This window comes from Musa acuminata, chromosome BXJ3-1, assembly GCF_036884655.1.
Source record: "Musa acuminata AAA Group cultivar baxijiao chromosome BXJ3-1, Cavendish_Baxijiao_AAA, whole genome shotgun sequence".
Taxonomy (NCBI): domain Eukaryota; kingdom Viridiplantae; phylum Streptophyta; class Magnoliopsida; order Zingiberales; family Musaceae; genus Musa; species Musa acuminata.
In genome coordinates this window covers 39392857-39464945 of record NC_088349.1, presented here as the reverse complement: position 1 = coordinate 39464945, position 72089 = coordinate 39392857, and the positions used below count along the sequence as shown (strand labels likewise).

At 40.5% G+C, this 72089-nt stretch overlaps 4 protein-coding genes across 7 annotated transcripts; 2 read left to right on the top strand and 2 right to left on the bottom strand.

Moving 5' to 3' along the window:
* Window positions 1-22724: 22724 nt before the first annotated feature.
* Window positions 22725-31727, bottom strand: LOC135629580 (uncharacterized). 3 transcript variants are annotated; one of them, XM_065137131.1, is made up of 8 exons: window positions 31376-31727; window positions 30428-30586; window positions 28784-28951; window positions 28408-28562; window positions 26091-26257; window positions 25361-25514; window positions 23964-24745; window positions 22725-23854 (listed from the first exon to the last, which is right to left on the bottom strand). In XM_065137131.1, the coding sequence occupies exons 1-6, from the start codon at window positions 31455-31457 to the stop codon at window positions 25460-25462; spliced, it is 786 nt and encodes a 261-aa protein (XP_064993203.1). In that variant the 5' UTR covers window positions 31458-31727; the 3' UTR covers window positions 22725-23854; window positions 23964-24745; window positions 25361-25459. The 3 variants fall into 3 exon arrangements, with proteins under 3 accessions (XP_064993203.1, XP_064993204.1, XP_064993205.1); XM_065137132.1 differs by having other exon boundaries at window positions 23964-24317; XM_065137133.1 differs by lacking the exons at window positions 22725-23854; window positions 23964-24745 and having other exon boundaries at window positions 25259-25514; window positions 28408-28559.
* LOC135629579 (pentatricopeptide repeat-containing protein DOT4, chloroplastic-like) lies at window positions 22855-25222 on the top strand. The gene has a single exon (XM_065137128.1). The coding sequence runs from the start codon at window positions 22879-22881 to the stop codon at window positions 25036-25038; it is 2160 nt and encodes a 719-aa protein (XP_064993200.1). The 5' UTR covers window positions 22855-22878; the 3' UTR covers window positions 25039-25222.
* Window positions 31728-31836: 109 nt separating the features above from the next.
* On the bottom strand, window positions 31837-37589 carry LOC135629578 (potassium channel AKT1-like). Of its 2 annotated transcripts, none has more exons than XM_065137126.1 (11): window positions 37198-37589; window positions 36384-36749; window positions 36215-36272; window positions 35809-36126; window positions 35455-35700; window positions 35257-35355; window positions 35091-35120; window positions 34773-34958; window positions 34427-34624; window positions 34253-34328; window positions 31837-33028 (listed from the first exon to the last, which is right to left on the bottom strand). In XM_065137126.1, exons 1-11 carry the CDS (start codon window positions 37392-37394, stop codon window positions 32127-32129), a joined length of 2676 nt encoding a protein of 891 aa, XP_064993198.1. In that variant the 5' UTR covers window positions 37395-37589; the 3' UTR covers window positions 31837-32126. The 2 variants fall into 2 exon arrangements, with proteins under 2 accessions (XP_064993198.1, XP_064993199.1); XM_065137127.1 differs by lacking the exon at window positions 37198-37589 and adding an exon at window positions 36844-36959.
* Window positions 37590-55749: 18160 nt separating this feature from the next.
* On the top strand, window positions 55750-57500 carry LOC103973329 (probable receptor-like protein kinase At5g20050). Its single transcript, XM_009387864.3, has 2 exons — window positions 55750-56206; window positions 56318-57500. The coding sequence occupies exons 1-2, from the start codon at window positions 56133-56135 to the stop codon at window positions 57498-57500; spliced, it is 1257 nt and encodes a 418-aa protein (XP_009386139.2). The 5' UTR covers window positions 55750-56132.
* The last annotated feature ends 14589 nt before the right edge of the window (window positions 57501-72089 follow it).

Sequence of the window (72089 nt, the reverse complement as noted above, 5' to 3'; positions counted from 1 at the left end):
GAATTAGTGCAGCGGAAATCTTTCAGCGATTAAAAACGAAAGCTGCGTTCATTCGATAAAAACTATTTTAATGCAAAAGCCAATTCTAAGATTACTTATGATTAAGTGCAGTTTATGTCTAAACACAGTTTGCGTCTAAGCGCAATTTATGCAGTTTGCAGTTTGCGTCTAAATGCAGATTGCGTCTAAGCGCAGTTTGCATCTAAGCGCAGTTTGCGTCTAAGCTCAGATTGCGTTTAAGCGCAGTTTGCGTCTAAGCGCAGTTTACGTCTAAACTCAGATTGCGTCTAAGCGCAGTTTGCATCTAAGCGCAGTTTGCGTCTAAGCGCAGATTGCGTTTAAGCGCAGTTTGTGTCTAAGCGCAGTTTACGTCTAAAATCAGATTGCGTCTAAGCGCAGTGCAGTTTGCGTCTAAACGCAGTTTTATGTCTAAACACAATTTTACGTCTAAACGTAGTTTTACGTCTAAACGCAGTTTGCGTCTAAACGTAGTTTTACGTCTAAACGTAGTTTTACGTCTAAACGCAGTTTGCGTCTAAACACAGTTTTACGTCTAAACGTAGTTTGACGTTTAAAAGTAGTTTACGTCTAAAACACAGTTTTACGTCTAAACACAGTTTGCGCAGTTTACGTCTAAACGCAGTTTTAAAGGGAACTGAACTTAGAAACTTCGTTCGTAAAAGCGCAGAAGACAGTTTTGCAGAATCAAAACGTAAACGTAAATTGTAATATATGAAAACATCGATTTACGTCTGAATGCAGATTCGGAAAGTTCAGCACTTAGAAACTTGTTCGTAAAGGCGCAGAGAGCAATAGCTATGTAGGAGGTTTGCAGTAATGACAAAGTGCTCAAAATAAACGCAAACCAGAGATTTAGAGTGGTTCGGTCAGTCTTGACCTACTCCACTTTTGGCTTCCTCCACCGACGAGGTCACCGACGTCAACTAGAAGCCTTCCTTCAATAGGCGAAGGCCAACTACCCTCCTACAGATTCACTCCTTTTGACGGGCTTAGGAGACAACCCTTACAGAAGTTTTCTCTCCTCTCTTTACAACTCAAACTTGAAGAATAGAAAGAGGAGAACTAGCAGTTTTGAGCTCTAAGAAACACAAAAAGATAGCAAGATTTCGAGTGTGTGTTCTGTGCTTTCAGTGCTGAATGGGTGGGGTATTTATAGGCCCCAACCCAATTCAAATTTGAAGCTCAAAACGATCAAATCCCGGAATTCCGGGATCAGGCGGTTGTACCTCCTGACTGGAGAGGTTGCACCGCCTGGCAGAGCTCGAAGACTGAGCCCAGGCGGTGCCACCTCTTGACTGAGGCGGTTGCACCTCTTTGCCAGAGCTCGAAGACCGAGCTCAGGCGGTGCCACCTCTCTATCAGGGAGGTTGCACCGCCCAGTCTTGCTCGAAGACTGAGCTCAGGCGGTGCCACCTCTCTGTCATGGAGGTTGCACCGCCCAGTCTAGCTCGAAGACTGAGCTCAGGCGGTGCCACCTCCTGGCTGGGGAGGTTGCACCGCCCAGTCTCGCTGGGAGGCTTAGCCCAGGCGGTGCCACCTCCTGGCCTAGGCGGTTGCACCTCCTGGTGCAATCAGGGTCCGAATGGTTAGCTCCATTCGGCCCAATTTCAGTCTTTCAGGGGCCCAATTGCCCCAAGATTAAGCTAATGGGATCACCTCCCATTTTCCAACTTAATCAATGTGCTAACTACGATTAGATCTACGACAATTTCTGCAGCTTTGCTTCGGTGCGTCAATCGCTTCTTCCGGCGAGTTTCCGGCGAACTTCCGTCGATCATCTGATGAACCCTCGGTGATGCTCCTGTGGACTTCCGGCAAACTCTTGGACTTTGCGACGATCCACTTGGCGAGTTCTGACGAGCTTCGCTTGGCAAGCTTCTGGACTTCTCGGATCTGTTCTCGCAGAACCTCCGACGACCGTCCGAACTTCCGTCGAACTCTCGAACTCCCAACGTGATCATGAACTTGACTCCGGCGCAACTCCTGCTGCTTGTCTAACTTTCATCGTAGTTAATCCTGCACACTTAAAATAAAACTTCGATCGAGACAATTAATCCTAAGCAATTAACCAAGTTGTCCGGCATGTCATTGGTCCCTCGACGCTTCGTCCGATTCTTCGGCGCATCGTCCTTTCCTGCGGCCTATTGCCCAATCGGCCAGTTGGCTCCGCAACTCCGATATCCTTAGCACAATACCCGCTCTTCTTGGCCCGATGCCCGAGTCCACAGCCCGAAGCCTTCTGTCGATACGTCGACCGATCCACCGGCCCGACGTCCAATCTTCTAACATGTTCCTCCGGCACAACATGATATTCCTGCTTTAATTGTCTCATCCTGATCAAAGCATCCTGCGTCACTCAAAACGTAGATTAAATCATAAACATATATCAAGTAGTTTCATCATCAAAATACGAGATTCAACAAGACATTATCTCCCTCCCATCAAAATAAGTCAACATATGATAAGGAGATGCTCGCCATTGTGAGCGCAGCAACGAGGTGGAGACCCTACTTGATTGGCCGACGATTTCAAATTAAAACCAACCATAAAAGCCTCAAGTACTTTTTGGAGCAAAAGAATCATCCCCTGAGCAGCAAAAATGGGTAACAAAACTTCTTGGATTTGATTATAAAATAACTTACAAAAAGGGGAAAGAGAATGTTCTTGCAGATGCGCTTTCGCAGCTACCCGAGCAAGTTGAAGTTTCGGTCATTTCACTTCCGACCAGCGACTTTCTTAAGGATATTAAGATGGAATGGCAGGAAGATTCAGAGACTAGTAAGATTATAAAAAAATTGGAGGAAGCACCAAGCCCCATGGCTCATTACAATTGGGACTCAAAAGAATTACACTATAAGGGACGCATTGTGCTTATGATAAATTATACTTGCATCTTCACGAGCAGATTTTGGACAAAGTTATTCCATATGCAGGGTACTAAATGGAAAAGGAGTATAGCATATCACCCACAAACCGACGGCCAGACGGAAGTTGTAAATAGGTGCTTGGAGACAGCCCAAAGCCACCCACCAAATATGACTACCCAAGGAGAACTTCTGACTCGGTTAAGTGTCATTATTGATCGACGGATCGTGACTCGACGATGACGATCCACTACTGAATTGCTAATATAGTAGGCAAACCTACTAACAGAAGATGCCACTTGGGAGAACTATGATGACTTGAAGATCAAATTCTCAAAATTCATGAATCGTCAGCCTTGAGGATAAGGCTGATTTGAAGAGGGCGGGTTTGTTAGGACTCTAGCTAGGAGAGTCCTAATTGAGAGGGACATTCATGTAAAACCTACCTAAGTCGACCCCTATTAAAGAAGTGAAGTGGCCGGCTAGGGTTAGGAGGTTATTTCTTAGAGAAGAATAAGGAGTTGTAAAGGAATAGGAGTCTTAAGTAGGAGTCCTATTAGGCGTTGGTTAGAAGTAGGAGTCTTGAGTAGGAGTCCTTTTAGGAGTTGGTTAGAAGTAGGAGTCTTAAGTAAGAGTCCTATTAGGAGTTAGGGTTTAGAAGCCCTATAAATAGTCATGTATTCCAACTCTTTTCATAAGTAATAGATGAATCTTTTCTGCAGCCTTTGAATAGCAACTTGGAGGGAGGAACCCCTATAGAGTTCCAAGGAGGCCGATCCCCTAAAGAGATCAACCCCAAGTTTAGAATCTGCAAGGGTTCTAACAACGAGGTTCTTGCGAGGGCGGGAGGTGGCCTAGCGGTCGATGAGTTCAAACCAGCTACGGTGCTCTGGGAGGCAGCGGGTGACGGAGTTAGAGAGGTGGGAGAAGAAGCCCGTGGGCGTTAGAGGAGAGGTAAGTAGCGGTGTTGCCTTTTCCAGCCGGACAAGAAAGAGGAGGAGGCCGTGAGAGAGGAATCACCGGTCTTCTGCAGTGGAGGAAGGAAGTCAACACCAGTCCTTCCAGCTTCCACACCGACACCCAGAGGAGCAGCGAAGGTTTCAATAGAGCTGCCTACATCCACAAGGGAGAAGGCTCTGATACCATGTTAGAAAAGAGATAGTAAATAAATTACTGAAGAAGCTTAATTGTATTCATATGTCCCTCTCCTATTTATACAAGTTAGGAGGGAGGATTTTCCTCAATAAATTAAAGGATTTCCCTCAACAAAGTAGAGAGATATCCTCATATAGTTGAGGAAATCTTATCTGCTATCAAGGGGCTGTTGGCTAAGGGGTAGAAGAGAAAGGAGAATATGAGGTGGTAGCCAAAAAGGCCTAGCTTATGGCCCTTTGATTCTCTCCTATTTATAGAGGCCCTCTGTCAATTTAATCATAATGGATCCTGCCCTATTAGGTATTGGATCTTCATCCAACTACCCAAGCCTCTTAGATTAGTGGATCTCTATCCAATAATCTCTCATTAGATCTTATTGAATCTCATCCACAAGATCCATTAATTCAAGAGTTTATTAGATATCCAATAAGATAGAAGCTCCAGTGGTTAAAACGTTTTCAATCAAAGGGTTTGATTTGTTACCTATATTTCCTTTGTCAATAAATTTTCCTTTATTATTGTCTTCGAAGGTGATATATCCTTCATCTTGGCTAATGAGCTTAGAGAAATGTGTTGGATCTTCGGTCATATGCCTTGTGCATCCACTATCAATGTATCATCTCTTGCTCCTAGCTTTAGATTGTAGACATATCTACAAGAAAGGAGAGTTTGCTTTAGGTACCAATTTAGCTTTGGGTCCCTTATAAAAAAATCTATATATCTTGACTAATGGCATTAAGTTATTTATGGGTTGTATCCTTTTTTTAGTTTGTTTTTGTTCTTAGTATGTTGTTTTATAAGATTTATTTTATTTCTTCTTATAAATTTTTAAAATTTTCTTATTAGGAATGCCAAGTCCTCATCATCACTTGAACTTTCGCTCGAGTAATTTTCTTTGATTCTAAGTATCATATCATTCCTATTCTTTGGAAGATTGTTCTCATATTCATCATGTGTCTTGCAAGTCATTTCACATGTCAGTAATGACCTTATGAGTTCTTCAAGAGGAAAATAGTTTAAGTCCTTTGCTTCTTAAATAGCAATTACTTTTGGATCCCAATTTTTAGGAAAAGATCGTGAAATTTTATTAACAAGTTCAAGATTAGTAAAACTTTCACCACATGCTTTCAAACTATTGATGACATCCATAAAACGGGTGTATATGTCTCCAATGGTTTCGCTTGGATTCATTTGAAATAATTCAAAACTATATATCAAAAGATTGATTTTAGACTCTTTAATTCTACTTGTGCCTTCATGTGTAACTTCGAGTGTGTGTCAAATGTCATATGCAGTTTTACATATAGAAACACGATTAAACTTATTTTTGTCTAAGGCACAAAATAAAGTATTCATAGCTTTTGCATTTAAAGAAAATAATTTTTTCTTTAGATCATTCTATTCATTAATTGGTCTAGAGGATTTTTGAAAATCACATTTGACAATGTTCCATAAATCAAAGTCTAAAGAAATTAAAAAATTTCTCATACATGTTTTCCAATACATGTATCCATCCTATTGAATATAGGAGGATGGGTGATAGAGTGACTGTCTAGATTACCGATAAAAGTCATTTAATCTCTCTTAGGTATTAAACTAATTGAGAAAAACTTGGCTCTGATATCAACTGTTAGGACCGTAAATGACACTATGGGAGGGTGGGGTGAATTAGTACTTTCGATAAAATGTTGGTTTGAAAAATTTCATTCGATGAAACCATATAGAAATGTGTTTAAACTTAGAGTGCAAGTAAAAGTAGTAGACAGTTAAATCAATAAGCAGTGATAATGAAAAGTAGAACATAAATTATACACCGAATTTATAATGGTTAGGTCGTTGCGGCCTACGTCTACTCCCAATTCATCTTCCGTCGAGGCCACCAATATTCACTAATGATATTCTTTCAATGGGCAAAGACCAACTACCCTCTTTACAACTCTTTCTCCTTTTCACAGGTTTAGGAGAGAACCTTTATAAATCTTGTACCTCTCTTAGAATGATCTCAAAACTTTAAAGAGGAGGGCTCTTAGCACTATTCAAGAATTTACAACTTAGAATTACTAGCTTTTTCATTCACTTTTCGTATTATCTCAAGCAGGAAAGAGTGAGGTATTTATAAGCCTCAAATAGCTTTAAAAATGGAGCTAAAAAATGTCTTATTCTAGGTTTCTAGGGTACTGATAGTACCATTGCTTGCTAGGCTGACAATTGACAGTACCACCACCTAGTTTGGATAGTACTACTACCAGACTTCATGGGAGACCATGCATTAGTAGTACCACCACTAGTCTAGGCGGTACCACTGCTTGACATTGGCAGTACCATCGCCTGATCTTTCGAAAAACGTACACTTCGTATATTCCAACTCATAGGTGGTTCCACCGCCTGGTCTAGCAGTGCCATATTGAATCTCGTATTTTGATGATGAAACCACTTGATATATGTTTATGATTTAATCTGTGTTTTGAGTGACACAGGATGCTTCGATCAGGATGAGACAATTAAAGTAGGAAAAATCATGTTGTGCCGGAGGAACATGTCAGAAGATTGGACGTCGGGCCGGTGGATCAGTCGACGTATCGACAAAAGGCTTCAGGCCGTGGACTTGGGCATCGGGCCAAGAAGAGTGGGTATTGTGCCAAGGATATCGGAGTTGTAGAGTTAACTGGCCGATTGGGCAATAGGCCGCAGGAGAGGACGATACGCCAAATAATCGGATGAAGCGTCGAGGGACCAATGACATGCCGGACAACTTGGTTAATTGCTTAGGATTAATTATCTCAATCGAAGTTTTGTTTTACATGTGCAGGATTAACTACGATGGAAGTAAGACATGCAACAGAAGTTACGCCGGAGTCAAGACCATGATCACGTTGGGGGTTCGAGAGTTCGACGGAAGTCCGAACGATTATCGGAGGTTCTGCGGGAACAAATCCGAAGAGTCCAGGAGCTTGCTAAAGAAGCTCATCGGAACTCGCCAAGTGGATCGTCGCAAGTCCAGGAGTTTGCTTGAAGTCCACCGGAGCATCGCCGAAGGTTCGTCGGATGTTCGTCGGATGTTCACCGGAAGCTCGCTGGAAGAAGCTATTGACGCACCGGAGCAAGTTGCAGTAAATGTCTTAAGAAATATCGTAGTTAGCATATAGATTAAGTTAGGAATGGGAGGTGATCCCATTAACTTAATCTGGGGGCAATTGGGCCCTTGATAGACCCAAATTGGGCTGAATGGATCAACCCATTCGGACCAGAATTCCTGCTAGGCGGTGGCACCGTCAGGGTCGGCGGTGGCACTGCCCAGGAGATGGTCTCCCAGAAAAGCTGGGTGGTGCAACCGCCCAAGTTAGGCAGTGGCATCGCTTGGGCTTAGTCTCCGAGTGAGATTGGGCGGTGCAACCGCCTGGGCTCAGTCTCCGAGCGAGACTGGGCGGTGCAACCGCCCCTGTCAGGCGGTGGCACCGCCAGAGCTCGGTCTCCGAGCTTTGTCAGGCAGTTGTACCGCCCCAGTCAAGAGGTAGTACCGCCAGGACCCCGAAAATCCGAAAAAATATACTTTTGAGCTCCAAATTCAAATCAATTTGGGGCCTATATAAATCCCACCCTTTCCTACATGAAAGGGCAACCAAAAGAATCGAAAATCCAATCTTACTATGTGATTTTTAGAGCTTAAAAGTGTTGTAAAGGCTAGAAGTTCTCCTCCCTCTTTTCTTCCAAGTTTTGATCTTTCAAGAGAGGAGAGAAAAGTTTATAAGGGTTGTCTCCTAAGCTCATCAAAAGGAGTGAAACTGTAAAAGGGTGGTTGGCCTTCGCCTATTGAAGGAAGGCCTCTAGTGGACGTCGGTGACCTCATCGGAGGAGGAAGCCAAAAGTGGATGTAGGTCAAGATTGACCGAACCACTCTAAATCTCGATTTGCATTTACTTTTTGTTCTCTATCTTAACTGCAAACTGCCTCCATAGCTTTACTTTAACTGCACTTCGCCTAATCTAAGTTAAAGCAACTTCCGAATCGGCTTTTATACCAAAATCACTTTTATCGTACGAACATCGTATTTCGGTTTGCAATTACATTATGTTCTCTATCTTAACTGCAAACTACTTCTATATCTGTACTTTAATTGCATCTCACTTGATCACAAGTTAAAGTGATTTCCGAATCGGCTTTCTTACCGAAATCGTTTATATCATACGAACGTCATTTTAAATCGTCGAAAGTTTTCCGCTGCACTAATTCAGAAGTATTTTTCTTTAAACACAAAGGCTATGAATGTCTTATTTTATGCTTTGGACAAAAATGAGTTCAATCGGATTTCTACGTGCGAAACAACTTTTGATAGAGTCAAAGACTAGTAGAGTCAAAGACTCGAAAGTTAACATTTTATTGCATGATTTTGAGCTTTTTCGAATACAACCAAGCGAGACTATAGGCGACATGTATACCCATTTCATAGATGTCGTCAATAATCTAAGAGTTCTTGGTAAATCTTTTTCAAATTTTGATCTCGTAAGCAAGATCTTAAGATCCTTTCAAAAAAGGTGAGATCCTAAAATAACCGCAATACAAGAGATAAAAAATTTAAATGATTTTCCATTAGAAGAATTAATCGGGTCATTAATGACCTATGAAATGACACTTTTGGAACATTTTGAACCCGATGAGCACTTGAATCACCTTCCAAAGAATAGGAAGGATTTGGAACTCCGGACAAATGAATACCACTTGAGTGATGAGGACAATGATGAAACTGAACTTCGAACACTAAATCTTAATAAGTTTATTGAACATAAATCCAAAATAAACAATGAACTTGAACGGAGGAAGAGGCCAAAGAAGAGAAAGGCAACCAAGGATGAATGAAGAACTTCCAAAGGTGAAACGGCGAATTGGGCTTTGACGGGCTTCGACTACAAGGTAAGTAACTCAACTCTCTTGAATTATTTTGAAATTACTTGAAGTTTTTCATGAGTGCTTAATTTAGATAGTAGGAATAGGAAATAACAAATTATTTTTCAAAAATTATATCATGTTTTTCTTTTTAGCATCATTGAAAAATTAAAAATTTGATCATGAAAAGTATATTGCTAAGGTTTCATGCATGTTATGTTTTGAAATGTTGAATGATGTATGCAATATTAGGGATGATAATTATATGATATGTGATAATGCTTAGGATTAATCCATGCATGTGTATCTCGATGATTTTATGTCATGCATGAGTTTTTAAAGTAAATGTTGATTTGAAACTCTCATTTTAGATTAACATGTTTTTGGTCTAATCATTTTTATGATGAATTAAGATGACATTCTCATGACATATTAAGATGACATGGTACATATACATCTATGTATTAATTTCTTGATAGTCTTTTGATGATAGATGTGATATCATGATGTGTTTGGTCTTGACGGCTTCATGACAAAACTTATGTTTCGATTTTAAATGATGATATTTGTTTTCACAAAAGACTTGAATACCCTCACATGAAATCAATTGTATGAAATGAAAATGAATTTTCTATCCTATTGAGATTAATGAATTTATTTTACCAATCTTGTGAATCTCATGAAAATAAACATGATGAATATTTTGAAAAAAAATAAGTGTATCATGCATTTGGTCTTAATGATTTCTCTTGAACATACTTTTTGAAATCATACTTGATGATGAATATCAAGATATTAAAAGGATGTTATCATGGAATCATGATTGATGATTTGTTTTTTACCTTTTCATCTTAAATGTTGACACTTGTTTTATTAAAGGTAAAGGCATGCTTATAAGATGCAAATCACATGAATAGAAATTTATAAAAATGAAATGTGATCCTCTATCTTATCGTATTTTTAATAAATCTATGCTTGCCATGTATGAATTTATTGAATGTGACTTTGAGGATGATTTCGGATTTCACAAATGCTTGATTCATACTTATGACATGAGACACATTTTAAATATGAATCATGTTCAATGCTTCAATCATGTTACATCTCCCTTAATTCATTTTGTTCTCCTAGATTTATTTACCAAAGAGGAGAATCTTCCAAATGAATGAAATGATACAAATGAATCACTTATCGATATATCCTTTTAAAATATCTTTTTAATATGATGTTGATAATTTGAGATGCCTATTGGAATTCATGACATGAGATAATTGAATCCTTGACTTACTCTTTATATGGCTTGAAAATAGATGTTTAAAATCTTGCTTGATGAGTTGTTTTATAAGATTTTGCCTTTACATCTTGAACCTTCATGCTTATCTTGATTTGGCATATAAAGACTAAGGCATGCTTAGATGAAAAAGAATCACTTAAAAAATGTCTTTCCCATCTGATCGAGATTAATGATTTCATGATATTTTGTGAATCTCGAAATTGATTTTGATGACTTGATTATGAGTTTCAAGTTAACGATTTGACTTGAATGAGTTTTATCTAAATCATAATCTTGATCTTGCAAAATTGGGATCACAAATAATATCTTTTGGTATTCATGAATTGATACTCACAATATGAAAGTATTGGTATCCATGACTTGAATTTGATTGAAACATTGCATGCTTAAATTAATCATTCTCCTATGTTTCAAAAATTCTTTAAATGCCTTATGTGATGATTGAAAATTAATTTGCTTTATGATGAATCACGAATCATGACTTGATCTATGATATTAATATATTTTAATCATGATCCTTGGTTATATAATTCTTTTGCTCTATTAAAAAGATTTGTCAAATGAATCATGTCCTTCTTGAATTTTCTTGATATCATGACATGATTTTGTAATATGTCTTGTATAATGATTAAATTTTTTAGCCATTGATTTCTCCCTTCTTTTCGATAATGATAAAGGGGGAGTTAGTTTACTAGCCTGTATATTTCAAAGGAAGAAAAATTTGCTAGCTCGATCATTTCATTGAAAGAACTTGCTATCATGAACACTACCAATAAATTGCAAATCTTGCAATATAAAGAGAAGCAAAGAATTGCTATCTCGAAAGAGGCAAAAAATGCAAAACATAGAAAACGTGCAATATAATTGCTCTTACCATGCTTTGTATCAAAAATAGGTTGATATCCTTAAAAGCATCGCATTAAATTTTTTAGTGTATCGCAATGTATCACATGTATCGCAAATTGAAAATTTTGAGACTATTATCATATCATGTTTAACAATTGATGTCTTTTATGACATGATTTCTTTGCATTGTTGTCTTGTATGTATCATGTGATGATTGAAATATTGATTGATGCAAATTCATAGTTTATGTAAAAGTCTAAATCATTGGTTCCTCTCATTCTTTTCGGCAATGACATAGGGGGAGAAAGATTGCTAGCTCAAGGCAAATACTGGCTAGCCTGTACTTTTCCCTTCTTTTTGACAAAAACAAAGGGGAGAAAGCTTTTGCTAGTCAGAACATGCAAAGAAAAGCAAAGTGCAATCTTGCACAAGAAGCAAGTGTTGAATTGCCATGATTGAACTTAAGAATCTTGCTATGCTTTTGTGCTTATATGTTGTGATGAAAAGCTAGCTTATATGTAGTAAAACTTGCATATCATAAAAATTGCTAGCTTATAGTCTAAAGAGAAGCAAACAATTGCTATCTCAAGAAAAGCTAAACATGCTAAACTTGCACTTTGCAATGGAAGCAAAATTGTGAGCTCAAACATTGCAAAGGAAGCAAAAATTTGTTAGCTTGCAACTTGCATATTTCAAGAAGCAAGAGTTGCCTTCTTAAACATCTCTAATTTGCTAACTTGCATGATGTAGAAGTTGCTATCTCAAAAGAAGCAAAAGTGCTATCTTGTATGTTGTAAAACTTGCATATCTTGATAGCTTGAATGTTCTAAGCATAATGTAACACTTGCTAAATTTTCTAGCTTCAAAACTGCATGATGATAAAACCTGATATTATGTTTTTCATGCAATGAGTTGAACTTATATTACAAACACATGAGTTGGAACTTCTCCTTTTTGTTGATGACAAAGGGGGAGAAGTATGTTGATGATATGACATGTTATGCATAAGTTTATGATGACATGTTGCTTGGATTTTTAAATCCAAGAGTTTCTATCAATATGGCATATTGATATGGGGAGTTTGTTTAAACTCCGGGAGTTAAGGTTAACTCCGTCATCATCAAAAAGGGGGAGATTATTGAATCTTCTATTTTGATGATAAAACCACTTGATATATGTTTATGATTTAATCTACGTTTTGAGTGACGCAGGATGCTTCGATCAAGATGAGACAATTAAAGCGGGAAAAATCATATTGTGCCGGAGGAACATGTCAGAAGATTGGACGTCGGGCCGGTGGATCGGTCAACGTAATGACAGAAGGCTTCAGGCCGTGGACTCTGGTATCGGGCCAAGAAGAGCGGGTATTGTGCCAAGGATATTGGAGTTGCGGAGTCAACTGGCCAATTGGACAATAGGTCGCAGGAGAGAACGATGCGCCGAATAATCGGATGAAGCGTCGAGGGACCAATGACATGCTGGACAACTTGGTTAATTGCTTAGGATTAATTATCTTGATCAAAGTTTTATTTTATATGTGTAGGATTAACTACGATGGAAGTAAGATATGCAGCAGAAGTTATGCCGGAGTCAAGACCATGATCACGTTGGGGGTTCGAGAGTTCGACGGAAGTCCGGACGATCATCGGAGGTTCTGCGGGAATAAATCCAAGAAGTCCATGAGCTTGCCAAAGAAGCTCATTAGAACTCGCCAAGTGGATCGTCACAAGTCCAGGAGTTTGCCTAAAATCCACCGGAGCATCGTCGAAGGTTCGTCGGATGTTCGCCGGAAGTTCACCAGAAGCTCGCCGGAAGAAGCGATTGATACATCGGAGTAAGTTGCAGTAAATGTCTTAAGAAATATCGTAGTTAGCATGTAGATTAAGTTAGAAATGGGAGGTGATCCCATTAACTTAATCTGGGGGCAATTGGGCCCTTGATAGACCCAAATTGGGCTGTATGGATCAACTCATTCGGACCAGAATTCCTGCTAGGCGGTGGCACCGCCCAGGAGATGGTCTCCCAAGAAAGCTGGGCGGTGCAACCGCCCAGGTCAGGCGGTGGCACCGCTTGGGCTCAGTCTCCAAGCGAGACTAGGCGGTGCAACCGCCACAGTCAGGCGGTGGCACCGCCTGGGTTCAGTCTCCGAGCGAGACTGGGCGGTGCAACCGCCCCTGTCAGGCGATGGCACCGCCAGAGCTCGGTCTCCGAGCTCTGTCAGGTGGTTGTACCACCCCAGTCAAGATGTAGTATTGCCAGGACCCCGGAAATTCGGGAAAAGACACTTTTAAGCTCCAAATTCAAACCAGTTTGGGGCCTATATATACCCCACCCTTTCCTGCATGAAAGGGCAACCAAAAGAACCGAAAATCCAATCTTACTATATGATTTTTAGAGCTCAAAAGTGTTGTAAAGGCTAGAAGTTCTTCTCCCTCTTTTCTTCCAAGTTTTGATCCTTCAAGAGAGGAGAGAAAAGTTTTTAAGGGTTGTCTCCTAAACCCGTCAAAAGGAGTGAAACTGTAAAAGGGTGGTTGGCCTTCGCCTATTGAACAAAGGCCTCTAGTGGACGTCAGTGACCTCATTGAAGGAGGAAGCCAAAAGTGGATGTAGGTCAAGATTGACCGAACCACTCTAAATCTCGATTTACATTTACTTTCTGTTCTCTATCTTAACTGCAAACTGCCTTCATAGCTTTACTTTAACTTTACTTCACCTAATCTAAGTTAAAGCAACTTTCGAATTGGCTTTCATACCGAAATCGCTTTTATCGTACGAACGTCATATTTCGGTTTGCAATTACATTCTATTCTCTATCTTAACTGCAAACTGCTTCTTTATCTTTACTTTAACTGCATCTCGCTTGATCACAAGTTAAAGTGATTTCCGAATCGGCTTTCTTACCAAAATCGTTTTTTTCGTACGAACATCGTTTTAAATCGTCGAAAGTTTTCCGCTGCACTAATTCACCCCTCCCCCCCCCCCCTCTTAGTGCTCTTAATCCTAACATGCCACCCCCTGACCTAATTTAGGTCACTGAATGAGCCTCCTAATAGGTCCAACTCAGTCCCAAATCAGGCCCAATAGGCCCCTAATTGAGTTAGTAGGGTTACACCCAAAAGTGACTCAATTTAAGACCTAACTATGATAATCAAGACCTAAACAATTAAGACAAGAAATCTAAGTTATCCGATATATCATTGGTTCATTCGAACTCCTAACAAACTTCCGACGTGTCATTCGAACCTTCAACGTCTCGCCCAATCCATCGGCATACTGACTCTCGCAACATCCAATCTTCGCGCAACGACCGATTCTTTCGGTCTGATACCTGATCTCTAACACTAGCCCAACTTCTAATTATTCTACTATAATTGTTTTGCCATTCCATGATCAATGTTAGTCCTGTATCACTTTTCTCAAACCGCGGATTAGATCATAAACTCATCAATTGATTCCATCATCAAAATCCAAGATTCAACAAGCCTACCCAAATATTTTTGGGTTGAAGCCGTTAACATGGCATGGTATGTTATAAATAGGGTTCTCATAAAACCCTACTATCTAAAACTCCTTATGAATTATGGAATAATAAAAGTCACAACATTTTGTATTTTAAAGTTTTTGGTTGTAAGTATTTATTTTAAATGAAAAGGATGCTTGAGGAAAATTTAATGAAGATATTTTTCTTGGATATTTATCTATTTCTAAAGCTTATCGAGTTTTCAATAAAAGAACTTTAGTTATTAAGGAATATATCCATATTATTTTTAATGAGTCCCAAATTTAAGAATAATAATTTTGGTTTTGATACATTGAATTTAAATAAGAATTCTCCTCTCCTAAGCAACTTGGGATGCATCTACTTCTAAAGAATCTTTATCTAAGAAATGAAAGTATGTAGATGCATATTCTAAGGAGCTAATAATTGGAGATACATTAAAAGATATTCAAAACTTATTTTTCATTTAAAAATTTTTATGCAAATACTACTTTTTTGTCTCAAATTGAGCCTAAATGCATTGACGATGCTCTCAAAGATGACTCATGGATTTTTTACAATACATGAAGAATTAAATTAATTTTTTAAAAAATAAAATTTGGATGCTTGTTCTTAGACCTAATGATCATCCTATAATTGGCACTAAATGGGTTTTTAGGAATAAGCAAGATAAATTTGGTATCGTAGTTTGAAACAAGGCTAGATTAGTAGCTAAAAGTTTTAACCAAGAAGAATATACAAACTATGAAGAAACCTTCGCTTCTGTGGTAAGACTTGAAGCCATAAGGATACTCCTTGCCTATGCATATTATAAAAATTTGAAGTTATTTCAAATGGATGTCAAAAGTGTTTTTCTTAATGACTTTATTTCCGAAGAAATTTATGTTGAGCAACTACTCGGATTTGAAAATGTTCTTTTTTCAAATTATGTTTTTAAGTTATCTAAGACTGTCTATGGGTTGAAACAAGCCCCAAGTGTTGAGACCAAGTTAGTACTAAGAGGAGGGGTGAATTAGTACGTACTCAATATATTTATGCAACACATCTTTCTTATGTATCTCAGCTATACAAAGTACTATATGAATTCAAGTAAGCACCCAAAGGATGGTGTAATAAACATAAATAATTTCTTATATCCTATGGTTTAACCAACCCTAAGTTTGATGTATCATTTATTTATTTATCACTACGATGGTTACACGATAATTTTTTCTTATATATATTGATGATCTCTTTGTCATAAACATACACTCCACATATATCAGTTCTTACATATGCTCTCACATAAGTTTTTATAAAATATTTTAGTGATCTTCGTGATTTCTCGAGTGTTGAGTTGATTCTGATGTCTAAAGAAAGTTTTCTTGTAACGGTTATTATTAAATATCTTATTTAATAATAACGTAACCGTTCTCATTAAGATTCATAATTCATTATCATGAATTTCTTCATTTATTATGGTTTAAATGATTTCAGTTTCTTATTCTTTATGCATGAAACCGTTATTATTAAATTAAATATTTAATATCATTAAGTTCTTCATTATGGTCCAAACGTTACAAATTTGAATTAATTCTTGAACGTTATGAGTTGGTGATGATAAATGTTCTTGATGGGAGAACATCTATATATACATGAGGATTTTGGTCCCTTGGTTCAATCATCTCTTTGAAGCGAAAGGCTTTCCTACACCATCTAAAGCGAGAGTTCTGAGCCGAGAAGAACCAAAGTTCAAGAAGAAACCTCTGCAGAAATTCTTGGCGACAATGGCTGGAGGTACGCTATTTCGTTTCCGCATAAGTTTTATTGTGTTTCTATTACAATGATTTAGAAACATAAGTTGGCTTCATTAAAAATTCTTACATTTGGTATCAGAGCCGAATGACCTCTGCCTTGATATGAAAAAGTTTTCATTTTTATGCCATGAAAATAATTTGATTTTGGTTTCTTCTTGGAAACTTATTGATATATTTTGTTGAAAATCATGAGGAAATATCATTTTCAACATTTTTAGTCGATAAAATACTCATATTATGTATGCATATTTAGTTATATTAAATTATATTTATGAGCAAATTTTTTATGTTTAAAATGTCTAATGATCCATATAATCTTAATTAATTAAGAATTAGCCACATCATCCTTAATTAATTAAAATTATATATAAAGTTAAAATAAGGATCACATAAGTAATTAGACATCATATTGTGATTGATTATATTTCGTATAATAATTGTTATCCCACAAGATCTTTTATTATATTTAATATAATTAATCAGGATAAAATATCAGATTATTTTCATAATTTACCCACAGGGATTATGAATTGGAATATAATTTGATAGTTTTATCATAAAAACCATATGAATCTATTTGAATTAAGAATTTAGCTCACAGGCAATTTTTATGTCATGAGATTCATATTTATGGCATGTTTCACATTGGTAAAACATGTAATTTAGTCTATTAAGCTTCAAATTTTGACATAAGCATGTTTGATTTTATGTAGTTTCTCAAACTGTTAATTTCTCTGATGTTCGATGTGATATTCCCGAACTTAGTGGTGATAACTATAAGATATGGAAGGAGAGGGTTCTCCTCCATTTAGGGTGGATGGATATTGATTATGTTATTAGAAAAGACGAACCACCTATAGTCACTGATACCGGCACTCTAACTGAGATCGCGTTATATGAGCGATGGGAGCGATCCAATCGGCTCAGCGTGATGTTTATCAAAACTAAGATAACTGCTGGCATACGTGGTTCTATTGACCAGCATGAAAATGTCCGAGACTTGCTAAAGGCTATCGATGAACAATTCATCACTTCGGATAAGGCACTAGCAAGCACCCTTATAATGAAATTTTCATCCCTTAAACTCACCAACATAAAGGGTGTGCGTGAGCACATAATGCAAATGCGAGATATTACGGCTCAATTTAAGAAACTTGAGGTTAATATGTCAGAATCCTTCCTGGTGCACTATATTCTGAACACCCTTCCACCTCAATATAGCCCTTTTAAAATTTCATACAATACACATAAGGATAAATGGTCAATTAATGAATTAATGACCATGTGTGTTCAAGAAGAAGAGAGACTAGTAATGGAATTGGGTGAGAGTGCATTGATGGTAACCACTCGAGGGAAGAACAAAACTGATAAACATCAAGCCAATCAAAAGGCTTATCAGCAGGGAAAAGGTAAAATACCACCCCAAGTTGATATCAAGAAAGAAGCAAGGTGTTTCTTTTGTAAAAGAAAGGGACACATGAAGAATGAATGTACGAAATTCCAACAATGGCTTGAAAAGAAAAGTAAACCAACCTCATATGTATGTTATGAATCTAATATGGTCAATGTTAATATTAACACCTGGTGGATTGACTCTGGATCAACAATCCATATTGCAAACTCTTTGTAGGGTATGCAAAACCTAAGGAAGCCAATGGGAAGTGAGCAAAGCATCTTATCAGGAAATAAGATGGGCTCACATGTGGAAGCAATTGGAACATGCATTTTAACTTTAAGTAGTGGTTTTGTTTTAAAATTGGAAAGAACCTTTTATGTACCACGTTTCTCACGAAACTTAATTTCTGTTTCCAGACTCGTACCATTTGGATATTCCTTTAATTTTAAAGACACATCATTTCGTTTATTATATAAATCTGATTGTGTTGGGAATGGTATTTTGTCTGACGGTCTTTACCGTATTTTATTACAAAATGATAATACTCAAGGTTCAATGCATGTTCATGCTGGCATTAAGAGGTGTAATATTAATGAGGACTCCTCTATATTATGGCATCGGAGATTATGACATATCTCCATAGAGAGAATTAAAAGATTAGTTAAAGATGGGGTACTTAGTACTCTTGATTTTACTAATTTTAAGACTTGTGTGGACTGTATTAAAGGAAAACAGACCAATAAGTCCAAAAGGGGTGCTAATAGGAGTTCAGACTTATTAGAAATAATTCATACTAATATATGTTGTCCAGACATGGACATACATGGTCAGAAATACTTCATCTCCTTTATAGATGATTACTCACGATATATGTATATATATTTGCTTCATAATAAAAATGAAGCATTGGATGCCTTCAAAGTCTTTAAGGCTGAAGTTGAGAACCAATGTGGTAAGCAAATTAAAATTGTGAGATCAGATAGGGGTGGAGAATATTATGGTAGATATACTGAAAATGGACAAGCACCTGGTCCTTTTGCTAAGTTTCTTCAAGAACATGGGATTATTGCCCAATACACTATGCCTGGTTCTCCAGACCAGAATGGTGTTGCAGAAAGAAGAAATCGAACATTATTGGACATGGTGCGGAGTATGCTTAGCAACTCCAATCTTCCTAAGTTCTTGTGGACTGAAGCATTAAAAACGGCTGTGTATATATTAAACCGAGTTCCAACCAAGGCTGTCCAAAAGACACCATTTGAACTATGGAAAGGTTGGAAACCGAGTTTGCGACATATGCGCGTTTGGGGGTGTCCGTCTGAAGTTAGGATATATAATCCACAAGAGAAGAAACTGGACCCGAGGACTGTTAGTAGGTATTTCATTGGATATGCCGAAAAGTCCAAAGGTTACAGGTTCTATTGTCCATCTCACACAACTAGGATTATGGAATCAAGAAACGCTAAATTTCTTGAGGATGATGTGATTAGTGGGAGCGATCATTTCAGGAACATAGTTTCCGCACATGATCATATAGAATCTCAACCTTCCACATCAAATTCTAGATTGGTTATAGTTCATAGCACTCCTTAAGTACAAACTAGTGCTGAACAACCAATCATTGAAATTCCACAAGTTGTTGATAGTATTCTAATAGATCAAGCAGTTCAGGAATTACAACAAGCTCCTGAACAACTAGTTGAACCACAAGTTCCTCAAGGAACTATTGGTACAACATTAAGAAGATCTACTAGAAATAAAAGATCAGCAATTCCTAGCGATTATGTTGTATATCTACAAGAATCTGACTATAATATTGGAGCCAAAAATGATCCTGAAACATTTTCACAAGCCATGAGTTGCAAAAAGTCAAATTTGTGGCATGATGCTATGAAAGAAGAGATGAATTCTATGATGAGCAATGGAGTCTGGGATCTTGTAGAGTTGCCTAATGAAGCAAGGGCCATTGGTTACAAATGAGTTTTTAAAACTAAGAAAGATTCGTTAGGCAACATTGAGAGATACAAGGCAAGACTTGTTGCAAAGGGATTTACTCAAAAAGAGGGAATCGATTATACGGAGACATTTTCTCCTATATCTAAGAAAGATTCTCTGCATATTATTTTAGCATTAGTTGCTCATTTTGACCTTGAGTTGCAACAAATGGATGTGAAAACAGCATTTCTTAATGGAGATCTAGAGGAAGAGGTTTATATGAAACAACCTGAAGGTTTTTCCTCTAGTGTTGGTGAGCACTTGGTTTGCAAGCTTAGGAAGTCTATATACGGCTTAAAACAAGCCTCCCGCCAATGGTATTTTAAATTTCATGAAGTGATTTCTTCATTCAGATTTGTTGAAAATCTCATGGATCAATGCATATACCAAAAGGTTAGTGGGAGTAAAATATGTTTCCTTGTTTTATACGTAGATGATATTTTGCTTGCAACCAATGATAAGGATTTGCTGCATGAGGTGAAACAATTTCTTTCTAAAAATTTTGACATGAAGGATATGGGTGAAGCATCTTATGTCATTGGCATTAAGATCCATAGAGATAGACCTCAAGGCATTTTAGGTCTATCACAAGAAACCTATATTGATAAACTTTTAGAAAGATTTCGGATGAAGGATTGTTCACCAAGTGTTGCTCCCATTATGAAAGGTGATAGGTTCAATTTGAACCAATGCCCAAAGAACAATTTTGAAAGGGAATCAATGAAAAACATCCCATATGCTTCTGTCGTAGGAAGCCTTATGTATGCTCAGGTCTGTACTAGACCTGATATTGCATTTATTGTGGGGATGCTAGGTCGATATCAGAGTAATCCAGGTATGGACCACTGGAGAGCTGCAAAGAAAGTGATGAGGTATCTACAAGGAACCAAAGATTACATGCTTATGTATAGACATACAAACAATCTGGATGTGATTGGTTACTCAGATTCAGACTTCGCCGGTTGTGTTGATTCTCGTAAATCAACATCAGGATATATTTTTATGATGGCCGGTGGAGCTATTTCTTGGAGAAGCGCTAAGCAGACCTTGACTGCTACTTCTACCATGGAAGCTGAGTTTGTCTCTTGCTTTGAGGCTACTTCATATGGTGTATGGCTTAAGAGTTTCATTTCTGGGCTTAGAATCATGGATTCTATTTCTAAGCCATTAAGAATTTTCTGTGACAATTCAGCTGCTGTCTTTATGGCTAAAAACAATAAAAGTCGAAGTCGAAGTAAACACATCGACATTAAGTATTTAGCCATAAGAGAACGTGTAAAAGAAAAGAAAGTGGTCATTGAGCACATTAGCACTGAATTGATGATTGCTGATCCTTTGACTAAAGGCATGCCACCTCTAAAATTCAAGGATCATGTAAAGAAAATGGGACTTAGTTCCACTTTGTAATGATATTGAAACTCTTATATATTGTGAAATTTTCTCATTTATGTGCACATTATTTTGAGAAAATATATTGTTGTTGAACCAAGAATAAACATAAGGTTTATTCATAAAGTAATATTACCATATTAAGATTAAGAAACTAAATACATCGTGATACATGGATGATAATACTCGCTCTTAGAGGACTTATCGCTATGATTCATGTATTTATTTCTTAAGAAAGTTGTTCGAGAAAGATTAATTCAAATTATTAAGATAAACGTATGGACCAAGTGGGAGAATGTAACGGTTATTATTAAATATCTTATTTAATAATAACGTAACCGTTCTCATTAAGATTCATAATTCATTATCATGAATTTCTTCATTTATTATGGTTTAAATGATTTCAGTTTCTTATTCTTTATGCATGAAACCGTTATTATTAAATTAAATATTTAATATCATTAAGTTCTTCATTATGGTCCAAACGTTACAAATTTGAATTAATTCTATGAGTTGGTGATGATAAATGTTCTTGATGGGAGAACATCTATATATACATGAGGATTTTGGTCCCTTGGTTCAATCATCTCTTTGAAGCGAAAGGCTTTCCTACACCATCTAAAGCGAGAGTTCTGAGCCGAGAAGAACCAAAGTTCAAGAAGAAACCTCTGCAGAAATTCTTGGCGACAATGGCTGGAGGTACGCTATTTCGTTTCCGCATAAGTTTTATTGTGTTTCTATTACAATGATTTAGAAACAAAAGTTGGCTTCATTAAAAATTCTTACATATCTTTCTCAACACAACACAAGTACATACATTAGAGACTTGTCGACCTGAACAAACATGCATACCATAGTGCTATGAAAGTGCAAACTCCCATGTCTACTTCAATATCTCTAACTTTAATGGATAAGCCTTGTATGGAAGCCACAACAAACTTGTGTAGTTTATGCATAATCCTACGGAGATACATTGGGCTGCTGCAAAGCAATTGCTATAATATTTGAAGAATACTTTTCATTATGGATTATATATTTATCGTGACCAACATCTCGATTTATGTACTTTCTACATGAACTAAGATGATTTCACTTCAATCATGACATATTTTTATACTTTTGTAGTAATCATATTTCTTAGTATTCTAAATAAAAAACTAAAGCCAAATATCAAGTTATGACATTCACCATAGTTCAACTTTCATGGATCATATCTCTTCTATCTGAAATGCACATCTCGTTAAGAGTTAGAATCCTCGTCGATGATCTATTGTGATAATATTGGTGTTATTTATTTATGCACAAATCTTATATAACTATTGACTATCATTTGGTTCGAATAAAATATCAAATGGAGATCTACGAGTATCTATCTCATATTTCAACACATAATAGATCGATTGATATTCATATAAAATCTTGATTTCTTTTACTCAAATCCAAGATTAACATATTCAATGAGAGTATAATTTTATAGGGGACCAAATCAAATTATATCTAAAGAAATTATATAGATTATGAATATCAAATCATATCTACTAACATCCCGCAAGTCATAGATATCAAATTATATCCGAAAGATCATAAATATCATAAAAGATTAATTATATATTTTTTATTATAATTATTTCATATATCTGACCATCAATTAGCATAGGCTTTTGATGTCTGTATAAGCGGACGGCGATGCATAAAAAATCATTAAAGTGAATAACACAATTCAATTACTGCACCGACGTCACATGCGCCATCTCTGCTTCGAACCCAAGCGATTTCCCGCAACCTACGAGCCATGGATCTCTCGAGACCATCGAAGCATCATCCTGCTCCTCCTCCAGAGCTGCTCCTCGAAGCAGCAGCTCGCTCAAATCCACGCCCGAATGATCCGCACTCGCCTCGTACAAGACACCTTCGCCGTCAGCCGAATCATTGCGCTCCTCACGTCTCCCTCTGCCCTCTTCAGCACGGTCTACGCCCGTCGCGTGTTCGACCAGATTCTCCATCCTAATCTCTTCATGTGGAACTCCATGATCAGGGGTTACACGCATCAGCGTGCTCCCAGGGATGCGCTGTCCACTTTCAAGTTGCTGCTGGCTTGCGGAGGCTCCTCGCCCGACACCTACACCTATGCTGCCACAGCGAGAGCCTGTGCGCAGCTCAACAATCTTCCCACCGGAAGCGCGGTGCACGGGCTGGTCATGAAATGCGGCTTCGATTCGGACATGTTCGTAACGTCGGGAATCATCAACTTCTATAATGGCTGCGGAAAGGTTGATGTCGCGAGGCAGATGTTCGATGAAATGCCGCACAAGGACGTGGTGTCGTGGACGTCGATGATCTCTGGTTACCTGCAACTGAATCAGCTGGATGAAGGTTTCCGGTTGTTTGATGAGATGAGAAAGGTCGGCGTCGAGCCGAACAAGGTCACCGTAATGAGCCTGCTCTCGGCGTGCGGCCAGTCGCGAGCCCTCGAGAGGGGTCGTCGGCTTCACTCGAGAATCTTGGAGCACGGATGGGAGAGTGACTTGGCTGTCGGCAACTCCGTGGTGAGCATGTATGCAAAGTGCGGAGACACGATAAATGCCATGGATGCATTCGAGAAAATGCCCGCTAGAAATACCGCAACATGGAATGCCCTGATGGGCGGCTTCGTCCGGAGTGGACATTGCAGAGAAGCTTTGAGTCTGTTCCAAGAGATGACGTGCAGCTACACGAGGCCTGATGAGATAACAATGGCTACTGCGTTGTCAGCATGTGCTCAGCTGGGGGATCTGCAGCAGGGGAAACTTGTTCATGCTTTCATCGAGGAGGAGGACAAGATGATTACCTGTGACGTCTTTCTTGGAAATGCCTTGATCAACATGTATGCCAAGAGTGGAGACCTGGCTGAGGCCGAGGCCATCTTCCATAACATGCTTGTGCGGGATGTATTCTCGTGGACAGCTCTGATATCTGGTTACGTGCAAGGAAACTGCTACAAAAAAGCATTGAGCCATTTCGAAGAGATGCGGCTTTCACGAGTAAAAGCAAATGAGGTCACATTGGTCAGTCTGTTGTCTGCTTGTTCGCAGCTTGGAGCTCTGGACTGGGGCAGACGCATTCATGCTTATATCGAGGAAAATGAGGTAAGGAAGGATACTTGTCTGCAGAATGCACTCGTGGATATGTACGCCAAATGTGGCTGCATTGACATTGCATTGCAAATATTTCACGAAATGCGCTGCAAAGATGCCCACACATGGAATGCAATGATTGGGGGTCTTGCGGCTAATGGACGTGGAAGAGAAGCTATAGGCCTCTTCGATCAAATGCATGAACTCAGAGATGTGAGACCTGACGGCGTAACTCTCATGGCTGTTATTGGTGCATGTGGGCATTCAGGGTTGGTGAAGGAGGGGCTTGCCTATTTCAATTTAATGGCTCGGTCATATGGTATTGTTCCTGGAGTCGAACACTATGGGTGCTTGGTAGACTTACTTGGCAGAGCCGGGTTCATAGAGGAAGCGATTGATCTCATCGAGAAGATGCCTATGACAGCAAACAATCTGATATGGGGTTCGCTTCTTGCGGCTTGTAGGATCCATGGGAAGATGGAGCTGGCTGAGAGGGCTGCACGAAATTTAATGAAGTTAGCACCTAATGATGAAGGGGCACATGTGCTTGTTTCAAACGTGTATGCCGAAGCTCGTAGATGGGATGATGTGGGACAGGTGAGAAGTCTCATGGGATGCAAGGGAATAGCCAAGTCCCCCGGGTGCAGTACCATCGAGGTGGATGGAGTCGTTCATGAGTTCGTTGCAGGGGATAGATCAATACGGCAGAATGAGTTTGCTTGTTTGGTTCTTGATAGCCTCGTGCTCCAGACAAAGCTGATTGCTGGAGGATCATGTGGCTATACTTGAGGCCACATATGTTGTGCTTCTTCTGAAGCATGGTATTCTTTTGTCCGATTCTTTTTCATTTGATGGGTCAAGAAGACAAAATCTTGATCTTGGATGACAGAAGAATTTGACGGAAAATTTAACAGGTATGTATGCATGCTGCCAAGTATTAATTCTACATTTTTGCATCGTTTCAGTTATCAAATTTGCACTTTCCGTAAAATTATCAGTCTCAAGACACTTTCTGCCAAAAGAATCGATATTTTCATTGCAGTTTTTATCAAAACATAACGTGAAAACCACAATGCGTATATGATAAATGGGACTCCAACGACATACTGACCTGCTCCGGTTTGACACCACAGTTTCCACACGCAAACCTTTCGCATAATATACACAAATGAATTATCAGCTCAAGGATGACTCCGAAGAAAGCGATATCTCAAGAATACCCTTCCAGCATAATATACACAAAGCCACTTGGTGCCGAGGTTTTCCTGTTGGCAATAGCAAAAAAGAAATAAAAAATTAACTTCATATCAAACAAAGAATGTATGTGATGTAAATGCCTAGTCAAGCTCTATGTTAACCTGCAAGATAAACAACCGAGAATGGACGAAATGATCTGTAGCATCCTAAAACTTCCCCCAATTCTACATCTTATTAGACAAACCAAAGGAAACCAGCCAGTATCTCACAAGCAGCTTTTTTGTTTTGCCAAATCAGTACATCCTGCCACAGAGATGACACCATATCAAAGTGCATGGCGGGTGGTGGCATTTCAAAGTGAATTGACATGCCACGGGCTTCGGAACTTCTAGGTAGATACAATTCCAATTGTAAAGCACAGGCTATTGTTTCAAATAACATATGCCACTAGGTACCTACAGTTTTTTTGTGTCCAAGGTCCAAAGCTGCTATGTTTACTTAGTGACTAACTATTGATAGGCAAGACATAAAATAGCCACCAAACAAGGAAAAAAAAAAGGTTCTGCTGTTTTTATCAAGTAGCACTATGTTCCATTAAACGATTAAAAAGCACCATAAATTGAAGGAAAGGAACGTATCATTACCTCTTGTAACAAATGTAGCCCGCAAAACCAACCCCACCGACAGCCACAAGCCCAAGAATAACAAGCAAAGCAACTAACCACCCAGACATCCCGCTTGGCTTGTCACTTGATTCACTGATGCTCAAATCTCCACAGCTTTGCAGATTACAAGGCTCCTGCCTAAGGGGCTGAAAACAATTAAGAACAGTAATTAGACATAACACATGAAAGCACTAGCTCATAATACATCCTAGCACCTACAAATGAAAATCATACGAGATTTTGAGCTTCAAGTCTCGAGTCTAAAGTTTCAGAGGAATCCCCAGTTTTCTGCTTGTTATGACATGAAGCCTTGTTCCAAAGCTAAAATCATTCTAATTTAGCCATTTCGCGCACAACACTTTAAAAAATATGAATTTTGGCCGAAGTTTAGCTGATACTGTCAAACTCAATAGTTTCATCTATTTGGATCATGAAATGATCAGAAAGTCCAATAATTCACCTTAAGGATGGGTACTGTGGTGTCAATTTTGACAACAGCCAAGTCATCCGAAAACCTAATTTGGTAGATATGAAAGGACATAGTAACTATACTTTAGCTCACCATCACGTGAGATGACATGACCCAAGATCAAGACATGGAATTCAAATTGAAAGAAGGAAAATCGCCAGGCGCTGGAGACTCGAACAAAGAATCTTTCACTCTGAAACCATGCCAACTTCGGACCACTGCTCATTCATCTAATGCTTGAGCTACTAGACAAGATAGGCTTCAATATCCATATTGTAACACCTGGTTTGAGGACTAAAGCACCCTTCAAACCACAAAACTTTCCCCAGTTTAAATTCACTCCAAAAACATTCTCCAAACATTTTTCATCAAAAATCAAAAGAAACTAAGAGCCATATTCTCTTCATCAACAGATACATAATCCCCAGAAGCAACATCATGTGTTATTCACGATCAAGATAGCATTTAAAACCAGTAAATAGGTCTTTTTTACTTTATGGGATCTACGCAAGGGATCTCACAGTACACAAGAACACGAGATCTTCAGTTACTCCAAGCAAACCTTTAAAATGGATATTGAAATTAAAATATGTAGATTTGTTGCATTACTATAAGAAAAAAAATTAGAACATGAAGATAAGTTGTATCAATTGCTTTGCTAACACTTTTTGTTTGCTTTTTCATGTCTTCATATATTTAGTAAGACTCATATTGAAAAATATTCTAAACCATCATAATTGTCAGCTATTTGCACTCCACCCAGTGGTTAATAGATTAACAATAACTGCAAAAGTACAATTTTTTAAGGTTCTAAAGCTGGTGTCTTGTTATTTGCTAAGTAGAAGTTACCAACTATCTAGATTGTTGTTCTCCTGATCAAATCATGAAGTAAAAAGGTCTTAGACAGCAGAACACATTTTTTTATGAGTGAAGACACAATAGATTGTTTGTATTCAGACAGAATTTTATAAAAAGAACTATTAGGTAAGAATAACCTCAGACTGAAATCCTAGGAGCATACAGAAATGTTGCTCTAAATATAGTCTTAAGAAAATTTGGGGCATTAAGGCAGAAAACAAAGTCATAAAAATGGCATGTAGACAAGTCCAAAAACATCAAACTGGCAGAACAGAAAGAACAAAGAAGAAATAAGAACAAGGCAGAAATACAAACAAGAGAAGAATCGAGAGTAGTTATGGCAATATATGGTGAAGCATCCGTTCTTGGGAGCATCAAGGCTGAAAGATCATTACTATACATGTGGCACATGAATTTTCCACTCAACAGATCACATAACATACAACTGGAAAAGTTTTGTTTCTTGTTTCTCTGGATCATTTCATTAATTCTTGTACAGCTTATGGAAGTAACATTTAGGGACATCTGATCAATATTTTTAAGTCATATCATGTGTAGAAATATAACTTAAGAAGATACATAAATATTTCTCTTATTTGTCTTATGAGAGCCCTAATTAATAAGTTCTAGTCAAGGAAGCTTGGATTACATGACATGATAAGAATTTCTTTTCCATAGGTCAAGGAAAACAAATCAATTGGCTGAGTTTCTAGATGTTGGTTTGAAAAGGCTTTTTTCAGAGGCATGCAAATCCATAGAGGTGTTATTCAGCAACCCATTCAATGATTGTGAGCCAAACACAAACTAGCAAATGAGCTTTTTGTGATATCTGTGACTAATCCAACATGTATATTGGTGACTAACTTTTTTATCGATCCAATTTATATAATGTCAAGAAGAGACAAAGAGTTCATTAAAGATTTTGCAGATCAAGTGTAAATAATTTATCAGAGAAACATTTTGACTCACCATTTCTTGATCTGAACACCTACTGTCATCCACAGGGTAGCGCTTGATGGATGGATCATCAGTGCTTCCGTAGCAACCAACATCTCTATAACGAACTCCACCATCACAGGGAGAAGAACACTTCATCCATGGCCCAGCAACCCACTTGAAAACTTCTGAAATTTGTAGAGGTATTAAGTTGCATCTTAACAATGGATGAAACCAATTCCATTATTATTAACTTGTTAGACATGAAAACGGAAGTAATTTGTTTACCTATCGAGATGAAAATTTTACTTATCAATAACAAAATGCATTATTGCATTTCCATTATGAACAACCCTGTGGATGTTCATGGTGGCACAAACAAGGGGATAAAATACACAAGGATAGCTACCTTGTGGCTTTAGTTGCACTGCCAGCACTGCACCAGTCTTACAGTAGCCCAATTTTCTATTCTTTTCTATGAGGTAAGGATCCGAGCAGTCAGTGCAACATATGTACTCGTCACCAAAGTCTAACTTGTTCTTGCATATTGTGCACTTGTTGGTTAACCTTGGGTTCTCTGCTCATAAGACAAGGAATATTTAGTTTAATATACTTTTGAAACATTATTTCCATCTAACAACTATAGTCTCAGGGCACCAAAGATGTTCACCGAGAAAAATATATCCACATATGGATTTAAACAGTAAGGTTGCTTACAAGGAGGCAAACACACAATATGGCACATTTGCATTCAAAGAAAAAGAAAAACAAAGGAAGTCTATGCTTGCCCAGGACAAGCATAGAAACCATTTAAGTATCCAGTAAAACTTTACAAAATGTTTGGGAGGATGTTCACCAATTCAACCATAGAGCACAGATAACACCCCATTAGTACCATAGAGAACATGCAAGGATTGGACCCATACAAATGGATTTACTGTCTTACAACTAACATGCTGAATTTATACGTTCTCGACCAATGCTGTTAAGGCTCATTCCATAGAAGCTGTTGGATAAGCATTAAAATGAGACCAATTTTCTAGACATCTCCTTGAGGACTGACAAGCAATTTAAATATTTGTTTCCTTGGGTTGGTCCAACACTAAAATATCAACTGTAGCTTCCAATCTGCGAAACTATCCATGCAGGGTAGCATGCATCAAGATATGTTGGTCCAACACCGAAATAGCAGATGATGGATCTCTAAATGAAGAAGATTGTGATCTTTAAACAGTTCTTCATCTGGGGAAGTGGTTGTTTGATTTCATTGAAAAGATGGATGTGGTTTATAACAAGACCAACGCAAATCTATCAGAAACAATCCTGTTGGTCATTAATAAAGTAAAAATAATTACAGTTTATTTTCAAGAAACATAAGATAATGGTCTTGACTAAAATGCCTGTTTAAAATGGTTTTAGATCTCATCGTCTGACTAGTGGAGTTACGCCTCTTAACAAACAAGAGAGAGGGACTTCATCGTAAGAATTACCCCTTCTGAGTGAAGGATGGAACTACACCTCTGTTTACCAACTAAGACAGGTGAAGATATTCATGAGCTAACTGAGGACATTATCAAAGAATAAGAGGGCACTATCCAGAAGTAATATTGCCAAAAAGTACTGCAGGTTTGTCAACCACCAGTATCACATAAATGGAGATCCGGCATTGAGAAAATTAGACATAAACCTCTCAGAAAGAAGACAGTATCTCTATCCTTTACCTGGTTATTGTCTCCTATCTCAATAATTACTAAAGATTAGACACGTGATCTATGTTGTGAACTATTTCCAGGTGTCATATGAAAATGGTAAAACTGCAGGTTTGGCATCACAGTGATTTCAGGGGACAAAGAAACTCTCTGCCTCAACTTTCAATTTGCAATGAATCTGAAATTGCATCAGATATGTTTATAAAAAGGTTAAGACATGGGACCAAACGTTAATGTTCTCCTTTGAAGTATTCTTTGAAATGGTATTCAATCAATTTTAAACCATGAAGTTGAAGGATGTAAACAGCTTGCTTAAAGTTAAAGAAGAAAGGGGGCATTGATACCTGGTTTACAACAATGAAAATGTGTATGAAAGGGAAGGCATGGTGGAAATTTCGATTCTCCACAGAGACCATTGCAATTATCTGACCGATCAACTACCACAAGCCCTGCACTGCATCCACCCACCCATTTGCTTTGACATGATTCAGTCCAGAAGCACCCTGCAATTTAAGTAGAAACAACATATGCGTTGGCCGACCAATCTATTTCACCTAGTAAACAAAATGAATTGTCATATATATAGGTGGAAACAACAAAAAGATGATGAAATTAAAGCTATCGATAGGCATTGCACAAGTTCAAGGTGAAGCCATAGCGCATAACTAGATGGATAGAGGAAATTGTACTTGACCCCCTAAGAAGACGCTTTACAAAGTGATATTTGGCTGTTGACGTAGGAAATCAGGTTTGTGGTAACAAAACATTGGATACCACACTTTTAGGACAGGCTTGGCTTTCTCCAACAAACACCAACCCCGATCATTTGACTGAAAACACAAACTTGCTAAGTTTCTAGAATAACGTGGAGGCAAAGCTTGTAAACCCCCTTCAAACAGCAATTTGATAAGAAGAAGATGCCTTCCAATCAACGCTCCCAAATTATCCTAATCCTGATGAACACTAGACCCCAGGCAAAACAAAAATCACCAATTATTGCAGACTAATCAGCTGGTTTTACAAGTGGAACATACAACAAAATCACACTAGTTTACAGATACAACTGGATCTTAATGTCGAGTGGAGTTGCCAAAATCAACTGGCACCGATCTAGTAACAGCCAACAATTAACAGTCAGACGAGCAGAAAATGAAAAACGAATTAGATAGAACCAAGGACTCAGAAATTACGCTACGAGATCGATCTCGAAATGACCGATTCAAGAATGGGAAGCACGCCGGCCACATGAGGATTCAAGAGAAAGAACGTGAATCTGGGTTTGGCGGTGTTACCGTGGGAGTGGAGATCGACCGGGACCGCCGAAGCAAGGTGAGAGATCAGGAGGAGGATGTGGAGGAGCGAAGCGGGCTGCATGTCTCGCCGCTTCCGTCCTCTGTCGAGTGTCGCCTCTCGGCTGCCTTCGACGCCCTCCTTTCCCTTCTTATATGCACGGGAGGCAACGGTGGACCAGGGCGTGCGGCTCAGCTGTCTCAGTCCAGGTAGGGCACAGGGAAAGTGAGCTCTCACTTGCCTGTGATAACAACCCTTCTGTGGGACCCGCGTCGCGACGTAGATGAGTTTTCCTGCGCCCCGTTCCCGTCCCGACAGCTACGCCTTTATGGTGGACGGCGGTCATCGTTCGGTGGAAGGTGCAGCGCATTGCCGTGTTTCCTGACAGACGGTTGTTAGAGCAGCGATGTCCAATCAATCCAGCATTATTTTCTTTGATTTTATTTCCTGAAGAGTGTCAAAATAACTGAAAAGCTCATAAGCTGAATGAGAAATATTTTTCAACAAGATCGATCATATTGACTCCCATGTACAGACAGAAAGGGAAGGACGAGATACAACTCTTCTGCAACTCTCCTTACATCCATCGTGAAGCATTTAAGAAAAAGAAAAAGGAGAAGAGACCCAGTGTTGCTAAAGTGGCTCATAGAACTGCAGCAAGCTCAGGTCAGGTTGCTCAATGGTTGAGTTCCTGTTTTACGTGATGGACGATGCGGTCTTCGTAACATAGCAAGTTCACTGAGGAAGCGTGTTTCAATCATGTCTCGTGGCCGCGACGGAACCTCCCCCGACCAGAACGAGACGATCACCATCTCTTATCAGTTTCACGTCATCGATCTCGGCGCCATCCGCCGTGAGCACTTTGCTTGCCGAGAAGCCAAACTTTTTTGACCCGATGTCGAGGAGCTCCTGCAGCGAATCCGGCAGCAGAACGAGCTTGTCCGCCGCCTCGCCCCGCTCGGGGCAGCTGATCGTCACCCGCAGCAGATTCATGCGCCGTTGGTTTCCACGGCCCCTGCCGCTGCCGCCAAGCATTGGCCTCGGAGGGCCAGCGACGGACGAGAGCATGCCGCTGTGGCCCTGCGTCCTGCCGAAGTTGGCAGTTGATATGATCCCGAAGAGCGAGTTGTGGAAGTTGGCCCGCCGTGCCCGCTCGCTCTTCTCCTGCGGCCCGTCCTGCGATGGCGGCCTGATCGCATCGGCCACGATAGGTACGATGGGCTCGCTGCTCAACCTCCTCAGTTCAGAGGAGAGCGGTGCGCCAGAGATGGGATCCGAGGTATTCTTGCCTTCAAACAGGGCTTTAATTTCGTCGTGGCTTTGCTGATCCGCCAGTCTCCTGGGAGTCCAGCCCTGATGGTCTGGCTTGTCCATGTCGGCTCTGTGTTCGAGCAGAAACTCCACCAACTGCAGGTTCCCATCGCAGACGGCTCGGTGGAGGGCTGTGTTACCGTCCCTCTTGGCCGCCGCCGTCACGTCTCCTCCGTACCGGATGATGTCCTCGAGCAGCTCTAGGCTGTTCTGCTCTGCGGCCGTGCAGGCGAAGAGGCCCATGTCGCCGGACAAGAGTTGTGCGCCGTTCTCTCTGAGTACTTTTGCCACTTGCTCGTGCCTCCCGAGGATGGCCTCCCACAAAGGAACGCTCCCTTCTGAATCTGTTTCATGTTTATGGTACACATATTGGCAAGCAGAAATAAAGCCAAGAAGAAATGAAGCTGATGTTGCAGGTTTACATTGAGGTGATCTTTGAGTTTTAGATGAAAGTAATTAGATCCTCGCAGTCATGGTGCATACTAGACCATGGTATGCAGTACCGAATGGTACTATCCGGTACGGGCGGTATGTACCGATCCGATAACATACCGATACATGGACCGTCCGATATCGCTACAGTGCTACAGTACTATAGTGCTACAGTATGGTATAGTGCTACAGTAATAAAAAATATATAAAATTATTCGGTACACCATAGTGTACCGCTCGGTACGCCCTGATGTATCGCTCGGTACACCAGTACCGTACCATACCGAGCCAACCTCGAAACACCGGTACGGTACAGTATTACATACTTTCTATATTACTACATGATTGACCAACAAATAAGGATAGTCAAAAGGCATTTGAGTCATGAACTCTAAATTATTGTGAACGATGTTACTGAATTCAAGTTTGTAGAACTTGATTGGGTTTTACATGCATATGAAGTTTTACTGTAGCAATCGTTTCAAATGTAGCAATCTTGTAGTTTCAAAAGTAAACACCAAATTTCTTTGACTGAAAAGATATAATAAGGATCATTAGTTTTACTCAAAAAGATCGACTACACTATTGTGGTTCATGATAGCCTAGTAGCATATACAAAGGAAACGTGCAGGCAAAGCATGGCTTAGAGCAACAATAGGGTAAGTAAAACATGTCTATATATGAATGAAGACAACCAAACAAGCATAAGATGGTCTGTTTAAAAGTTCACTACCAGCGAATCTAATTATCTTCTAGGCATAATTAAGGGCGACTAAGCATTGCAAGAATGAGGATGCCAGTGAGAAGTCATGGGATCATTATCATGCCTAATTAAAAATAGCAACCGAATAATTAGAAAGAGGAAGACGTATGAATTTGCATGCATATGACAGTTAAATATGATTGTTTAGTCTGCAAAGGGAAAAGGATAGTGACACCCTTTTGATGATAGAATTCTGTAATGCAAAAGTCTAAAGCTTGTCGAGCCGTTAACTTTTGCAACTAATATGATGCTGGTATCTAAAAGGATAGGCACACCATTTTGATGAAGTGAAATTCTACATGCGTATAATACCATGGCAGAGGAACTATGAATCAAATAACTTGCAAGGTTTAAGAACAAGTTTGCAGCATACCTCTACGATTGGGATCTGCCCCTTTATCTAGCAAGAGACAAACACAATGCTCATTTCCCTTTGATGCTGCTATATGCTAAATGTTACAAAAGAATGAAATGAAGTCAACCTCTGGTTATCTCAGATAATATAAATGAATGAAGATTAGAGATGTCAAAATAATTGTATTCAGACCAGTGCTGTGTGTCCATTGTTATCTGACTCATTTGGATCTAATTCGCGTTTTAGCAGTTGACGTAACAACAAATCATCTCCTCTGATAACTGCGAAACATAGAGTAAGAGGCAAATCCAATCGGCCATGGGTCAGCATGCTTTCTGTTTCTCTTAGAAGTCCTTCCATCAAAGGATCATCTACCTGCTCCTTGAGATGCTGTACCATGAAAAGTTGTATCAGAATAGTGCGTAATAATAAGTAATACTTAATATTAATGTTATATATTAACTACCAAATACGCAACACTTAAGTGGTGAAAGGTGATTTTATAACTATCCGATAAATTGTACTATCATATATTAACCTGTAGAAAGTTATTGATGATTATTGTTCCATCCCCGATGTTCGATTGAATGATACTGTGGAAGACAGTTCGGTTTAAACGTAATAGTTGGCACAGCGATCTTGTTCGCACTGTGAACAGTTGAGGTCTGTAACAAAGAACCCCTATCTCTCCAAGGACATCACCTTTTTTTGCGACCTGAACAATCTGCAGAATATGCACAAGATTTTCAGAAAACTATTATGTAAATGCTTTAGTATCATGGATTATACAATGATACTATTTATAATCACTAAATCAAGTAAATATATTTTTAGGGGAGTTAATCAAACAACTTGCCTCTTTTTCATCCTTGTGATTTATTACCTCCTGCAAAGCAAGTCCATGTATCAGCATTGTGGCAACTAAGAAGGATTACTAGAAACATAATATATAGAGAACATTTTTTTAGTCTGTGATCCTAGATTCAACAGTAAAATACTTCTGAAAAAGGAAATTTCTTTACCAAAGTGCCAGTCACTAGTATGTAAAAATCTGTAGGTGATTCATTCTGCAAGATCACATCTTCCCCTGGAGGAAAGTATTCACCTTTCATCTCGGAGACCTTCAAACAAACCAACGAAAGGATGCCAATGTGAGAGCAACATTCATGTAGCAGCAAAACTGAGATAACCCGGGAAAGTCTGACATTTATAATCATTACCAGTTGAAACAGCAGGTCCTGAGAAACTCCTTGAAACAAGTACACCTTTTGAACAAGAGAGTAAAATAAATAGTGAGAAATGCTGGATCGGATTGCTTTTGGAAGAGCATCCAAAGTCTCTTGCTGCTGAAGCCCTTCTGAATCAGTCCTGAACTTTAAACTGAGATGTGAGATCATCTGGTCTTGCAGCCGTTCAGGGAGATGGTTTCTCTGTGCAAAACCTGTGGCTGCTTGAATAGTATCCCTCTGCAATCCAAGAGACATCCTTAATAACATAGACAGATTAAATATCAACTGCAAATTCAGCTTCTTGCTTGCTTATGGAGCAGCACAATTTTTCATGAAAGAACTTACATATTTTCTAGTTCTTCTAGTGCCATGAACAACCAAATTGGTCATATTACCAATCAAATAGGCTGTCAATCCAAGGTTAAAGAGCATGTAAAAAGTGTTAAAAATCATCTCCCCAATATTTTCAGCATGCAAGTCACCATAGCCGACCGTCGTAAGGGTGGTGATTGACCAGTACATTGACGTTACATACTGGATCCACAAGCTTTGCTCATGAAAATCTGGCATGGAAGCACCAATCCAAGTTTGGCTAGGATCATGATGCTTTGCAGCAAGAAGAAAATAGAAGCACCCAGCACAATGAATAGCAAATACCGTCACCTGTGAGATCAAAAAGAAATGACTATCAGTGGAGTTCTACACAAGGAAATGCACAGAAAAGCCACCACTTGAAGGTGAAATTGCTTACACAAATAAGTTTTGCGCATCGAACCCAAAAGTAATTGAAGTTCCTATCTTTTTCTAGCCTGTAAAATCAATAAAATAAGCAGTCATCAGTCAGGTGCCAATCTATATTACTTCAGAACGAAGCCACCGACTGAAGCCTAAAAGCACGGCATCAAGCACCACAGACAAACCTAGCAAATAGTGCACTGACTCTCCGGAGACGCCAAAGCCGTAGCATGTTGAAGAATCCATAAGATCGGATCTTAGGAGGCAGCATTTTTCTGGCGATTTCAGAAGGGATTGTGGAGGCAACATCGAGAATAAACCAACTGTGCAAGTACCTCCAAGCTATTTTCTTACGATCGTCGACAAGCAGATAGGTTGCTTTGTCGAGGTAGGCCACGAAGAAGGTCAACATGATATCGATGGCAAAGAACGCATTGACGATGTTGTCTACCAGGGCAAGAGAGCCCCTTGAATCCTCAAGGAACCCAAACTCGAAAGGAGATACCCAAGCAGAGTAGATGACCAGAATGATCAAGAAAGTCTCCCATGCTCTGCAAGAAACAATTCTAACATCAGCAATGAATACAAAACTAAAGGCTCACAGATAAAATTTCTAGTTTCACACTGCTCCCTTTTCCTTCTCACAGAGAAGAAAGCAAAAGGATTAAGCGGACAAGCACAACTCCATTTCCTTGTTCGTGTGGAAAAGCTCAAAAGGAAGGCAAACGAACGAATGACTCCGAAAGAAATCCATATCCACACCAATCGATTTGGGGAGAAATTTGTCCTTTATCACACATCTGACCACCTACCAACCACGAAAAGGAAACGGCACGGAAGAGCACACTTGCAAACAAAAGAAAAAGGTGCGTCAAGGCATCCCTTTTTCCTTCTTGATCTTCCCAAAGAAGAAGCAAAAGAAATCTCGATTTCAACAAATCATTAGCTAATTCCATATCTCACGATCTTTGGGGGAAGCAGTAGGAGCGAGAACAACACCTGTATCTTCGATCGTAAGGGGACACGATGAAGGACCGGAGCTTGACCCGACGGTTACTCCTCGCGCCGAGGGAGGGGAGAATGCCACTCGACAGACTGTAATGGCTGCCGTCCCTCGACAGCTCCCTCTCCGCCTCCTGGACGCAGATGGTCGGCACCGACACGTTGAACAACCCTGACTTCCGCCTCTCCGCCATCGCTGTTGTTCCACTCCTCCCCCACACTCTCTTTCTCTCTCTAGACCATGCTTTGATGGTTCTCACTCACGCTCTCCTCATCATCCGAAGATGGAAGGCCCAAAGATGATCTCCATCGGAGGAAGGGAAGGCGAGGATTCGAAGGGCTTCAGTTGGGAAGGGGAAGGCGGCTGTTCCTTCGATATTTATAGGGCCAGTTTCCCAGCTGGCCATGGTCTTTTATCATTTGTTTGTGGGAATGCGAGCTCCTTCATCTTTTCATTTCATCCCATTTTTATCTTAATCTTAATTCTATTAAACATTTATATATTTATTTTTTATTTAAATATACCAACGGATGAGATTTTTAGAAAAACGCGGATGAACGGTTTTGAAACGACCTTCGTATTTTTAATATTTCTTTTTATCTGGATATATGAACGGCTGAGATTCAAACAAAGACTGATGAACGGTTTTGAGAAGACCTTCACGACTGCACGACATTCGCTTTCCTCTGTCGTTATATTCTCTCTCTCTCATATATATATATATATATATATATATGTATGATTATCCATTTCAAAATCTTTATTGCTCGATTGTTACTCTATCGATCATCCAAATTAGTCATTTGACTCCGAATCCAATTCAGTTAGAGAGTAACAGATAATATATTGAACGAAAAATAATTAGAGGACCAAAAAACAAAAACATATGAAAATGCCTACATTTTGCCGGCCATGTACACAAAAATGATTTGAAATGAAAGAGGAAACAAAAATTCACATGATATTGTTTGCCGTGGACTATAAGTTGCTGCTGGTTGGTTGCATCCGAAAAGTCAAAGATAATTTTTCATCATTACATTACGCCGCAAGAATGAAGCCCCTTTCTTTTATTTATTGATTTTTTGATATTATTGAAGAATGTAGTCAACGGGGGTTTATCCAACTTGGGGATGGATGAGATGTACACGATTGATTGTAAATTAAAAGAGGATATGAATTGAAGACCGTTTTCGATGCACCCATACCTATCTGGTTTGCCTCAAATGATTGGCGATCGGCCCTTGTCCAATCACTCACGATTTTTTGGACAAATCTCGATATCCCTTTTGCTTTCAATCACAATCCATATCGTAACCTTAGACTTATTACAGGAAGAAATCCATATTATATATATATATATATATATACTGTTCTCAATAACCGTCTTTATTAAATTCGGAACTTCCAAATTTATAAGTCTAAAGACTAAATACACGATTAGGATTATGAAATCATTGTCTGAGGATGAAATATAATTAACCAATCAATATATATTCATTATCTAATATAAAATAAAAAAAATATTATAATAATAATAATCAAACAGATTATGTAGCGTGTCACATGTGTTATTTGTGATTAGCTTACACGACACTTGTAATTAATAGAGATTATAGTCTGAGTTCATTCCATAAAGATTAGAATACAATAGAGATATTACCATGAGGCGATATGGTGCAACGGATCATGGTAGAACAATTCAAGGCAAATACGATATACACGAGAGAAGTATTAGTAAAAATTCGAAGTGTAAATACTAATGAGTCCCATATGGCGGGGCTAATGATATAGAAGTATGATTATAGCAATTGGAGAGTTAGATTGCTCTAAAGCTTATATTCCCTTAAAAGAGTCCAACAAGTCAAATGACAAAATCGAGTAAGTGGACATTACTACTAAGGAAGTAAAGAAGAACAAAATTGACATAAGTTCTATAACATGATGGTTGAGATCATGATAATTGTAGTCTATCTTTCCATCAACTAAAAGGAATTACTTATAGAATACAGAGGTATTAAAGTAGGTGGTTGAAAATGGTGAGGAAGCGAGTCCGAAGAGACTCAACTACCCAAAACCAAGCATCAATTAAAATAGAGGTGGACTCGGAGGAGTGTTATAATACCATAAATACGGATTTACTAATCATAAAGAAATGGACATAGATGCAAGGAGATGAATAGTAGGGCCATGGGTATGATAGTGTCATGATACCATAGAGATGAGACTTTTATGAAGTCATCAATTATTCCTCTCATGGAGAGAGAGTGCTTAGTCGTGAAAGGTACAGAATATAGAGGTAAACTTCAAGTACTAAGATAAGATTAAAGGGCAGAGGCTAGTGAATTTCGTAATCGATGTCAATAGGTATCTCATCAAAATAGCCAAAAGCAGAAGACTTTGGGTTGATGTAGGAGTACTCGACTAAGGTACAAAGTAGGTAATACGTTATGTTGTACCTTTTCTACTCATAAGAGTAAGTGATATAAATGTTAGAGAAGATGGTATAATTCTATATACAACCAAAACTATTGGAAACTTGCTCTATGTCGAGGCAAAATTTTATTTTTTTCAAGCAAAACTTCTTCTATTCTAGAAGTTCGATGGCAATAATAAAGCAAATCACTATAGCTAACTCAATGCAAGGAGTGTAAATATTTCATGTGTTTCAGAAGTATGAGCAAAGAGTAGATGAAGGCTAATAACCAGCTCGATGCATTAAGTACAACCCTCAAGGAGGTGAGCGAAGCTGAGTAACATTTGCCTTCTCAGCTCTTAAGAGAATGGACAATATCAAGTTATCTAGTTCTTTTATTTATCTAGTAAAAGAGTTTTACACAGGTTTAAAGACCCTTCAAAAAAACTTAGCGGAAGATAATAAATTAAGTCATCACCGATGGTGATCGGTGTTATCGAGAGTAGATTATTCGCTTCATTTCCCAATAGAATACTAATTGAAAGTAGAAGTAATGTGAACTTACTTAAAAGGTGATAACTAAGTAGAAGAGGAATCGATTGACAAATTTTGTAGAGAAAATATCCAAAAAATTTGAAAATATGTGAGACAATGCTCATTAAAGCTCCAACAAGCATCAATGTAGTCCAAGCGACATGAGACATTTAAGAGACTAACGCATAACAAGAAAGGTATTTTTCTTCATTTGAAGGATCCGTAAGAACTAACAAGGATTAACACAACTCGTCTAATCCCACACTAGAGACAAAGTCATTGGGGAGTTAAAAATAACGTGGCAAATCAAAGTTTGACTACTCAACAACAATGATGGAGTGTAATTGGAAACCAAGAGGCACATTGCAATCGAAGCAAAAGATTAAATATTCAATAAAGGCAAGGCGATGCAGCATCCACAAAAGCTTCGATGAGGGAATTAGAGGAATAAGAGGAGGAGAATATGACAAACAAAGTTATAAATAAGGTATTCGATATAATGCTCATGTATGTTCATATCTTTCAATTTTGTTTATGCTTTGCATAGCATGTAGAGAGCTTACAATAAGCTAGTCCCATTTTATTTGGCTTTTAGTGATCATTTTATGCTTGTAAACGTATGTTGTGTGCAGTCGTTGTATAAAGATAAAATTACCTAGAAACATATCACTCAAGTAGTCATTTTGGGGGTTTTTTAGTTCTGCGGTGTTGAGTGTTACCTAGTATAGTACCCAAGAGCTACCTCGGTAACATATGATTGGATAATCCTTTGGGATAGTATTTACGATTAGTTCATTGCTTTATTATTAATAGTGTCATATGAGCACTTGTGGGGACTTTTTGATTGTAGTGGATCATTTTGTTGTGCGATCATTCGGATCTATATTTATAATTTACATTTCCTATTAAGTATTTATTGAAATGACTTGTGGATCCAGAATTAAATATTTTCTTTAATCCGTTATCTCTTTTGTAGGTTCATAAAAGATCATAAGAGATTTTAATGGGATTTCAATGAGATTAACATTGTATGGATGAACACACAATATTGCCACACAACATAGGCAAAACTAATTAAGTTTGTGATAACAAGCGAATCTTCGATATCTTGGGAGAGCCAACCCTTAAGGAATAATCTAAGAAATCATATGCTTAATTGTGACATCAAATGCCATCTATATTAGTCAATTACTAGAGTCACTAATACAATCGATTTTATCAGGCTTGATGGTGGGAATACATTATGATGGGGAGTGCGAACGCATGCATGCTTACATGACATGCCACGGAAACTCGTGATGCTGCGTTTAAATAAAGAGAGAAAGATGCTCGAGGAAGGACTTATGTGTGCTACGACGACACATTACGATTACAAGCACGCCTCGCCAAGTAATAATTGTTATAAGCTTGTGCACCAGGCAACCAATTACCAACCAATAATATCATTTTTTCCGTAAAAATAAATCATAAAAATTTAATTGTTCACATGAAAACAACTTAGGTGAAATTGTCTTGATTTATATATTAAATCTAATAATACTTCGAGAAAAGAGGAGGCGATTTGGGGTTGACAAAAAGCCAGTTGACCTTCGCAACTGTCTGGTGGGGCCCTCTCCACGTCCTCGTAAACCAGTTGCTACAGCTGTCGGGACACGGTCGGTGTTCCCTTCCCATTTTTATTCTTCCTTGATCGTATCACTGATCTCCTGTGGGGTTGACCAGATTCGCCTGCTCTCGTGCTCCTGATGTAATCCACGAGGCTAAACAAATATTTTCGGGAGTCAACGCGCTTAGCTGCTAAATTATTCGACATATTATCATTTCCTTTTTTAGTTTCTACTCCATATTCCTTTTCTGGTTGATGATCATATCGATGACGCGGGGGGCGCACGTGTGGAAGTCTGGAAGCATCAGTGGGCACACAAGATCATCGTCGAGCGCGAATCATAAAGACGTCAATCAGGTTTTCCACTCTTTTGCGACTCGCAAGGCGCGATGTTCGACTAGTATTTGGGCCCATGCTTCTGGCCCATACAACGCGAGTCGAGGAACGCTTCACCCGCCACCACACGGCCGTCGGATTAGGTATTTTTCTTATCTCAGCGGCGAGCTTTAAGCTCGTTCTCGTCGGTGATGGAGGAACTGGTTCGATCTCCGTCTCTCTCTCTATCTCTTTGTTCTTGTGTGTGTGCACATATTCCTCTCCGCATTTGATTTCATGAGCATATATCTATCTTTTCTCTTGTATTGGGAACACTATTCTTTCTGCTTTGATCAGTCACTTGGGCATATCGGAACTCCTTATTGGTGATGTTGTATTTTTGGGTGTTTTGAGAGATTACTGCTAAAGGATCAAAATGCTTGTATGAAAGATTCGTAATTTCTGTCTTATATTCGTTGTTATGACTACAATATTTCCTTTTCTCTAAAGTCTTTTGTCCAAATGTTACTTCACTGTCACTTGATTGTGGGGTTGCTTGTTAACGCTAGCACGGGAGTCTTTAATTTGATACAATCTGCTCGTATTGATCTCGCTGATGCTATGATATTTTTTTCTATTAATATTGTTGCCTCGTAGTCTTCAACTCAGCCCACTCAAATATAATAGCTCATCAGCATATTTCCCCCAGAAAGTTAAAACTATTTCAAGATGCTTTTCTTCATGATCAAGAAATGTATTAAAGGAATTGATTAGCAGTTGTAAAATATTTAATTTTGAAATTTTCTATGCATGAAGGGTTGTTTCATACACTAGTATTTATTTTGGTATTTAGGACTTAAAAAGAACTTTAGAAACTGATGATATCTTGGTAGAAGCTCTCTTGGAGAACCTCTTTAAACTCTGTATCTATTGGATGCATCATTTAGTGGTGACCCTTTTGATTTTTGTTCTGTATCCTCGTTCATAATTCTTGGGGTGGTGAGTTTCTGTATCCCTTTATGATTTTAATTTGGTGGTGAACTATTTTTTGATCTTATTTAAGTTTTATCGTGAGTTCGTGCCTTTTCTATCCAAAGCACTCATTTCAGCAAATACAATTATATTGCGACTTTTCTTTAAGAGTTCGTTCTTTGTCTACCGTGATATTTTCTATCTGAAAAACTATTTCATTGGTGTTCTTTCGAAATCCATTTTGCATTTTACTCTCCCCGGTATCAGTTTGATATCAGAGCTAAATGCTATAGATCATGGCAAGGTGGAATGGAAAAGATATAATTGGTGAAGATAGTTACCATAAAGATGATGCTGAGTCGTTGAGGCTGCAGCTACGAAGATTGCTGCGTAGTCTACAAGAAAAAAATGAAATAATTGAAGAACTTCGAAGTAGAAACAATCTGCATGAAAATGATATCCGTGAGTTTACTTCTGATGATGATACACCTCTTCCAAGGGAGTCGAGAATATGTCGGACAAGAAATGAAATCCAAGACGAGTGACAGAATAAATATAACCCAAGATTGAGGATTCTAGAGTTTGAAGGTAAAATAAATGTTGATTACTTTATCGATTGGCTTAATACAGTAGAAAGAATTTTCGATTTTCATGAATCACCAGAACAAAAGAAGGTCAAACTTGTGACACTCAAACTCAGACGGAATGCATCTTTTTGGTGGGAAAATCTGAAAAAACAAAAAGAACATGAGGGGAAGAGTAAAATCGTGACATGGGAAAAAAATAAAAAGGGAGCTGAAGAGAAAATATTTACCTGACAATTATAGGCAAGAGTTCTTTCTTAAAATCAATGATTTTAAACAAAAAGATCTTAGTGTGGAAGAGTACATTGCAGAATTCGATAACCTAATGTTAAAAGGAGAGCTTGTGGAACTAGAAGAGTAAACCATTACAAGATTCTTAGGAGGTCTGAAGTATGAGATTGCTAAAGTTGTTCAATTGCAATCATATTGGTTTTTAAATGATGTGAGAAAGCTGGCATTAAAAGTTGAAAAGCAATAGAAGTTTGAAAAGAGTTTTCGGTATGACTCAAAAGAAGGCTTTACAAAAAGAGGAAGTTCCAAGCCTACTGTCCAAAGCAAGGTGATATCAAAGGTGCAAGAAAAGGGTGAAGAATCTATTGGCAGCAAAAAAACACTTAATTCTTTTACTCCAAGTGGCCGAAAATGCTTTAAATGCTATGATTTTAGGCATATTGCTTCAGATTGTCCAAATAAGAGGATTGTAACTTTGGTTGAAGATCATAGTGATGGAAGAGAAGATGAAGCTGATGACAAACCAAAATATGATGATGATGAGGAAGAGATTACTTATGCTGATCATGGTTTGTCTATTGTATTGCAATATAGCTTACAAGTGGCCTATGTGGCCGAGGATGAAAGTTGGTTGAGAAAAAATGTGTTTCATACTAAATGTACTTCTCTTGGCAAGGTGTGCTTGGTGATCATCGACAGCGGCAGCTTTGAGAATGTGGTATCTTTGGAGATGGTGTAGAAGCTAAAGTTGGACACAATCCCTCATCCATACCCATACCAATTATATTGGCTGTAAAAAAGAAATGATATCAAGATAACCAAAAGATGTTTAGTTTCATTTTCTATTGGCAAGTATTATAAAGACGAAGTATGGTGTGATGTTACTCCTATGGATGCGTGTCATTTGCTGTTGGGAAGACCTTGGCATTATGATAGGAGGGTGTTGTATGACGGCTATAAACATACTTATTCTTTTAAGGTGAATGAAAAGAAGATTCTCTTAGCTCCATTACAATCTTCTAAAATCAACGCACTAAAAAGGGAAGTTAGCGTTTTTATGTCCTATGGTAAATGCAAAGGAGAATTGGAAAAGGGTGGCCATGTTATGGTTTTAGTGGTAGTAGAAGAGAATGAACAACATAAGGAGACACCGACAATCGTGAAATCAATCCTAGAGGAATTTCAAGATGTTATACCGGAAGAGATTCCAAATGACCTTACACCTTTGAGAGACATCCAACATCACATTGATCTTATTCTGGGGGCTATTCTACCTAATAAAGCAGCATACAGAATGAGTCCCAAGGAGCATGAAGAACTTCAAAGGCAAGTTGATGAATTGGTGAAAAATGGGTTAATTCGGGAGAGCACGAGTCCTTGTGCGGTTCCAACTTTGTTGGTGCCTAAGAAGGATAGTTCTTGGAGAATGTGCGTGGACAGCCGCACCATCAACAAAATCACAGTAGACTATCGTTTTCCTATTCCGAGGTTAGATGATTTACTTGATCAATTGTGTGGTGCTTATATTTTCTCTAAAATTGATTTAAGGAGTGACTATCACCAAATAAGAATGAGGCCCGGAGATGAGTGGAAAACAACATTTAAAACTACAGAAGACTTATATGAATGGTTGGTTATGTCATTTGAGCTATCTAATGCTCCTAACACTTTAATGAGATTTATGAATCACATACTTAAGTCATGTATTGGAATATTTGTTGTAGTTTACCTTGATGATATATTGGTGTACAGTAAGAGCGAAGAAGAGCATATGATTCATCTGAAAGAGATCTTTCTTATTTTGAGACAGCAAAAGCTTTATGCTAATCTAAAGAAGTATGATTTCTTTACTTCTAGTGTTATGTTTTTGAGGTATGTTATTTCAAAAGATGGAATCATGATCGATCAAAGTAAGGCAGAAGCTATTCTCAATTGGTTAACACCTACTTCATTGCATGATGTGAGGAGTTTCCATGACTTAACTTCTTTTTACAGAAGATTCATCAAGGGTTTTAGCTTTATTGTCGCTCCAATCACCGAATGTCTAAAATGTGATAAATTCAAATGGACTAGTGAGGCTAATGATGCTTTTGAGCTTTTAAAAAGAAAGGTGACTGAAGCTCTTATCTTAGTTCTACCAAATTTTGACAATGTGTTTGAGGTTGAATGTGATGCATCTAATGTGGGAATAGGTGCTGTTTTGAGTCACGACGGAAAGCCCATTGCATTTTATAGTGAAAAGCTAAATGATATGAGAAAGAAATATTCTACTTATGACAATGAGTTTTATGCGATTTATCGAGCTTTATTTCATTGGAGTCAATATCTATTTACCAAGCCATTTATCCCATATTCTGATCATGAGGCATTAAAGTTCATTAATCACCAGCACAAGCTAAACAAGAGGCATGCAGTTTGGGTGGAGTTTTTACAATCTTATAACTTTACAATCAAGCACAAATTTGGTGTTTAAAATGTAGTTGTTGATGCATTGAGTATAAAGCATTTTTTATTATCAATAATGGAAGTCAAAGTGGTTGGTTTTGAAACATTCAAAGATTTCTATGAGAGTGATGTAGATTTTAGTTTAATATGGCAGATTTGCAAATCAGGTTCCTTTCAACAATTTTCTATCTTTGATGGTTTTCTTTTTCGAGCTAATGCTTTATGTGTTCCCTCTTGTTCTTTGAGGCAAGTAATTCTAGCTGAAGCTCATGGTGGTGTTTTCGGTGGACATTTTGGTAGAGACAAGACTCTAGCTCTTATTCAATCAAACTTCTATTGGCCTAAGATGTTTAGAGATGTGGAGAGACTTGTAAAGCAATGCCGAGTGTGCCATTTGGCAAAAACAAGAAGTCAAAATTCTGGATTGTACACTCCATTGCCTGTGCCAGTTGCTCCATGGGAGGAAGTGAGTCTTGATTTCGTTTTGGGACTGCCAAGAACTCAAAGGAACAAAGATTCTATCATGGTTGTTGTTGATAGATTTTAAAAAATGTCTCACTTTGTTCCCTGTAATAAATCGAATGATGCATCTCATGTTGCTGATTTATATTTTAAGGAGTTTGTTAAATTGCATGGTATTTCAAGAACTATGGTGTTTGATCGAGATTCAAAATTTTTTAGTCATTTTTGGAGAACTCTTTGGAGGAAGTTGGGTACTTCTTTGAATTTCAGCAGCTCGCATCATCCACAAACCGATGGGCAAACTGAGGTAATGAACAGAAGCTTGGGAAATTTGCTTAGAAGCTATGTTGGCAAGAATATTAAGTAGTGGGATCTTATTCTTCCACAAATTAAGTTTGCCTACAATCGTTCTATCCATCATAGTATTGGGAAGAGTCCTTTTGAGGTTGTTTATGGTGCTAATCCTGCTGGTCCTTTGGACTTCGTCCCTCATTCAACAACTAAGCAATTTAGTGGAGATGCTAATGAGAGAGCAAAGCAGATAAAGAAGCTACATGAGGGTGTTAAAGCAAACATAGAAAAGCAAAAAGAGAGGTACATGGAAGCTGCCAACAAATACAAAAAACATATGGAGTTTAATGTTGGTGATTTGGTCTGGATTCATCTAAGAAAGGAGAGGTTTCCACTAGACAAATTTGGAAAATTAAAATCAAAGGCTGATGGTCTATTCAAGGTGCTTAAGAAAATTAGTAAAAATGCATATAAGATCGAGCTACCTAAAGATTACGGAGTGTCCCCAACATTTAATATTGCTGATTTACGTCATTTTCACAATCAAGTTAACGAAACAAACAAGGACTCGAGGACAAGTCTTTTTCAACTAGGGGAGATTGACACGGGAGTGTCTAATTTGATACAATCTGCTCATATGGACCTTGCTGATGCTATGATATTTTTTTCAACCAATATTATTGCCTCATAGTCTTCAACTCAGCCTACTCAAATATGACAGCTCATCAGCATATTCCCTGTAGAAAGTTAAAGATATTACAAAATGCTTTTCTTCGTGACCAAGGAATACATTAAAGGAGTTAGTTAGCAGCTATAAAACACTTAATTTCGAAATTCCCTATGCATGAAGGGTTGTTTCATGCACTAGTATTTATTTTGGTGTTTAAGGCTTAGAAAGAACTTTAGAAATTGATGATATCTTGGCAGAAGATCTCTTGGAGAACCCCCTTAAACTCTGTATCTCTTGGATGCATCTTTGAGTGGTGAGTCTTTTGATTTCTGTTCTATATCCTCGTTTATAATCCTTGAAGTGGTGAATTTCTGTATCCCTTTGTGATTTTAATTTGGTGGTGAACTATTTTTTGATCTTATTTAAGTTTTATCGTGAGTTCGTGCCTTTTCTATCCAAAACACTCATTCTAGCAAATACAACTGTACCGCGACTTTTCTTCAAGAGTTCATTCCTTGTCTACTGTGACATTTTCTATCCGAAAAACTGTTCCGTCGGTGTTCTTTCGAAATTTAATCTTTTCTTCAAGAGTTCGTTCATTCTGCATTTTATCCTCCCCGATATCAAACGCTTTTGCCATTTTGTTCTTGTCGAATTTAATCTTTTTTTGTGTCGTCACAATTAGGAAATCACCATTGACAATATTGTTTAGATTATAAACTGGCCTTTTGGAATCAACATGGATTTAGCGCTATGTTCTTTCTTAATATGTAATATGATAACTGATAGTGGCAAAAATGGCAACGCGCCACGTCAGCACGCCAGGTAGACACACTGCCTGAGGAGGCAAGCATTGACGCAGACTCGACATTTGCCGACGTCACCAGCCCTCAGCCAACCACCTCAGCTTTGACCCCGTGCGCTCGGCCGAGGCACAGGAGCACATCGACCGAGGCTCGCCCATACCCTGCGGCGGCCCAGTTCTCCACGCAACCCCAGTGGCCATGTCAGACGCCACGTGAGGTATTGTCCTGCCCCTGCAAGCGGGCACGTCAGATAACATCAAAACTCATCTATAAATACCCCAGAGTTCTAAACGAACAAGGGGGGAAGCATAACACACTCTTGGAGGAACTTCTACTTCTCTTCCTCCAAAACCCTCTCCACATCATCGCTAACTTGATCGTCGGAGGGGTCGGGCCGAGCTTCCGACCCGACCCGCGTGCAGGAACGAAGACGGTGTCGCTTCTTCCCGGTGCTGCGGCGGAGCTTCCTCCCGACCCGAACCACCGACCTGCCGACCCGAACAACCGATCCCGAACCACAGTGCACGGTCGCCAGGAGACCCCGAGGGACGTCGCCCGAGACCCCCGACATCCGGACCTCCGAACCGAGCCGCGTCGGCCCCGAGGCCACGGCTAAAAAAGTTACCGTAACAGATTGGTGCTAAAAGGAGGGCCCGAATGTCGAGGGATCCTCAGGTTGATCCTGACGACCTCCCCGCGACCCCTGAACGCGGTTGGCGTTCAGTCGACAATCTGGATCTGCTTCCGCCCAAGGGCGCTCCGAGCGTCCCCTCGCCGGTGTCGTCCGAGGCCTTTCACGACCTCGCCCGTCAAGTCCGAGCTCTGACGGATATGGTGCAAACCATCATCCCGCTCATCTCCCAACCGACACCCCCACTCATGACTCAGCCGCTACGGCAACAAGAGCCGCCCGCTCGGGCTCGCATGACGCTTCTGGAGCCTTCCACCTCTCCTCGGGTCAGACCGACCCCACTCGGGGATCCAGCAAGGACAAACCCGAGCGGCCACCCGGAGCCCGAGGTGTTATCTTCGGAATCAACAGACTCCCTGCGAGCCCAGCTATGCCTTCTCAGTCAGCGGCTCGACGAACTGGAGAAGGAGTTTCGCAACTCAGAGGGAGAGCTCGGGGTGGACTCACACCGAGGATCTCCATTCGCACCAGAGATACGAGATCACGTCGTTCCCCCGAACTTCCAGCTCCCTTCTCTGGACGCATACGACGGCGCCACTGACCCAGCAGATCATGTCGTCGCTTTCCGTGCCCAATTGGCGCTGCATGGAACGTCTGACGCTTTAATGTGCAGGGCGTTTCCCACAACCCTGAGGGGTCCAGCCCGCATGTGGTACGCCGGCCTGAAGACCGGAACAATCAGTTCCTTCGGCCAACTCGCCAAGGACTTCGAGCTCCACTTCGCAGCCCATGCCCGGCCGAGGCCCTCCGCGGCACTACTCCTCGGACTCAAACAAAGAGAGGACGAGCCCCTCTCATGCTTCGTGGATCGCTTTACCACGCAAATCCGGAGCTTACCGGATACTCACCCCTCTTTGTTGGTGCAGGCGTTCATGGTAAGCTTGCGACCTTCCAGATTCTGTTGGTCCCTCGTAGAGCGACCCCCCACCACAATACCAGATATGCTCCAGCGAGCCAACCGGTACATCGAGGCGGAAGCTTAGGCGACTGCAAGGAAGAGGAGTGACTCTGGGCGACGGGCCCCGTAGCAGCGGTCAAGCACCCGCGTTTGCTATTCGGCGTAACCCTCGTGCCAGGAATCTAGCCCCTTCCTCAGTCTCTTCTAAGCGAAAGCTCCATGTTTGCCTGATCGCCTCTCGGCTCACGGTTAGCTTCAGCCTAACCCCACTCCTTTTTGCATTCTCACGGCTTGCCCACATGCTGCCGAGCTCCCCTCAGAACGGCTTGCCCACCTGAGTGGTGTCACTCGGCCGCAGCCTGCCTGCGCCGAGCTTCTCGGCCCTTCATCGTCGAGTTCACATCCGCGCGGTCTGCCCGCCCGAGTTGTCTCTCGGCCCGAGCCTACCTCCTCGGCCTGCGTCGTGCTACTCGGCCGCATGGCCCTCGCGACCACGCCTGCGCGGTCAGCCCGACACACGTCGTGCTACTCGGCCGCATGGCCCTCGCGAACACGCCTGCGCGGTCTGCCCGCCTGCGTTGTGCTCCTCGGCTCTTCGGCTCTACGCCATCCCGAGACCACACCTGCGCGGTCACCCCGCCTGCGTTGTGCTCTTCGGCCCTCGGCTCTACGCCATCCCGGGACCACACCTGCGCGGTCACCCCGCTTGCGTTGTGCTCTTCGGCCCTCGGCTCTACGCCACCCGAGACCACACCTGCGCGGCCCCAGCCCGCCTGCGCCGTGTTCCTTGGTCCCATGTTCCCGAGACAGACTTGCGCGGCCCGCCCGCCTGCGTCGTGTTCCTTGGCACTATGTTCCCGAGACTACCGGCGCGGTCGGCCCTCTTGCGCCGAACCCTCCGGCCACACGCTGCCGAGCTCCCCGCAGACCGGCCTGCCCGCCTGAGCGGTGTCACTCGGTCGCAGCCTGCCTGCGCCGAGCTTCTCGGCCCTTCACCGTCGAGTTCACCTCAGCGCGGCCTGCCCGCCTGAGTTGTCCCCCGGCACCCGGGACACACCTACGCGGTTCACCCGCCTGCGTTGTGCTCCTCGGCCCTCGGCTTTACGCCTCCCGAGATCACACCTGCGCGGTTACCCCGCCTGCGTTGTGCTCCTCGGCCCTCGACTCTACGCCATCCCGAGACCACACCTGCGCGGTCACCCCGCCTGCGTTGTGCTCCTCGGCCCTCGGCTTTACGCCTCCCGAGATCACACCTGCGCGGTCACCCCGCCTGCGTTGTGCTCCTCGGCCCTCGGCTTTACACCATCCCGAGACCACACCTGCGCGGTCACCCCGCCTGCGTTGTGCTCCTCGGCCCTCGGCTCTACGCCATCCTGGGACCACACCTGCGCGGTCACCCCGCCTGCGTTGTGCTCCTCGGCCCTCGGCTCTACGCCATCCCGAGACCACACCTGCGCGGTCACCCCGCTTGCGTTGTGCTCCTCGGCCCCCAGCTCCCGAGGCGCGCCTGCGCGGTTCACCCGCCTGCGTCGTGCTCCTCGGCCCCCAGCTCTCGAGGCGCGCCTGCGCGGTTCACCCGCCTGCGTCGTGCTCCTCGCCCCCGCGGCTCCGATCTCCCCGAAACTGCGTCCACACGGCCAGCCTACCTAGAGACAGAAGCCATGCATCGGACTTCCCCTACGTGACAACCGACGCATAGCTCCTTTCAGGGGGGGAATATGATAGTGGCAAAAATGGCAACGCGCCACGTCAGCACGCCAGGTAGACACACTGCCCGAGGAGGCAAGCATTGATGCAGACTCGACATTTGCCGACGTCACCAGCCCTCAGCCAACCACCTCAGCTTTGACCCCGTGCGCTTGGCCGAGGCACAGGAGCACATCGACCGAGGCTCGCCCATACCCTGCGGCGGCCCAGTTCTCCACGCAACCCCAGTGGCCATGTCAGACGCCACGTGAGGTATTGTCCTGCCCCTGCAAGCGGGCACGACAGATAACATCAAAACTCATCTATAAATACCCCAGAGTTCTAAACGAACAAGGGGGGAAGCACAACACACTCTTGGAGGAACTTCTACTTCTCTTCCTCCAAAACCCTCTCCACATCATCGCTAACTTGATCGTCGGAGGGGTCGGGCCGAGCTTCCGACCCGACCCGCGTGCAGGAACGAAGACGGTGTCGCTTCTTCCCGGTGCTGCGGCGGAGCTTCCTCCCGACCCGAACCGCCGACCTGCCGACCCGAACAACCGATCCCGAACCATAGTGCACGGCCGCCAGGAGACCCCGAGGGACGTCGCCCGAGACCCCCGACATCCGGACCCCCGAACCGAGCCGCGTCGGCCCCGAGGCCACGGCTAAAAAAGTTACTTACCGTAACAATAACCATAGGTTTCTGTTTTCCTTTCATTTCCAGTCATCGTCTTCACATCCCTTCTGTAACAGTTAGGACCTCTTGTTCCTTCTATTGCTACACAAAAGGGTTCTCAAAATTTTGCTTCCCTTTTGTTATTTTGAATGAACAAGAATGAATTCTTATATATTGTATATGCTTTACTTATCTCTGGCACAGGCAAAACAACATTTGTGAAGAGGCATCTTACTGGTGAATTTGAGAAGTATAAGTGTAAGTATCATGGAAGTTGCCACATCTTGGATATACTTATTTTTTAGCTACTATCGGTGTTGAGGTCCACCTGTTGGATTTCTTCACAAAATGTGGGAAGATCCGGTGTTGAGGTCCACCTGGTCAGGAGAAATTTGGTGGTCTTCGTGATGGATACCAGTATGTCATAAATTTTATTCTTTTTAATTTTGATCATTGTGTTTTCATGGATGTATGAGATGGTTAATTTCTGTGTTGCAAGCTGCAACTATTAACATATCTTGTTACTTAATGTCTAAACAAAAGGACTGAGTTCTTATAGTATTATCTTCTCATAGCCAGCCCACATTTGATGCTGAATTACTTCATAAGAAGTTTATTTAAGCAAATGATTAGAGGCTATTGGCATTAGATACAATGAGTAAATTATTGTACCATGTAACTAATTTAGGTATATTAGCTGATCAGAAATCTAATTTGTTGCAAATAGTTCTGTTGTGATTGTGATGCATGACTTCTTTTTTTACTCTGAAAAATCTGCTCTCTGTGCTAACCAGATATGAAACTTATTTTGTAAAACATTATTTTGCCTTCAGCATTTGATTGAATTGTTTCTTGTTAAATGCATCTTAGATAGGCAAAACTGAGTTGTCGATGGAAAACTGCAAAATTAAGATGTGCCACGATTTCAAGAAGACAATGAACAATCAGTATAAACACAAGTTGCTCTATGTCTAGGCCCATAAGAGAGGTCAAACATTAAGAAGATTACCTTTTCAAGAGGGCTTGCTAAGGTATGTAAATATCTAAATGCTACTTTGGGTAATCAAGTAGCATTATGTGATTATCTACTTGTACATATCAGATCACAAAGACATTGCATATTAGCCAACAGTTCCTAGTCTATTTCGTAATTGATCATAATTGTCAGAATTGCAGGTAGATCAGATCAGATGAATTTTGTTTTAATATGATTCACAGTATAAATAGATAACCAATCTGATATACAAAGTATATCTGATGCAATGTTATGGGAATTTGACCAGTAAATTACTGCAATGAGATGTTTTTTGGATTTTTAAAATTGGTTGTCCTCATTTAAATTGTTCATTCTGATTCGTCTGTTGTGGCAATATTGCTAATTGGCCTTTTTATATTAAAGATTATAATTTTGGTCGTAGTCCTTGAGGGCTACACAAAATTGTTTGAACTTCTTTTTTCTGCCATTGTGATGTCACATTGGTACCATTGCAGTAACTGTTCTTGTGAACTTTGTTGTTTTGAACCTCACTCTTCCCATGTTCTGTCCACAGCATCCATGGTCAATGTGCTATTATCGTGTTTGATGTCACAGCCAGGTTAACATACGAAAATGTTCCAACTTGGCACCGGGATTTATGCAGGTTGTTTGACGAGATGCTTGGAATTGAATGTGCACAAACTGTCCTCTTCACTTACATTTTGAACTGTCCGATTCTTCAACTTGTTTTGTGAGCAGGTTCTACGAAAATATTCCTATTGTTCTTTGTGGCAACAAGGTTGATGTGAAAAACAGGTAGGTTAAAGCAAAGCAAGTTACATTCCACAGGAAGAAGAACCTCCAATACTATGAGATTTCTGCAAAGAGCAATTACAACTTTGAGAAGTCCTTCCTTTATCTTGCTAGAAAACTCGCAGGGTAAATGAGAGTCATTTTGGTGTAAGCATCCATCATGTAGAATTATATCTGCAAGGTAAATTTAATGACATTTTTTGATGGTAGGGACCCAAGCCTTCACTTTGTAGAGTCATCTGCTCTTGCACCTCCGGAACTTCAGATCGACCTGGCTGCACAGCAAACAGTAAGTTACACTGTTTAGTAGTTTGAAACTTGTTTCAATTTCTGTTCGATGGTTTCAGATTTTCTTTAATTATTGATTACAACGTGAAGCACTTTTGATATCTATATTAGATGTTTCCTTTGCATTTGTTATTGTTTTTTTTCACTTCTTTTATATGCGTTGGATAATTCATTCACATAATCAATTTTTGAATAGTTGATGCAAAATTGGTTGTTAGTTTGATAATCGAGTTATCCTGGGTAAGAACTTTACAGAAGACCGTACTTATGAATTGTGAACTTTTATATAACAAAGAATGTCATTTGACATGCTGTTTTAGTGTAATGGTATACAGACATTGTAAAAGGTTTCACTAGATTTAGAATCAGGGTTTGTCTAATTTATCGATGGCTTTCTTACATTCGTTATCAGTTATCATGATCATATTCTAATCACCTAGTAGAGACCATTGTATTACATATTATATAAAGTCAAAGTACCTTCTGCTGTGGCTGTATATATTATAAAATGTTGCACTCTTTTTTACTCAAGTAATGTCCAGTGTCAGCAATTATGCTTCTAATTGTCTATTATGCTTCCTAAGACCATCAGCATCTTATGCTGCTTCATTTGTGGTTTCAAATGTATAGGATAATGTCAACCATCGAACCTATTCTATCCACATCTTTTTCGGGCATGAAGCAGAGTTGGCTGCTGCTGCTGCGCAGCCTCTTCCCGACGATGACGATGATGTTGATGATGTATTTGACTAGGATATCTTATGTCAAGTCTATCGCAGTGAGGTCTCACAAAGAGTCATGTAAGTTATCCTTTTTTGGGTTTATTGTGTCTCGAGTCATTTCGGTTCGACGTGCCAAGGAGTTGGAACTTTCCATATTTTCCATTTTCCAAGTATGGATAATAGTTTGCATAATTGATTCAAGAATTTTTTTTTTCCACCTTTGACGTGGATCAAATTTATTAACGAGTCATATCCAGTTATTCGATTTGTCAGTTTGATGTCTTAAATTGTGATCTGTTTGATCCGACAAAACTCCAAAACCATTATACGAAACATAACAATATATATGTCTTGATATAGATATATATTGCTAAACATTACAGTTTGAAAGGCAGGTCTCTTCTCCATTCATTCAGTGGCTAGTGGTAAGGAAAGACGAGAGCGAACGCAAGTACATTCGTCATAGATACGCATTTATCATACCCAAACTATGATGATGTTACACTCGAATTCGAACAAGTCAATGCGATTGAATTATTTAGTTGTCAGGACTGATACATTGATGAACACGACTTGGATTTAAGCAGTGTGGAAGTCAAGCTTTAGCTTGTGGCTGAAAAATGTTTGACACCTTTTAAGATCCGTGCTAAAACTTATGTATGGACGATGAGGCTTTTCATGCCCGTGCTGTGCTGGAGAGGATTAGTCTTCAGCCTAAGCTCCCATGCCATATTAGAATAGGGAAATTAGATGGTAGACATTGATCCCCACTTCAATTATTATTCCGATAAATTTGAGATTGGATTATGAATTGAACACTACCTAAGCTTATGGGCGTCGTCTGAGTCGATGGAGGCGAAGAGAGCAAAGGCTGTTGCAGCTGCTGTAGTCGTGAGCCTCCTGTTCCTGCTCGTCATCCTGTGGTTCTGCCTCGGCCCTTCCCTCGTATTCTTCATCGTCCTCGGGTTGGGTTTTGCCGTGATTCTGACGGTCTTGGCGTGGGTTTTGGCCATGTACACGGCCCTCGACCGCAGGCAGATGTCCATGGCGCGGCGATCGGCCGTGGAACGCGAGGAGTTCCGTGTCGACTACAGCTTCCTCCGCAAGGTCGCGGGCCTCCCCATCAAGTTCCGCCTCGAGGTGCTCGTGGCTGCCACCGACAACTTCCAGGTCCTGCTCGGGAGCGGCTCGTCGGCGTCGGTCTTCCGGGGGATCCTCGACGATGGCACGTCCGTGGCCGTGAAGCGGATCGACGTGGCGGAGCGCGGGGACCGCGAGTTCCGCGCCGAGGTCTCTGCCATCGCCAGCATTCAGCACGTCAACCTCGTCCGCCTCCTCGGCTACTGCATTGTGGCCGGCGGCCCCCGGTTCCTGGTTTACGAGTTCGTCGCCAACGGTTCCTTGGACAAGTGGATCTTCCCGTCCGCCGGCGGGCACCGGGAAGACCAGCAGTGCCTGCCGTGGGCGCTGAGGTACCGCGCGGCCGTCGATGTGGCCAAGGCCCTGAGCTACCTCCACCACGACTGCCGCGACCGCGTCCTCCACCTCGACGTGAAGCCGGAGAACATCCTGCTCGACGAGAGCTTCCGGGCCCTAGTGACGGACTTCGGCCTGTCGAAGCTGATGGGGAAGGACGAGAGTACGGTGCTGACCACAATTCGGGGGACGCGCGGCTACCTGGCCCCCGAGTGGATCATCGGGACGGGCGTCTCCGACAAGTCCGACATCTACAGCTACGGGATGGTGCTACTGGAGATGGTCACCGGGCGGCGGAACGTGCAGCTGGTGGGGGACGGCGCGGCCTCCCAGAGGACGTGGTCCTATTTCCCCAGGATCGTGAACGAGAAAGTGAGGCAGGGGAGGATGATGGAGGTGGTCGACGAAAGGCTCAAGAGCGGGGGGGAGCTGCCGGCCGAGAGAGAGGTGCGAACCTTGGTGCATGTGGCGCTGTGGTGCATCCATGAGAAGGCCGAGGCCCGGCCAAGCATGGCGAGCGTGGTGGACATGCTCGAGCGGAGGATCGCCGTTGACGAATTGCCGCTGCAGACGGAGATGTTCATTTCCAGAATCTTAGCCTCCGACGAGCCGAACGTTCTCGAGGAGGGAGCCGCCGGCGATACACGTGCGGCGGCTGCAGCCGCAGTTGCAGTTTCAGGGTTGGAGAGCCACTTATCCACATCCTATTCGTTGGACATGTCGGACTTGTCCGGTCGATAGCACTCCTCTCCGGCTGTACCGTACCCCAGCCTCTCTCTCTCTCTCTCTCTCTTCATTTGCGGTGTCTACTTTTTATCTCAAGGAGCTAATTCTTCATCCTACCCTTTCATTCTTTTCTCATGATTCACAAAGATTTGTACTGTATAATTAAGCTTATGTTGCAGTGTAAGTGTTGGGACATTGGTTGTATGGCTTCCTTTGTTTCACCACTCCTGAATGCCTCCAAAAATGCTTATACTGTGGGCTAAGTAATGCTTCAGGTGCATATATCACTCACTGGATTTAAGTCGAGAGAAAATGATGGAGAAGAAACCATTCAACCAATCACAACCATAAACATTAAAGACAGAGAAAAAAAATATCTTAGAAGAGTCATCCAATCGCGAGAGATATGACGAGAGTTATGAGACCTAAATTCTCATACTTCTAGATCAATACGAGATTAAATGATCTTATCAGATAGATAGATACCTTCTCTCAAATATTAAATCAAAAAAATGTCCCTTTAATCCATGACTATGTTGAGCATTAATATTATAAAGAAAACAATGTGCTAGAGAGACTCCAACTTGCTTGAATGGTTTGTAGATAAAGGTACCTATCTTCCACCTACTGAATAATAATGAACACACCCATTCACCACCTACTATTTATTGATCCAGTTTGGTAAGCTTAATAAAGATTACTCACCACTGTTCTTAAGATAGATTGATTGCTCACCCTACTGCTTATTTTTGTGCTTAAGTCTACAACAAGCGGCAGCGTTGGAGTTTGAGGAAAGCCTCCCTGAAGCAAAGCTTGTTAAGAGAAAATTCATGTTTGTGGTAAAAAATTTAAGAGAGAACTAAGAATAATGTTGACTCATAATTTAACATGTTTATGTCTCCCATTTTAATTTTCATTTATCGAAATCGAGATTTATAAATGAATTCACGTACGAGTAAAAAAAATAAAAGTCAATTACAGTCAAGTGAAAAAGAAAAAAATTATATAAATAATAAAAATAATTAACAAATTACATATGTATGAGGTATAGATCGAAAAGAGGAATAAAAATAATCTAAGAGAATCCGATAATATATATATATACATATTGTTCAACTGACAAAACAACATTAAGTTTGCTTTTGCAATAAATTGGACGCATGTTAACAATGATCTTAAGTTGAAGCCGAACTCCAATTTAACCTATGATCAAAATAAACCAAGACTAAGCCCAATCTCGGGCTCAAAGATCAAATTTGAGTCAATTCCAAGTCCTAAAGGTATCAAAGTCCTCCAAGTCTTTAACTGCATTAGAACTCTCCAAATCATGACATAACTATAACTTGACCACTTCAAGGCTATAAAATAAGGGTTGCAATCTCCTTGAAGGCATCTAATTCATACTCCCTCTCGAGTGTTCAATCAATCTTAAGTAAAGAAAAGAGGAGAGAAGACGAGAAAGAGACGAACACAACTTTCAGAGTCATAGGACAATAACAATGTCCTTCTTCTTTCTATCTAGCCTTCCAAAGTCACAGCCTGCTTGAAGGCATCCAAATTCGTGACGTACTCACTCAGAGAAAAAACCAGCAATGGATAGTAACCAACACCCTGATAGCTTTAATGGATCTTACTACCCAAATAACAGTATTAATCCAACAAATGAATATTATAATGATTTAGATGAAAACCTAAGCCAATCTAACAATGAAAGAGGGAGCATCGTCTCCATCTAAGACACACAAATTTGAAGAAGATGTCACAAAGCAAACTATAGGAGCAAAAGTTCAATCATTTCAAGTCAAGGCTCACATCAGTATATCCTCGTATGATAGCTTGATCAACATAAGGTATTAGATTCATGTATAGATGAACTTGAAACTTACTTTAATTTATATGATTACAATAATGAAAATAAGGTAATGCTTACATGACTAAAGTTGACAGAGCATATGCTCATATAGTGGTAAGTGTATCTTTGAATCAATTCTAAAGGCTCATATAAAAAGAATTGAGCCTATGCACAAAGACATCTCATGAACATAATTCTAAAGGCTCATATAAAAAGAATTCTACTTATAGGATAATTTGAATAAAGATAAAGGAGGTGGCATTACTTAGCAAGGACTAACTTATATAAAAATACACCACTAAAGTTTCACAACAAGCAGTGACACTTGAAATCTCCCTCAACGATCACTCAATAATAATTAAATACACGTCTGACCTCCATGCAGATATTTATATAGAGTTGAGTCTTTTCAAGGACAATACGTCGAAGAATCAGACGAAGCCTCAAGGGCCCAATGACATACTGGACAACTTGATTAATGCTTAGTATTAATTGTCTAGATCAAAGTGTGTTTTATATGTACAAGATTAACTACGATAACAAGGCATGAAGCAAAATGAAGTCCTAGAGTCAAAGACGTGACTTCGTTGGGAGCTCGAAAGCTTGTCGGAAGTCTAGACGTTGATCAAAAGTTCTGGAGGAACTAGCCGAGAAGTCTCGAAGCTTGCTAGAGAAGCTCGTCAGAACTCATTATGAACTCCAGGAGCTTGTCGGGAGTCCGCTGGAACATTGCTGAGAGATCGTCGAAAGTTCGTTAGAAGCTCGCTAGAAGAATAGACATAGGGACTTGTTTAGCTTAGTAAATATTTTAGGATTTCGTAGTTAGCACGTAATTGGGCTTGGATTTGGGCCAACCCAATTAGGGGCTAGCTAGGCCCATGTAAGAACTGTGTTGGGCCTAATAAGAAGCCCAAATAGTGCCCCAAGAAATCTCATCGTCGTGGCACAGTCTTTGAGATTGTGTCAGGCGATGGTATTGCCCAGCACTGCCCCCCAAGCAATGGTACCGCCAGACCTGGGCGGTGGTACCACCCGGGGTAGTGTCAGCGTCAAACTGACACTAGGCGGTGGTACCACCCATGCTCGAGGAACCTGGGATGGGAAAGTTTTAGTCTCTAAGTTTGAATCAACTTGAAGTCTATAAATACCTCTCTCATCCTGTTGGGAAGAAACCTGTTAATGCGGAATAATTCTTTTCCCTCTTTGTGTATCAAAATAGGTTCCTCATCAAAATACCAACTTGATATCAAAATGCTAAATCAATCAACACAGCATAGACAATAGAGCAATAAATCAATCACACAGTGAGACCAAATTTTTTTAACGTGGAAAACCCAATGTGGGAAAAACCACGGGACCGTAGTCCACCTCAAACTTCCACTATCAATAATAATGATAACAGGTTTACAGTATGTCTTCTCTAGAATAACTAGAGGATCAGAATAACATCAAGATCATAGATCTTGGCTCAAGAATAGCATATCTTCATCACATAGGATGGATCTCCTCTAAAAAGAATTCTGGGTCTCACAGAGTAGATATCGCAGGAAAGTACCTTAGAGAGGGTAAACTGCAGATCAATGCCGTTAGGATTGTAGAGTTTGCTGCAAGGATTCTCCACATAAAATTTGGGCCGAAACTGACAACGTTTGGCCACCGATCGTCAAGCAGAAAAACTCAGAAACCTTACTTTCTCTCTCTATTTCTCTCTCCTCTTTTTTTCTCTGCACGCCGCCGCACGCACGCTGCAATATGATCTGTGCACACACCCACGTTGCACGCTGCCCAATTTTGCCCTTTCTCTCTTAATTACTGATTTGGGCTCAATAGGCCCAATTGTCCAAGCCTACATATGGGCTGGACCCAACAATTCTCCCCCTCCAGCTCATATGGTGGGCTGTACCAAGCCCGCTCTTCGCCTACATGCTTCAAGCTTCTCCTTAGGCAAAGACTTTGTCAACATATCTGAACCATTATCATTGGTATGCACCTTTTCCAACTGTAATTCTTTCATCTCAAGCACATCACGAATCCAATGATATCTCACATCAATATGCTTGGATCTAGAATGATATGTTGAATTCTCGGAGAGGTGAATGGCGCTCTGACTGTCACAGTAAACAGTATATACTTCCTGTTTCAAGCCCAATTCCTGTAGAAACTTTTTCATCCATAAAGTTTCCTTACAGGCTTCAGTAACTGCTATATATTCTGCTTCTGTGGTTGATAGAGCAACACACTTCTGTAACTTAGACTACCAAGAGACTGCTCCTCCTACAAATGTCATCACGAATCCTGAAGTGGACTTCCTGGAATCAGTATCACCTGCCATGTCTGCATCTGTGTAGCCTTCTAACACAGGTTCATCACTGCCAAAACATAAACACAACCTGGAAGTACCTCTTAGATATCTTAATATCCATTTCACTACTGCCCAATGTTCCTTTCCAGGATTTGAGAGAAATCGGCTAACAACTCCAACTGCATGAGCTATATCTGGCCTAGTACAAACCATAGCATACATCAAACTGCCTACTGCAGATGAGTAAGGCACTCTGGACATTTCTTCTTTTTCTTTCTCACTTGTAGGACATTGTTTCGAACTCAGTTTGAAATGACCTGCAAGTGGAGAACAAACTGCTTTGGCTTTACTCATATTGAATCTTTCAAGAACCTTTTCAATGTAAGTCTCCTGAGATAGCCAAATCTTCCTTTTCTTCCTATCACGAAGAATCTTCATGCCAAGTATTTGTCTCACCGATCCTAAGTCTTTCATGGCAAAAGACTTAGCTCTCTTTTAAGCTTTTCAATTTTTCCAACATCATGGCCAACAATCAACATATCATCAACATATAGCAGTAAAATAATAAAATCATCATCTGAAAATTTCTTTATAAACACACAATGATCAGATGTGGTTCTATCATACCCTTGGCTCATCATAAAGGAATCAAACTTCTTGTACCACTGTCTAGGTGCCTGTTTGAGTCCATATAAGCTTTTCTTAAGCTTACATACCAGATTTTCTTTTCCCTTGACTTTGAAACCTTCTAGTTGCTCCATGTAAATTTCTTCTTCTAAATCATCATGAAGAAATGCTGTTTTTACATCAAGTTGCTCAACTTCTAAATTCAAGCGGGCAGCCAAACCAAGAACAACTCGGATAGAGGACATTTTCACAACCGGAGAAAATATTTCTTCAAAGTCAATACCTTTCTTCTGACTGAATCCTTTCACAACTAGTCGTGCCTTGTATCTCTGTTGTGAGCTATTGTTTTCAGTCTTCAATTTATAAACCCACTTATTCTTGAGAGCTTTCTTCTCTTTGGGCAACTTTACCAAGTCATAGGTATGGTTCTCAAGCAAGGATCTCATCTCTTCTTGCATGGCTTTAACCCACTCACTCTTATTCTCATGTAGAATAGATTCTTGGTAAGTTTCTGGCTCTCCCCCGTCAGTAAGCATAACATACTTATGTGGAGGATATCTGGTAGAGGGTTGTCACTCTCTAGTGGATCTTCTCAATGGAATCTCAACTGGTGGTGGAGGTGCTTGTTCAGTTGGTTCAGCATCATCAACTGTAGGTGTATCATCACTTACATTCTCACCATGATCTTCTTGTTCATCTCCCCCATGATCATCATGAACTACAGGTGAAGGAACTGGACCCAAACTCCAAGGAATATAAACAGAGGTTTCTGGCTTCTCAACATTATCACCATCATCAAACAATTGGTCTTCAAGAAACACAACATCTCTGCTTCTAATAATCTTCTTATTCACTGGATCCCATAATCTGTACCCAAACTCTTCATGACCATATCCCAAGAAGATACATGCTTTTGCCTTATTATCAAGCTTGGACCTCTCATCTTTGGGAATATGCACAAATGCTTTACACCCAAAGACTCTCAAATGATTATAAGATATATCTTTTCCTCTCCATACTCTCTCTGGAACATCACCTTGCAGAGGAACTGATGGAGAAAGATTTATCAGGTCAACTGTAGTTCTCATAGCCTCCCCCCAAAATGACTTTGGTAACTTGGCGTGGGAAAGCATACACCTAATCCTTTCTTCAATGGTTCTGTTCATCCTTTCTGCCACACCGTTCTGCTGAGGAGTTTTAGGAACTGTTTTCTCAAGCCTAATACCATGGAACCTGCAATAATTCTCAAAAGGACCCCTGTACTCGCCACCATTATCTGATCGAACACACTTTAGCTTTCTACCAGTTTCTCTTTCAACATTGACATGAAACTCTTTGAAAGCATCGAGTACCTGGTCTTTGGATTTCAAAGCAAAAGCCCACACTTTTCTAGAATGGTCATCAATAAAAGTAACAAAATAAAGAGCACCTCCAAGAGTTCTAGTTTGCATAGTACAAACATCAGTATGAACTAAATCAATAACATCAGATCTTCTAGATGATGGGTATGTCCGAAATGCAACTCTATGTGTTTTTCCAGCTAAGCAATGATCACAAGATTTAAGAGATGTACCTTGCAACTCTGGTAAGAACTGCTTTCTAGCAAGAGTTTGAAGTCCCTTCTCGCTGATATGTCCAAGCCTCTTATGCCAAAGATCTATACTTTCACCTTTTCGAATTGCATTAATCTCTCCTTTGTGTAGCTTAGCTTCCATGACATAAAAAGAGTTAATCTTCTTTCCTTTTGCCACAATTAGAGAACCTTTAGTGAGTTTCCATTTACTTTCACCAAAATAATGTGCAAAGCCCTCATCATCAAGTCTACCTGTAGATATCAAGTTAAGACGAATATCTGGAACATGCCTTACATCTTTGAGTATTAATTTGCTCCCAATACTGGTCTCCAAGCAAATATCTCCAATACCCACAATCTTAGATGTACCATTGTTTCCCATTCTAACATTACCAAAATCACCAGCAGTGTAAGATCTAAAGAAATCACCATGAGAAGTAACATGAAATGAAGCACCAGAGTCAATTACCCAATTACTGTCCTGAGCTACAAGGCTAACACAACCTTCATCACAGACAATAGTGATATTACCTTCAGTAGCAACTGTATTGATCTCTTTCTCATTTTTCTTCATTTCATTCTGTTCTCGCTTCCAAAACCTACACTCTTTCTTCATGTGACCTGGCCTATTACAGTGAAAATATTTGATATCTCTTCTAGACTTGGATCTTCCTCTATAACCATATGGATTTCTGCTATGACTTCTTCTACATCTTTCTTGTTTTTTAGTAACAAATGCCCCAGAAGAAGATTCACCCTGTTCTTTCCTTCTGGCATCTTCATTTAGCAAACTGTCTTTAACCATATCTATGGTTAGAGTCCCTTCTGGCGTGGAGTTACAAATAGTCACCACATACGTTTCCCAACTTTCTAGTAAAGAGCTGAGAAGTAATAATCCCTGCATCTCATCATCTATATTCATTTTCATAGCAACCAACTTGTTTGCAAGACTCTGAAATAGGCTTATGTGTTCAACAATATTACCACCACCATCTTTATACTTCAAATTTACAAGCCTTCTGAGGAGAGAAATTCTATTTCCCACAGTTTTTTTCGCAAAAAGGTTTTCTAACCTTTGCCATACAACATCAGCTCTGGTTTCATCTGAAATATGCTCATGCAAGTTTATATCCATCCATCTTCTAATATAGGCAATAGCTTTTCTATGTTGAACTTCCCATTCTTCATCGTCCATAGTAGAAGGTTTATCTTTAACCTTGATAGGCTTATATAAATCTTTGCAATAGAGCAAATCTTCCATCAGACGCCTCCAAGTGGAATAATTTGATGAGTTCAATTTAATCATACCATCTGACTCCATTTCAATCACACAAGAAAACTAGCACCAAACAACCTATTGCTCTGATACCACTTGTTGGGAAGAAACCTGTTAATGCGGAATAATTCTTTTCCCTCTTTGTGTATCAAAATAGGTTCCTCATCAAAATACCAACTTGATATCAAAATGCTAAATCAATCAGCACAGCATAGACAATAGAGCAATAAATCAATCACATAGTGAGACCAAATCTTTTTAACGTGGAAAACCCAATGTGGGAAAAACCACGGGACCGTAGTCCACCTCAAACTTCCACTATCAATAATAATGATAACAGGTTTACAGTATGTCTTCTCTAGAATAACTAGAGGATCAGAATAACATCAAGATCATAGATCTTGGCTCAAGAATAGCATATCTTCATCACATAGGATGGATCTCCTCTAAAGAGAATTCTGGGTCTCACAGAGTAGATATCGAAGGAAAGTACCTTAGAGAGGGTAAACTGCAGATCAATGCCGTTAGGATTGTAGAGTTTGCTGCAAGGATTCTCCACATAAAATTTGGGCCGAAACTGACAACGTTTGACCACCGATCGTCAAGCAGAAAAACTCAGAAACCTTACTTTCTCTCTCTATTTCTCTCTCCTCTTTTTTTCTCTGCACGCTGCCGCACGCACGCTGCAATCTGATCTGTGCACACACCCACGTTGCACGCTGCCCAATTTTACCCTTTCTCTCTTAATTACTGATTTGGGCTCAATAGGCCCAATTGTCCAAGCCTACATATGGGCTGGACCCAACACATCCTTGGGTAAAGCATACAAGCACAAAGAGTCTAAAAGCAAAGAAACACTACTACAATCTCTTTAGAATTCTCTCATCTACTCTAAGTGTTAGATTTCTATAAGAGAGGAGTGTGAGTGCTTGTAAGGATTATCTCCTAAACCCGATAAAAGGAGAAGATGGGTGTAAAAGGTGATTGATCTTCGCCTATTGAAGGAAGGCCTCTAGTGGTTGCCGGTGACCTCATCGGAGGAGGAAGCCGAAAGTGGATGTAGGTCACGTTGACCGAACCACTCTAAAATTTTAGTTTGCATTTACTTATTGCTATTTACCTTACTGCAAACCTTCATATGTGCTTTACTTCCTCATTACTTTTGCTGCACACCTTTACGAACACGCTTTCAAGTTAAGTTTCCGAAATCGATTTTTCGTCGGAAACAGTTTTATCGCAATGAAGTTTTTGAAAACGTAGTTTTTACTGTTGCACTAATTTACCCCCCCTCTTATTGCCGACCCCTGATCCTAACAAGAAATGGTTGAAGAATGATCACAATTAGTGAATCACGATCATAATCATGGATAATGCCTCTATCAAACTTTTGTCGGTTCCTTATATAGATCTGAGTCTATCATCGGTGGCTAGACTAAAAAATATAATTTTGAATCTGACTCTTAGTCCAAAGGTTAGAGAAGAAATCTTCTCCATAAATATCCAAGTAAAAAGTCATTGGTGTGATTTTTGATATATTGGGTGCTAAAAAAATATGATCTGGGTGAGCTTGGTTAAGAAGTCCTAGAGATAATATTGCATTTGTACCCACATCCTTGTGGATGGTTTTATGATAAAATGGAGATGGAGATTTGTTAGGACTCTAGCTAGGAGAGTCTTAATTGAGAGGGACATTCATATAAAACCTACCTAAACTGACCACTATTAAAAAGATGAAGAGGCCGGCTAGAGTTAGGAGGTTTTTTCTTAGAGAAGAATTAGGAGTTGTAAAGGAATAAGAGTCTTGAGTAGGAGTCCTATTAGGAGTTGGTTAGAAGTAAGAGTCTTAAGTATGAGTCCTATTAGGAGTTAGGGTTTAGAAGCCCTATAAATAGCCATGTATTCCTTCTCTTTCTTAAGCAATAGATGAATCTTTTCTTAAAGGATGAGTAGCAACTTGGAGGGAGGAACACCTATAGAGTTTCAAGGAGGCCGATCCCCTAAAGAGATCTACCCCAAGTTTAGAATATGCAAGGGTTCTAACACCTGGTATCAGAGCAGCTTTCTTGGCATCTCGCTGCCCTTCCATAGCCATCCATCAGCCCTCCACAATCGCCAAAGCAATTCCCATAATTGCTTAAAAGATCGTTGCCAAATTCTGCCATCATCTCCACCACAGCGGATCATCCTTTAATCTCCCTGTGAATTGCAACAGGTTCTGGTTTCCTACCTTTCTGCTGCTGCAATTTAGTTATCCCTATCCGAAAATCAAAAAAAAAAAAGTTCCTATATTGTTGTATAAACTTTTAGTCACAAAGTTTTTATCTCTATAATGAAAGATACATTGCAGAATTTCAACCACATAGCACTGCTTGTTTGATCTTGATACTATATTTTCTTTGTCCAAACCACACCCTCAAACTGCACCCAAAAAAGCCACAAAACAAACCTGAACCGCAGCCTACATCTACCAATCCACCAACCCTTTCAACCATCACTTCTCTCAACCTATAAATGCCTTTAACCCGTCAACAAAAGAGAGATCTTAACATCACAGATTTGGAGTCATATACTATGGCATTTGAGGAGGCAATCAATGCTAAATTTGAAGCATTCGAGGCACGAATGGAGAATAAGATTTGGACTCTCCTTACCGAATTCAGTTTGGGCCGACCACCAAGCCCAAAGAAATCACATCAAGGAGAGGGCTCTAACCAATCACATAATGCCCAAAGAGATGACTTCCAAGAGAGGGGAGGCTCTATGACCGACCCCAATTATTCGTGCATGAGAGTGGACTTCCCTATATGGGAAGAAGGAGACCCAATTGGTTGGATCTCGCGCGCGGAGCGATATTTTCGATACCATAAAACTGCTGATGCATCCATGGTGGAAATTGCAGCTATACATCTTGAAGGGGATGCCATATAGTGGTTTGACTAGTTTGAACCCACTTATGGAGTCCTTTTATGGTGACAATTCAAAGAAGGACTGCTGAACCGCTTCAGACCAACTTATTACGAGAACATTGACGGACAACTAGCAAATATCCGACAAACCTCCACCATTCAGGAGTACCAAACCAGGTTTGAAAGGTTATCTAATCAAACTCGTGATTGGTCTAAAAAATAGCTATTGGGGACCTTTATTGAGGGCTTAAAACCGGAGATCCGGGGAGAAGTTAAGACGCGACAACCATACATGCTTATGGCAGCCATCTCTTTCGCACGACTTCAAGAGGAGCGATTGAACCATGAAGCCCGGAGGACTAGGATCACTCCTCGACCTATAATACTAAAGCCCTCAGCCCCCCCAACTATCAACCGAGTCCATGCACCGAAAAGGTTAACAAGAGAAGAAATTCGGGAGCGATCTGCGAAGGGGTTATCTTGGCATTGCGACGAGCCGTGGAGCCACGAGCATCGCTGTAGAAAAGGGAGACTTCTTATGATTGAACCAGTAGAAGAAGAGGTCATTGAACATCCAAAAGAGAGCCTTGAATATAAAATAGAAGATATGGAAGAAGAGCCACAACCGACCGACATTACGGTACACGCATTAGCCGGCTACTCAAACCTACAAACGATGAAAGTTGGAGGCCTTCTCAAACAACAGCCGATTACTGTTCTCATCGACACGGGTAGCACTAATAACTTCCTGAATAGTAAGGTTGCTGCTTGGATGGCACTGCATATTGAAGGTTGCAGCAAGTTCGATGTAAAGGTGGCCGACGGTAGAATCCTAAAGTGCGACCAAAGATGCCCGCAAGTGAAACTATTATTGCAAGACCAAGAAATTATCACTGATTTCTTCCTCCTACCACTTGATGACTATGAGGCAGTGCTTGGTATAGAATGGCTGACTACACTAGGTGATGTCTCTTGGAACTTTTCTAAATTAATTATGAAATTCTAATGTAAAGGCAAACAGATCATCCTACGTGGGAAGCGCGGAAGCAATGTTACCACTGTTTCGACCCAACGAATGGAGAAAGTTTTACAAAAGGTAAATGGTGGCTTTTTGATGCACCTCCAGCAGCAACCAGAGGGGAAGAAAATAGAAATTGAAGATCAAAATCTTGCCCAATTGCTTACTGAATTTGCCAATATTTTTGCTGAACCATGCGATCTTCCTCCTTCTCGACAACATGACCATCGAATTCCAATCCTTCCAGGCAAGCCACCAGCGAACACTCGACCATACCGATATCCTCACCTCCAAAAAGATGAAATTGAAAAGATCATAAAGGAGATGCTTGAAACAGGGGTGATTCGGCCAAGTTGCAGCCCCTATTCCTCACTAGTGCTACTTGTACGCAAGAAGGACGGAACTTGGCAGATATGCATCGACTACCGAGCTTTAAATGGCATCACCGTCAAGGACAAGTACCCAATACCAGTGGTGGATGAACTTCTTGATGAATTAAAAGGAGCTCGAGTCTTCACGAAGTTGGACCTCCGATCCGGTTACCACCAAATTCGGGTATGTGAAGATGACATTCCAAAAACTACATTCCGCACACATGATGGTCATTATGAATTCTTGGTAATGCCTTTTGGACTCACTAATGCTCCTTCAACCTTTCAAAGTCTCATGAACTATATTTTTCGGAGCTTTCTTCATAAATTTGTGCTGATATTTTTTGATGATATTCTCATTTACAGCCCTTCTCTTGAGACTCACTTTCAGCATTTACGGATTGTTCTAACGATCCTTCGGGAGAATACTCTTTTTGTTAAGCAACCAAAGTGTAGCTTTCTCCAACAAAAGTAGAGTACCTTGGGCAGATAATATCAGAAGAAGGAGTGGCGGTAGACCCAACAAAAATTGAGACAATGCAAGGCTGGCCGAAACCTACAAACGTGAAATTACTTCGCGGGTTTCTTGGACTAACAGGCTACTACCGAAAATTTGTTAAGGACTACGGGAAGATCAGTGTACCACTCACTTCTCTATTGAAAAAAGATTCTTTCCAATGGTCAGACAAAGCCTCTACTGCCTTTGATAAACTTAAGGTAGCCATGACAACGATGCCGGTGCTAGCGCTACCAGATTTCAGCCGACCCTTCATCATTGAGACCGACGCATCTAGTGTCAGAATTGGAGCCGTTCTCATGCAAGATGGTCGACCACTCGTATACACTAGCAAGGCATTATCTCCCTCTCATCAAAACATATTAGTATATGATAAGGAGATGCTCGCCATTGTACACACAGTAATGAGGTGGAGACCCTACCTGATCGACCGGCGATTTCAAATTAAAACCGACCATAGAAGCCTCAAGTATTTTTTGGAGTAAAAGATATCATCCCCTGAGCAACAAAAATGGGTAACCAAACTTCTTGGATTTGATTATGAAATTATTTACAAAAAGGGGAAAGAAAACGTTGTTGCAGATGCACTCTCACGGCTACCTGAGCAAGCTAAGGTTTCAGCCATCTCCCTTCCTACCACTAGTCTCCTTGTGGACATTAGGGAAGAATGGAAGAAGGATCTAGAGATCAGCAACATTATAAAAAAATTGGAGGAGGATCCAAGTGCAATAGCCCACTACACTTGGGATTCGAGGGATCTACGCTACAAAGGTCGTATTGTGCTTATACCTGACTCCCCTTGTATCACAATTATCCTGCATGAAATGCACTTCATACCTTCAGCAGGGCACTCTGGATTCCTAAGAACCTACAAAAGAGTGAAGCAAAATTTTTATTGGAGAGGGATGAAAAAAATTATTGCTGAATATGTGGCACAATGTGATGTATGTCAACAACACAAGGGTGAAACTGTGGCAAATCCAGGGAAACTACAACCACTACCTATACCGGACTCGATGTGGATTGACATCTCCATGGACTTCATTGAAGGGCAGCCACCTGCCAAAGGTAAAAGAACAATTCTCGTGGTGGTTGATCGACTTACGAAATATGCTCATTTTTGTGCTGTGAGAAGTCCCTACACTACTGCTAGTATTGCCCAAGTTTTCATAGAAAATATTGTTAAACTGCATGGGATGCCAAGGTCCATTGTAAGTGATCATGATAGGATCTTCACTAGTAAATTTTGGACCGAGTTATTCCAGTTACAAGGCACCAAACTCAAGATGAGCACAGCATTGTATTTCTCTAGTAAACTCAGGATCATCCACAAACTGACGGCCAAACAAAGGTGGTAAACAGGTGTTTAGAGATGTACCTTCGGTGTTTCGCTAGCGACCGACCAAACAAGTGGGTAAAATGGCTTCCCTGGGCCGAATGGTGGTATAATACTACATATTATTCATCTACAAAATGTGCCCCTTATGAAGCATTGTATGGTCGACCGACCCTTGTGATTCCAAAGTATGTAATTGGCTCGGCCAAGGTAGATCAGGTTGAACAAGAATTGATTGATAGGGACAAATTCCTACAACTGTTAAAAGATAATCTCTCTACAGCTCAAGCCAGAATGAAGCAGCAAGCCGACACACGATGAAGCGAAAGAGAATTTTTAGTAGGAGATTGGGTTTATCTTCGCCTACAACCATACACACAACTCTCCATCAACACTCGAGCCTCCATGAAGCTATCTCCACGATTTTTTGGGCCCTATCAGATCACAGAGCGTATTGGAGAACACGAGTCACCCCAGATCCACGTGTCTTCCACGTGTCTTAAATTACCTAAGGATGCCAAAATTCACCCTGTCTTCCACGTGTCATGCCTGAAGCCCAAGTTGGGAGAACACGAGTTACCCCAAATCCAACTGCCCAACACCACTGAGGATGGAGTTATTCAAGCTCAACCACAAGCCATCCTCAATCGCAGGATCGTGATGCGTCGCCGACGTCCCTCTACTGAAGTACTAGTGCATTGGAATAATTTACCACTTGAAGACGCCACATGGGAACCATATGAGGAGCTGAAGACCCGTTTCCCTGAGTTCATGGAATCTCAACCTTGAGGACAAGGCTGATTTGAAGAGGGCGGTCTGTTAGGAC

Coding starts and splice junctions, on each gene's coding strand:
- LOC135629579 (XM_065137128.1), top strand. CDS start 22,879: ATGCGCCATCTCTGCTTCGAACCCAAGCGATTTCCCGCAACCTACGAG.
- LOC135629580 (XM_065137131.1), bottom strand. CDS start 31,457: ATGCAGCCCGCTTCGCTCCTCCACATCCTCCTCCTGATCTCTCACCTT. Junction 30,587..31,375: donor GGTCGATCTCCACTCCCACG/GTAACACCGCCA, acceptor CTTAAATTGCAG/GGTGCTTCTGGACTGAATCA. Junction 25,515..26,090: donor GGCTACATTTGTTACAAGAG/GTAATGATACGT, acceptor TATTGCCAACAG/GAAAACCTCGGCACCAAGTG.
- LOC135629578 (XM_065137126.1), bottom strand. CDS start 37,394: ATGGCGGAGAGGCGGAAGTCAGGGTTGTTCAACGTGTCGGTGCCGACC. Junction 36,750..37,197: donor CCTTACGATCGAAGATACAG/GTGTTGTTCTCG, acceptor TGTTTCTTGCAG/AGCATGGGAGACTTTCTTGA. Junction 35,121..35,256: donor TACTAGTGACTGGCACTTTG/GTAAAGAAATTT, acceptor CTTGCTTTGCAG/GAGGTAATAAATCACAAGGA.
- LOC103973329 (XM_009387864.3), top strand. CDS start 56,133: ATGGAGGCGAAGAGAGCAAAGGCTGTTGCAGCTGCTGTAGTCGTGAGC. Junction 56,207..56,317: donor TTCCTGCTCGTCATCCTGTG/GTTCTGCCTCGG, acceptor CCTCGACCGCAG/GCAGATGTCCATGGCGCGGC.